Raw genomic sequence first — 72089 nt, forward strand, 5'->3', positions numbered from 1 at the left:
GTCTCCATATGGACGTCATATGGCCACTTCAAATGTGTCCAATTCAGACCTCAAACTCTCTTCAGTGGTCTCTGTAAATGTTCAAACCCTGCATTGTTCTTTATTTATCCTTCTTCAGATTCAACTCATTTCCAAAGATAGGAGATTCTACCTTTGAAAACTTCTCATGGTAATAGAGCTGTCTCCATTCTGGTGTTCATGTTCAAGTTGCTCCATGTTCCCTGACTCCTGCAATGCCCTCCCCTCCATTGGAATGCAACCTCCCCACTATTTTATTCTAATGACCTGTCTGATCATTTTATACCTCTAAGCAGAGTTCTCTAGTGTTCGTTCCCTTATCTGATGATAAATTTATGTTATTTTTATTTATTTTTTAATCCAGGGGTGTTTAACCACTGAGCCACATCCCCAGCCCTTTTTTATATTTTATTTAGAGATAGGGTCTCACTGTTTCTTAAGTCCTTGCTAAGTTGTTGAGGCTGGCTTTGAACTTGCAATCCTCCTACCTCAGCCTCCCGAGCTTCTGGGATTACCAGCATGTGCCACCACGCCTGGCTAAAATGTATATTCTTTAGCGTAGAGTAAATCTGATACCTGATCTGGCCCTTATTATCTCTCCAACCCTAAATCCCTCCCCATATAAACTCCAGACCAGAAATCTATCCACACCTAACTTTTCTCAGTCCCTTTAACAAGCTACACTCTTCACCTATAAGCTAGTTTTTCTCCTATTCTGCCATTTGTCAACCTCCCTCAAACTAATTAATTCCTTCTTATATTTTGCATTACCAATGAGCCCTTGGAAATTTCAATATCCAAGTTAGATAAAATTACTAGCTTTGAGTTATACAAAAAAAAAAATTACTAATTAAAGTGAAACCATGTTTTTTAGCATAACCACACAGAAACTTACAGAAAAACATGATTTACCAAACCTTGCCTTCAACACAGAGCTTAGCCTTCTTGCTCACATGGAACCGAAAGTTAAATATACTCTTAAAGAATTCAAGTCAAATATAAAATGAAATAAAATGACTTCCAAACACTTACTTGCAGAGAGATTACTGAAGGAATAAATCTTCAAAACTTAGGTTAAAAATCACAACCAACTGAAAGTTTGATCAGTTTACACTAGGAAGTAGACCAATTTTTGTTTAGATAATAGTGATAGCTGGAAGACAAAGCATTTCCCACCCCATACTGGGGTTTGAAGCCAGGATGCTCTATCAATGAGCTACATATCCAGCATTTCTTTTTTTTTTTTTTTTTTTCTTTTTTAAGACACAGGGTCTTGCTATATTGCTTAGGGCTTTGCTAATTTGCTAAGGCTGCCCTAAAACTTGCAATCCTCCTGCCTCAGCAGGCTTATAGACATGTGCCACTGCACCTGACAAAGCATTACATTTTTAAAAAACAGGAATATGGCAATGACAATGGTTATTTCTTTAGATAGGCACATCCTGAACTCAAGTCGGAGTCATGTTTAGAACTTTTTGCATCAAATTTGCTGTGCTCCTAGTATGTCCTGGAATATCGCTTTTGATACGAATGCATCTTTACTTTGTGAATTCATGAATCATTACTCTTTTGACAAGTGACTTTTATATCTAGTTGTCCTTAAGTCCAGCTAAAAATAATTGAAAAGAGGAAACAGAGACATGGGTAATTGTTCAAGGGTAGGATCAAATCATCTACCAATTGGCAAATGAGAACTGTCCCCTTTGTTTCTCTGGGCTCCTCACACTTCTAGCACTTGACACTCTAGAAATAACCACTCTTATTGAGGCAAATGTGAACATACATTTTATAGAGGAAAAAAATACAGATGATTCATAAACAATATATTGCATATGGAAATCTTTATGGGAATAATAAAGTAAAAGTACAAGAAGGAGTTTTCACCTGTTATTCTGGAACAAACTGTGAGACGGAGTGAGGGAAAAGGAAGGCTTTCCCAAACATTGTGCAGAATTATATGCACAAAGATATGCAGAGCAACACTGTGTGTGATGGAAAATAACTACAACAAAACAAAAAAAAATCTAAATATCTATCAATGGAGTGTCTTAGTCTGTTCTGGATGCTCTAATAGAACAACACAGAATGAATGGCTTAGAAACAACAAAAAATTATTTATTATAGTTTTGGAGTCTGGGAGTCTATAAAGCAGGTTGCCAGCAGATCAGGTTCTGATAAGCACCCTCTTCCTAATTGCGGATTGAAGTCTTTTTTGTTGTATCTTCACATGGCAGAAAAGGGACAAGAGAACTCTCTGGGCTCTCTTCTATAAGGTCATGAATCCTTCCTCATTTTCATAGGAGTCAGAGGGGTAACATTCCACTTCATCTTATTCTCTTTTGTCCAGAAAAATCAGACATAAAACATGTTCAAAATTTTGCCTATGACTTCAAAGTGAATTCTCTGGAATCTAGCAACAGATTTCTAGAAATCCGAAGTTCTAAGTTAAGAGGCTTTGTAAATAAGAACTCCCGAAAAACAGTACAGTTAGACCTGGATGAGCATGCACATTTTCCTGAGTTTAGTAGGTTTGTAGCCCCTCAAATATATAGTAGTCATCCTTTATTCATGGGAAATATGTTCCAGGACTCACAGATGATGCCCGAACTCTTACATAGTACTAAATCCTATATACACTGTTTTTTTCTTATACATGCGTAACTGTGACAAAGTTTCTAAGTAGAAGGAGTACATTCTGAAATAATGAAAAAGGTAAATACATAAATTAATAATGTAATCACTTATTATCATTATCAACTGTTGCTCTTCATTTTAGTGGTGGTGGTGTGAGGCATCCCTAGTTTAGCAATTGGTTTCCTATAAGTGTACCATTGTCTGTGCATGTCTTTCTGAAGCAGCATGAGAGCATGTGAGAGAGTCAGGTCTATCTGCAAAATAGGGAAAATCTGGATTAGTAGCCACACACACACACACACACACACACACACACAAAAAAAAAAAAAAAAAAAAACAAAACAACTTAATTCTTAATTATGAACAAACTAAAAGATTACCAGATAGAGGATATAGCAGTTTCAAAGAGGCCAAAATAGACAATTGCTCCTAAAGAATTAGAGATAATACTAAAACAGGCAGGCCTTACTTTTCAAGGTTCTGATATGCATGAATTTCAGTTCTGACAGTTCAGGTGAATTATACAAGTCAACCAATAACACAGTTCAAAGATTAGTCACCTGACACATTCAATATAAGTGATTGCACAAAGCATGAACTTTATTGTTAGCTATTTAGTCCCCAAATCACTAAGTAAATAATATGCACATAATAATCAGTCATGTCACTTCTAAGTTTGGTAATTGGTCATTGCACATGTTATTCAGTTCTTGCAGAGACAGCAAAAAGTATAGTTGTGTTGCCTTGTGTTTCCCAGTGATAAACGCACAGGACATTTTACAAAAATGGATAGTCAGAACAGGAAATCAACCAACAAACATGAAAATATATCAAAGAAGTACGTGATAATTCTGAAACTGAAATTTAAATCAGACATAAATGGAGTTAAAGAAGAAATAGTTAGCGTTGGGCATGTCAACACTGCCAGCATCCCCAGCATCCAAAAGACATTAGATGTGCAGTGGAACTTTGTGGAGGCAAACTTAAAGACATGAATGAGGAAAAGTATAGTTGGCTATACATATCCATGGGTTCACATCTATGGACTTAACCAACTGCAATCTGAAAATTTTCAGAAAAGACTGCATAAGTACTTAATATGTACCAACGTTTTTATTACTATTACTCTGTAAACTATACAGTGTAACAACTATTTATATAGCATTTTTGTTATATTAGGTATTACAAGTAATCTAGAGATGATTTAAAAGTATATGGAAAGAAGCTGGGAATGCAGTTCAGTGGTAGAGCACATGCCTAGCATGTGTGAAACCCTGGGATCTATCCCTAGCACTTAAAAAAAAAAAAAAAAAAAGTAAATAAAAGATTCAGAGTATGGGAAGATTTGTATAGGTTAATGCAAATACTGTATCATTTTATATAAGGGTATCCACAGATTTTAGTGTCTGTAGAGCATTCTAGCACAAATCCTGCAAGGATGAGGGAGGACTCTAGTTGTGACAGAAAGAACACAGACATCCTCAAAATGATATTATTAAAAAAAACTTCATATTAATGAAAACCTAGAAATATTTCATGACATCAAAAGCAAAAAAAGATAAAATATTGGAAGCTGATTCAAAGTTTGAACAACTATAACAATTTGTCAAGACAGAAAAGCATGCTTATAAATTGTGATGTGAAGAAGAAAGTGAGCACTGCTCAAACTAAGTTTTTAAATAGAATATTTTAATTTTCAATGTTACTGTTTGAGATGACAGTATATTAAATATCAGTCTTTTTATTATTTTTCATTTATAACTAACATTTATAATATTTATATAGTAAAAGACATTTTAATGTTTCAACAGAAATTTTATAGGTCATAGAATGATCAAAATTATTCCCATTAATTATTAAGATCCTTTTGCGTGTTTTCAGCTTGTATGGTCATTTTGGTCTCATGCTACTGTACAAAAAGGATTGTATTTTGTGTGTGGAGGGCAGTAGTCGAGATTGAACCCAGGGACACTTTACCACTGAGCTACACACAGCCAGTTTGTACTACACCTTTTGTAAATGAAATGGGAACCACCAGTTTAAAAGACATTTAAGAAAAACACCAATGAATCTGATCCTGATTCAAATAAGTAGTAACAAACAAAACAAGAAAATTTGAACCACTTGATATTTAATGATATTAAGAAATTGTTAATTTTAGGTGTGATGGTTATTTTGTTAGATTTTTAAAAAGTCCTTAGAATGACATATGCACAATCTCAAAATAAGAAAACACAGCCTTTTTTTGTCTGTGGAGAAACTAAAATACATGGACAGCATTGCCTATGTGATAATTTCAGAAACCAGTGAAGATGTTGCAGCACCCAGATGAGTACGAAGTCAAGAAGAATCACATCAAGTCGGGTAGGAAAGCGTATTGCATTTCACCCACCAGAACTCCTCCCTGGGTCCCTCACAGCATAGAGTCATCAGAGGAAAACTCCCAATTCCTGGGTTTCTCCCTCAGGAGAGAAAGAGAATGGAACAAAACCAACATTCTGGTTTGTCTTGCCTGACTCAGAGAACTGAGGGTGATAAGCATATAGTTTGGATGCTAGGTTGGGGACTGCTGAGGACCAAGGTGCATGCCATGTGAACTAATCCAGGGAGACTGCAGTAGTGAAGACATGAGAGGATAGTATGGACTCCTGAGAAAAAAAGGGCAAGCCTCTCTGTTACACACACAAGCCCAAAAAAGACACATTCCCAGAAAAGATATGCAAGGTCCCTCAGAATATGCAGTCAGGCTGACTGATAAAGATCTTTCTCTTTATGAAATCAGTCCATATAGATTAGAAGAGATGGCTGCTTTTTTTTCCAAATGCACAAATTCCAACAAAAAGATCACAAAAGCATACAAAGAGAAAAATGGCCTAATAACATGAACAAAGTAAATCTTCAGAATTTAACGCTAAAGATGTAGAGACCTATAAGTTACCTTATAAAGAATTCAAAATAAGTATGGGATTGTTTCTCAGTTGCAGAGCGCTTACCTAGTGTGTGTGAGGCACTGAGTTTGATCCTTAGCACCCCATAAAAATAAACAAAGGCATATTGTCCATCTACAACTACAAAAAAATTTAAAAACAATTCAAAATAAACATCATAGAGAATCTCAATGGGCTAAAGAGAACACATACAACAAAAGTCAGAAGAATGACACACAAACAAAATGAGAATATCAATAGAGATGGAAATTTATAAAAATTACTTTAAAAGGATAAAATAGAAATTCTGATGTTGAAAAATACAGTAACTGGAAAGTTCACCAAAGGGTAGATATGTAAAGGAGTAGAATTTTTGTATGTGAATGAAGTTGAATGAAATTATTTTAACTTTAAGATGTTTTATGTAAGATGTTCTCCATGTTAACCACAAAGAACATACTTAGAGAAGGCAGAGAAAAGGACGCCAGGCACAGCAGCACATGCCTGTAATCCCAGCACCTTGGGAGGCTGAGGCAGGAGGAGGATCAAGAGTTCAAAGTCAGCCTCAGAAAAGTGAAGCACTAAGCAACTCAGTGAGATCCTGTCTCTAAATTAAATACAAAATAGGGCTGGGTATGTGGCTCAGTGGTCAGGTGCCCCCAAGTTTAATCCCCAGTACCCACTCCACCCCCCCAAAAAAAAATATACAGAAAAGGAAAAGGGAATCAAAGTGTATCACTACAAAAATCATGAAACAAGGTAGGCAGTATAAAGACAAAATAGCTATGAGACATACAGAAAATAATGTCAATAGCCATTCACTATCAGAAATCATTTTCAATGTAAATGTAAATGGATTAAGCTCCCTACTCAAAAGACACAGATTGGATAAATGGATTTTTAATAAAAATCCAACTATATACTGTTTACAAGAGACTTGATTTACTTATATGTATATATTGGGAATGAACCCAGGGGGTACTGAGCCACAACCTCAGCCCTTTTTAAATGATTTTTGAGACAGGGTTCCACAAAGTTGCTTAGGGCCTCATTAAATTGCTTACTTCCAACCTGTGATCCTCCTGCCTCAGCCTCGTGTCATTGGGATTTAAAAAAAAAAAAAAAAGAATTTTTAGATGTTGATAGACCTTTATTTTACTCACTAATATGTGGTGCTGAGAATCAAACCCAGTGCCTCACACATGGTAGGCAAGCACTCTACCATTGAGCCACAACCCCAGTCCCTGTCACTGGGATTATAAGCATGTGCCACCACACCTGGCTAAAAGACTCTTTAGATGTAAGAATACACATAGGTTGAAAACAAAAAATGGAGAAGATACCTTACGCAAAAGATAACATAAAGAACAAAATCAAGCCAAAATTATCAAATTGAAAAATAAATAGAAACACTAGATTAAACAGAAATACTAGAATAAATGAATATAAGTACTAGTCAAGGAAATCTCCCACAACATATGTAAAAAACTAAGAATATGTGGAAGAAAGGTAAGGGAAATATACGACCTTTGTCATGCAAACAAAAGGAGTCCCAGAAAGAGAAAAATGACAAATTAAGGGCATGGCTAAAATAACGAGGTAAATTTTTTACATCAGATGTTACTGTACTCCTACTGACAGGAATATAAATGCGCAGTGATTTAAGGGATGCAGTTTGGTAATAAAATTTAAAATTCCCATATTCTATGACCAAAAGCATTTGTTTAAATTACCCCAGATAAACATTCATATGTGCACACTCAGTAGATGCTTGACAAACGTTCTTAAATTCTTTTCATATCAGTAACCACACACATACAATATAAGCCACGATTCAGAAATTTAACTTCCAGGAATATTTCCTATAGCTATAGTTGTACAGGTGAGAAAAGACAATATTAAAATATTGATTGAAATGGTGCTTTTAATAGCAAAGAAACTGGATACAATGTCCATTGAAGAGGAAACTGGTCAAATAAAAGTATATTCATACAATACAACATTCATTGAGAAGAATGAGGTAGATATGAATCTATACACACAGATACAGAAACATCTCCCGGATGTAATTTATAGAATATATACACAAGGATTATTATTCAGCCATTAAAAAGAATGAAACCCTGCCATTTGTGGCAACATAAATGGAACTGGAGGACATTATATTAAATAAATCAGGCACAGAAAGACAAACACTGTATGTTATCACTCATGTGAAAGCTAACAAAGCTGATTTTAAGCAAGGAAGTGTCCTAGCACTCAGGAGGCTGAGGTAGGATTGCTTAAGCCCAGGAATTCAAGACCAATCCAGGCAGTAGAGACCCCATACATACACACACGCACATAAGCTAATTTAATAGTAGAGTAGAATAGGTTACTACAAGTTAGGCAGGGAAGGGGAACGGAGGATGGAGGGAGATTGGGTAAATACCAAAAGTTACACAGGAGGAATACTAATACTTGTAATATTTCACAGCACAGCAGTGACTACAATTCATGACTTACTATATAGTTTATAGAGTAAAAGAGGAATTCATAGGTTCCCAACACAAAGAAAGGATGTTTAAAGACATGGAAATGCTAATCACCTGATTTAATCATTACGTATATATGGATTACATTGTACCCATGCATACGATTATATAAGACTAAACAGGTTGAAAATCTACAAAATATATGCTTAGCATTGTTGAATTTGTATTGTTTTTAAAAATATGGTCTCATTTGTAGTTTCAGAGATAGGATTTTATAGCTATGTAGTAAACTAGAACAATTTATTTTGGGGATGGGATTTTTCTTTTTAAATAAAAAAAGATAACCATAATATGTAAAGCAAAAGTTAAGTGTTTACAGAAAATGTAGGATTCAGTTCTCTTATTATAAAAATCTGCTATGAAATATGCTATTCCTAGATGAAGGAAATAGGATTGAGCTCCTTTAACTTTCAAAATATAACTTTGGCTTCACCAGGCTCTCTAATACAGTTAGGCCTGCTTGGTCAATTTTATATGAAGGAGAGTGTAGGTAGAAAGGCCATGTCATTGAGATTCAAGTACATATCTTAGGATATAATTAAAATTTAATCCAATACCATTTGTCAGTGTGTACACTGGATCTTGTGGTAATTCAAGTCCCAATAAAAGAAACCCATGCCTTTAGCAAACTAGTCTTTAGTTGCAAAATGTCTCCCAGAGACAATGAAATACCACATATGCTTTTAAGATAGATACTAAACTCGGAACAATGGGACTGCACACCACGGCTTCCACTTTTGCATCCTCTTCCTATCCATTTTACACATACACACATTCTAGAGATTAAGAAATTGGACTCAACAATTAAGAGTCATGGTGGTTTTAGTTCCCATGGTAACTACTAGGTCATATTTCCAAAACAAAAGCAAAGCAGTATTCTGAATCCTAAGGTGACTGGCTAGAGGTTCCCATTTTAAACCTTCCTTTAACTCCCCCTCCATACAAAAGCCTACAACATTCATAAAACCCTGGGCATCCATAAAGAAAAATGAAAATTATGCCATTTACACTAAAATGGATAGAACTAGAGAACCTAATGTTAAATGAAATATGCCAAACCCGGTTTCAAGGGTCATATTCTCTCTCAAATGTGGAAGCTAGAGAGGAAAAAGAAAGGTGGAGGGGTCAGAGATCCCATGAAAACCAAAAGGAAATCCGTAGAGAAAAGGGACCAGAGAGTGGGGTTGAGCTGGGGAGTGATTTTAGCTAATTATTATTATACTGTGTGCATATACCAATGTAACAACAAATCCTATTACTATAATGCAACAATAAGAAAAATGTGAAAACAGAAATAACATCTGGGCATCATTTCAATTTAACCCTTCTTTTACTCCAAAGCCCTGCAGGGATTGTTTCCAGGTATGCATTTTTAAAATGTTTGAGAAATCGATCAACAGCAGTGCCCAAAAATTTAAATGCTGTATTTTACCTGTCTGACAGGACTCCAAAAGTATTACTAAAGCTTTAATCCAATTCCTTCACCTATTTGTGAAAAAATTCAATTGCCAAAATTCACAACTCCACAGACGCTGTAAAACTGTTATCTCAGGAGTCACTGAGAGATCTTTAACATTTGCACTTTGGTTCTACGTGGCTTTAATGTTTTCATAGAATTAAGATTTTTAATCAGTTCTCGGGATACTCAACAAATTTCATCACTTAACATCACTAAAGCTAAGCTTCTGCTGGGCATGGTGGCACGTGCCTCTAATCAGTTACTCAAAAGCTGAAGCAAGACACCAAAGCTAGAGGGCAGCCAATTTAAGAGTACCTCTCTTAAAAAAATTACAAAAGGCCTGGGGGTATAGTTCACAGGCATACAGCTTCCTAACATGTGTAAGGCTCTAGGGTTCAATTCCCAGTACTAAGAAAAATTTAACTAAGCCTCTATCTACCCGAGAGCCATCCATTACAAGGTACTTAAATTTTAAGAATGACCTCAAAAACTAGCTAGCACTCTATACGGCTTAAAATTTGGCTAGAGAATAGATCTGTAGGCTTGGTCACTGGTCTTTTGAGATTCCTTTTTCAAACTCTTATTGTAAGAGTCGAAGCAAGACCAGTTTTTCTAAAATACAGGAATGGGTCATTGCTTTCCTCAGGAACATAACTAGACCACATTGTGTTAACTTCCTGATATAGTTGTGGTTCACAGTTGTCACTATTTCTTAAGGTAGTTGATAATTTGTTGAAATCCACTAAGTTACAGCTAACTTACTGGAGCAAGGGGAGAGACAAAGTAGGATTTCTGGGAGAAAAGATGAATTTCATTTTAGACATGTCTATTTTTTTGCAGTAGGATGTGCATACTAATTTAGGTTAAGGTTGATTTGAATGTTACTATTTAAAAAGTAGCAATAGGGAAAGCAAATACTTTCTTAAGGATATCTACCTGATAACAGCTTCGTATTGAGACCAATTCCAAAGCATGTATGACAATGTCCAGAAATAACCTAAAGCATTAGGTATTAAGATTATTTACTTTCCCATTAGCTCTTTTAATCCAACATATTTTGAAAATTAAGTCCATCCCATGTTTTCATTTTCCCAATTTAGTACTTGCCCACCATATTCACTATAGCTTTCTATTAGAATCACCCTAAAATTTTTTCCAAGATTAAAGCACCTCATACCAAAAAAATCAGAATTTCTGGGTCAGGATAGGGGTTGCTGCTATATATTAAAATTTCTAATATGTAACCAAAGTTATGAATCACCACACTATATAAAACTGCCCAATCAATGCAGTCTCAAACTAGTTAGCAGAATTCAGTTTTCAGATTTAAATTAGGGCAAGAATATACTGGTCTGGTGGTTTCTAGGAAATTATTTTGATACCCGAAAAGTTAAAATTCATAACACAATTTTATCTCTATTCCTAAAATTCTGAATAAAAGCCAACAAAATATAACAACTGATAATCAATTTATTAAAACAGTTGACTTAGGCATCTGCAATGGTGACTTCAACCTCCACTCCTGGCTCAATACTGATGGAAGTAATCTGTTTAACAATCTCAGAAGGGCTGTGCAAATCGATGAGTCGTTTGTGGATTCTCATCTGGAAACGATCCCATGTCTTGGAGCCTTCACCACAAGGTGTTTTTCTTGTAGTGATTCTCAAAGTCTGTAACGAAACACAAAACCAAGTGTTGGGTTTTGCATATTCCTGAGATGCCTGGACAAATTATTACTTGGAAGTACACTATTGCATTTAAGAAGACATTATTTCTTTACATTGACAGGTTTCCAGACACAATTTAAAAATACAAAACCATTTTTACCCTGCCTGGACAACACCTTAGAACCTGTGACCCATTGTACCCCAAGACTGAACATCGGACAATATACACCAAATTCCACCAGTTTTCGAGTCTGTGGAACTAGAAACTACTTCCTGTGATTTATTTTACCTTAGTAGGCATGCGAACAGGTCCTTTCACTTTGAGATTCTTCTCCTTTGCGCCTCTGATCAAGTCAGCACACACTACAAGGAAAATATGCACCTCTCAGTTCATTCAAAGTAGTTTGAATCGGTTTAAGAAACTTCAACCTATGCTGGCTCAGAATAGCGTATAAAAGAACTATCACCGTAATTCAACACGGTAGGTATCTCCTCATTGCCAACTGTTTAATGTACAAAAAGCAACGAAAGTAACTTTAGGCCACGCTTTATGGAACAAGCGATTTGTCATTTCGAGTCACTCGTACAGTAAACCAAATACGGTGCTCTTTCTCCAAATGCCTCTTTCCCAAAGTACTGAACTGACCTTTCTCGAGCGATTTCACATTGCGGCTGGTGAGGGTGATTCTAATTCGATGAATCGCCACCTCTGGTTCCACGGGTGTCTTTCCGGTGTCTTTAAATGCCTATTATTATACAAACGAGAAGATAAAAAACCGCTCAAACCTTAGATTCCCCATCGTTTCTTGGGCACATTTCACCAAGAACCTTCCCGGATCCCACACCACTGCAGGAGCCCTTCGCTGGCCAAGTGAGTCCGGGCTTTCGCTGCCTCCCCGATCCCCGGCATCCACTCCAGCAGTTCACAGGCCCAGAGCTGAGTCCCGCTGGCGCCCAGAGCCGCGCAGCACCATTCCCCGACTCACCATGGCTGCGGTGCGGCTTCCTGACCGACTTGTTCCTCAGCTAGAGAGAACAGCGGTGAGTCAGGAGCAAAAGCGGGCGGCACAGGGCTCCGCTGCACCCTTAACCGCGTCGCTCTCAAAAAGAAAGGCGTGAGGCCCGGGCGGCGATTATATAACACACCTGCATCCGGGTTCCTCACGCCCCGGAAGCGGAATTGCCGGGCGCACTGAAAAGCCGACCGCGCGAGGCTGGGCTGGAGAACCCGTAGAGCTGGCGGGAAAAGTGCGCCTGCGGGCTCCCCCTGTTGTCCAGGAGGAGCCAAAGCCGGTTAATATTGGGTCGGGGCTCGCGTATCTACGCATGCACTCTGGCCACCTGGCAGAAATGACAGGCGATGCTGAAACCTGAGAAACTACCTCTGGGGCACTCTCCCTCGCCCTCTGGTAAAGTGCAAACGACCCTTGTGTTTTTTTGTAGTGCAAATTTTGCTTCCCATACAAAGCAAATCTACTCACTGTTGTCTGAGCCATTAACTTTTCTGAGTTATTAACTGACACTTTGTTTAGAAATATGAGTCTGACAAGCTAGATATGTTACTTTTGGTAGGGGAGTGGTGTGGGGATTGAACATAGGGCTTCTCTACCACTTAGCTGTATCCACAACCCTTTTTGAAGTTTTTATCTCTCTAAGGCAGGGATCTCACAAAGTTTCCCAGGCTGACCTTTAATTTGGGATCCTCCTGCCTCAGGCTCCCAAGTGACCGGGATTACAAACCTGAGACACTGTGCCCTGACTGAGATGGGTTTCGATACAGGGAAGATTCTTCTCCTTTGCGCCTTCATGATTCTGAGATAACCACTGTTTACATCTGCAGATGTGTATAATACCTTTTAAAAATGGGCTTCTGCCCTATGTGCAGTTCAATTCACATGTTTTATCAGAATAAATATACTTGGGGCAATAACCCTTTCATGACAGTATAATCATGAATTATATAGATGATTTTTTTTCATTTGTTGAACCAATCTTATATTTATAGACGTTTTTCCATTCTTCATTCTTATGAATAATACTATGAGGTACATGCTGGTAGATTAGGGTTTCTCAATCTCAACCCAATTGACATTCTAGATAACCCTTCCTTCCAGTTGTGAGACTCGAACATGTCTCTATACATTGTCAAATGTCTCCTGTAAGGCACAAGTACTCCCATCCCACTGGAAACCACAGTTGTAGGTCATCAATCTTTTAGCTCATCCTTGGCATCATTTAAATTACTAGATATTCTTATACACTGATGACTTAATCAAAGAATAAACTTTTAAATACTTAAGCTTAAATTAAGTTGCCCTCTGGGAAAGTTGTACCCAAAACCATACTTCTCCCAGCAATGTAATGAGGAATTTAGTGTGAAAAAATTCAATAAATTCAATATGCATTTCATTCTAACTTTAAAAATATCCCTAAGACCACCATGAAATATATCTTTTCAATATCTTTCCATAGCTCTTTTTTACTGATTTTTGTAGTTCTTTCAAAATCATCTTACAAAGCACATGTACTTCAGGAATTAGTGTGGGTCTGTGGATGGCCACCTACTGGTCTTTTGCTGCAATGACAGTGTCATCCTACAATTTTTTTTTTAAAGCCATAAAAATTATTTCATTCATGGTACACATGCTTAGATTTATGAATGAAATAATAAATGCAAGTTGTCACATGAGTGTGGATGAGTCCGTTTAGACATTACTTTTTTGGAATTTTGGATCTAAATGCAATTTTTTAAGGTTTGAACTTCTTCAGTCTGAAATTTAAGAATAAAAGTCTGTGCAAGTTTGAAACTTTCTCTTGTGAGTCCCATTTTTAATTGGTCAGGCAATGGACAATGGAGGTGATTTATCACGGTTTCCTAGGATGAAATGTGAGGACTTAGAACAGTACTTACTCATCCTGTGATAGCTAGCACTGTCAGTGTGTTCTTCAGTCACTTGATCATTACAGAGACCCCAAGAGATATGAACTGTTATTCATACCCTACTTATGAAATGAAGCTAAATAACCTGTCCAATACCCAGGAAAAGCCAGTGTTTGAATCCATGCAGTCTCTTTTTTAGGGTCTGCAGTCAACTCATGTGCTGTACTCTTGGATATGTTAGGGCTCATCTTTATTAGTAGTGGCTCATCTGAGACAAGTAAAATCTTATTATATTAAATAACATGTCATAAAATATTTTATGTTTTTCACTATACAGTAGTCCCCACTTATCTAGAGGGAATATGTTTCAAGACCCCCAGTGGTTGCCTGAAACCTCAGTGCTGAAGTCTATGCAGATTATGCCTTTTCCTATACATACATATATACCTATGATGAAGTTTAATTTATAAATTAGGCACACTAGGAGAATAACAGCAATGGCTAATAATAAAATAGCATAATTATAACTATAAACTGCAATAAAAGTTTGTGAATGTGGTCCCCCCCTCTGCCCCACCAAATATCTTCTTGTACTGTACTTGCCCTTCGTCTTGGGATGGTGTAAGATAATACAATGCTGATGTGATGAGATGAAGTGAGGTGAATAATATAGGCATTGTGGCATAGCATTAGGTCACTGTTGACCTTTTGATGATAACATTAGGAGGAGTGTTTGGTGATCCTGGCTAGTTTTCCATTTAATATTTTTGGATCAATACTGACAATGGATAACTGAAAAGCAAAACTGAGGATAAAGGAATCACTACAGTTGAAGCCAGAAATTTTACTGAACTATTATTAAGTGCCCATTATAAGGTAGTTTGCCATTTTTTAACTCGCTCATTCTTTTGTTGAAGTTCCATAAATAACCAAAGCCGGTTAACTCTATTTGCTTAGTAAAATCATTTTACTAAAGCAAACAATTAAAAAAAGAATGAGGGACACAGTAATACCTTTTTCCAAGCATGAATAATATGGAACACGTGTTAGATTGATAATTTTTGAACATATTTAACCACAGAGCTCACAGAATTCTCTGTGGGGGTGGAAGTTGAAAGTCCTTCTCTCTAGATTCCCTAGTGCCTCTTCTTCCCTCTCCTTTTCTTCCTCTCTGACCTGCATACATCTGAAAGTTACTGGTACACCTCTATTACACAGTACATGTTCCTAGCTCTAAGATGACCTGCAGAAGATTTCTACTGCCACACTTTTGTGATCCTGATCTCATGCAGGGGAGTCAGGGATATCCTTATCTATCAGCCATTCTAAAAAGGCTTGTGCTTTTCATGTTGTATAGAATGAATACCACATTTTAGAAAACATTTCCACCACTTGCCTTTATGAGAAGATTGAATCTGTGACTCTCCTCATACACTGATTCTGCCACTTGCTTTTGTGTGGTGGATAGTCTCAAGTATGGCTGCAATGTTCCCACCTCCTGGTATTCAGGCCTTGTGTAATTCTTTCTATATGGGAACTTGTGACTTGCTTTCAAATACTAGAATTTGGCAAAAGTGCTAGAATGTCACTTCCATGAATAGATCAGATCAGATCTTGACTTATCTTGCTAGCAGATTCTCTCCCTTGCTAGCTTTGAAGAAACAACCTGCTATAGAAAGCTGCCCTAGGAAAAGGCTCATGTGGCCAGGAAATGGGGACAGCCTGTAGCCATTCAGCAAGGAACTGAGGCTCCCAACCCAACAGCCCCAACTGCAGAAGCAGACCCCTTCTCAGTTGAGTCTTTGGACAAGACCCCAGAATCAGCCAACACCTTGATTGTGGTGCCAAGAAGAGATCCTAAACCTGAGAACCCTTCTATGTTGTACCTGGATTCCTGATTTGCAGAAATGGTGAGCTAATAAATGTGTGTTGGTTTAAGCAACTAAATGTGTTGTAATTCGTTATTCAGCAATAGATAATTAACATGTTGTATGTATACATTTTTATGTTGACAGAATCAGATTTTGATGGTCATGTGGGAGTTCCAAAAGGGCAACTGAGGCAATATGTTATCAGACAGTACTTGGCTGCTTTATAATGTTGTTGTGGAGAACACAGAATTATGGGCCGAAATAGAACATATTCATGCTTTCTAATCTCAATAGACATTAAAAAATTTTTAAAACAATTCCAGCACTCCTTCATGATAAAAACACAATGAAATAGAAACAGAAGGGGACTTCCTCAACTTGACAAAAGGAGTCTATGAAAAAACTATAGAAGCAGCCTACTTAAGGGTGAAAGAGTGAAAGCTTTCCCCTCAGGATGGAAACACAATGTCTGCTGTTGGTACTTTGTACTCCAGTACAATTCAACATTGTACTGGAGGTTCTAGACAGGGCAATTAGGCAAGAAAACCAAATTAAAGACATTAAGATGGGAAAGGAAGAAATGATATTATCTCTGGTTTGTACATGAGATTACCTCATATATGGAAAATCCTAAAAAATACACTAAAAATACCTATTAGAACTAATAAATGAGTTCAGTAAGGTTATAGGATCAAAATCAATTGTAGTTCTATACACAAGCAATGAAGTTGCTTATGAAGAATTAATAAAATTAAGACAACTGCATTTATAATAGCATCAAAAGGAATAAAATAGTGAAGTAAATTTCACAAAAAAGGTCCAAAAATTTTACATGATTTACAGCAAATCATTGTTGAGGGAAATTAAAGAAGACATAAATAAATGAAAATACATTGTGTGTTTATGGATTGGAAGACTCAATATCATTAAGATGATAATGCTACCAAATTGACCTACATATTTAATGCAATCCCTATCAAAATCCCAGAGTTCACTTCTTTATAGAAATTATCAGGTGATCCTAAACCTCATATGGAAATTATTAAATAATCTTGAAAAAGCAAAACAATTGGAGAACTAACACCTCCTCACTTAAAAAATATCTAGAAAGTTATTCAATCAAGACAGTGTGATATTGTCATTAGAACTGACATATAACTAGCTGGGTGGAATAAAATTGAAAATCTGGAAATAAACCCTTATGTTTATAGTCGCTTGGTTTTTGAGAAGGGTACCAAGACAATTTAATAAGAGGGAAGGGGGAAGAGTTTTTTCTACATGATGCTGGAACAACATGCAACAGAAATTGGACCCCTACCTCACACCATAAAATAAACTAATTCAAAATAGACCTACAACCTAAATGAAGGAATAAAACTGTAAAACTCTTAGAAGATAAAATCTTTGTGACCATGGATTTGGCAATAGTTTTATAAATGTGATACCAAAAAATGAGCAACAAAAGAAAACATGTAAACTGGATATCATCAGAATTAAACACTTGAATGCAGCAGTGGACACTATCAGAAAGTGGAAAGACAACTCACAGAACGGGAGAAAATATTTGAAAATCATATCCCATAAGGAACTTGTATATAGAATGTATAAGGAACTCTTAGTTTATTGATGAAAACAAATGATCCAATTTAAAAGTAGCCTAAGAATCTGAGTAGAAATTTCTTTAAAGAAAAAATTAAATGCCTAATAAGTACATGAATAGATGTTCAACTTTATCAACTATGAAAATGAAAATCAAAACCATAATGAGATATCGCTTTACACTCACCAAGAGGGCTACCTAAAATTTAAAAGACAGATGATGTGACACTGTTAGCAAGGATGTGGAGAAACTGGGAACCTTATCTATTGCTGGTGAAATGTAAGATAGCACAGATGTTCGTGAAAGCAATTTTTTTCAGTTTATCAAATATTAAAAATAGAGTTACTCTATGACCCAGGAATTCCACTCCTAGGTACATACCCTAGAGTAATGAAAACATGTCTACAAAAATCTTGTATCAAAGTGTTCATAGAAGGATTATTCAAATAGCAAAAAGATAGAAACAACTTAAATATCCATCAACTGATAAATGGGTAAATAAAAGGTGGTATATTTATACAATGGAATGTGAGAAATAAAATGAAGTACTGATGCATGTCACAAAAGAGACAAACCTCGAAAACATTAGACTAAGTGAAACATGACAATTGAAAAGATTATATGATTCCATTTATACGAAATGTCAAGACTAGACAATTCTATGGAGACAAAAGTAGTGGTTGCTTAAGGACTGGTGAAAGGAGTGAAAGTGGAGTGACTAGTACAGGTGATTTGGGGGTAGTATAGTGAAAACATCCTATCATTGATTGGGATGATGGCTGCACAACTCGGTGAATACACTAGATGCCACTGAACTACATAGTTTGAACAGGTGAATGGTATGATACGTGAAGCATATCTCAATAAAGCTATTATTCAAAAAACGAGAAAAACAAAAATAAATTGAGCCCTGATTTTATAAAATGGAAGCAGCCGAGTAATATTTATATGAAGTGTTTTAAGAGAATATTGGAGGGGCTGGAGTTGTGGCTCAGTGATAGAATGCTTGCCTGGCATGTGTGAGTCCCTGGGTTTGATTCTCAACACCACATATAAATAAATAAATGAAATAAAAGATCCATTGGCAACTAAAAAAAATTTTTAAGAGATTATTTTAGAAGTTTGAAGTAGAGACAACTCTCAAAAAACTTTTCTTTAAATGAGAACACATGGGTGTGTGTTTAATAGACTTTTATTTTTGATTTCTAATTATAATGAAAATGTAACATAAAAGTTATCATCTTAACTATTTTGGGATGTATAGTTTAGTAATGTTAAGCATATTTATATTGTTGCAAAACAATCTCCAGAACTTCTTATTTATCTTGCAAATCTGAAACTCTTTACCATTAAATAACAATTCCTCTTTCCTCCTCCTCCTAGCCCCTATTAACCAGCATCCTAATTACAAGTTCACCTACTTTGGATACCTCCCATAAGTGGATTCATCCCATTGTGACTGGCTTATTTCACTTAACGTAATATTCTCAAGTTTCATTCATGTTGTAACATGGGACAGAATTTCCTTTCTTTTAAAAGTAGAAAAGTATTCTATTGTATACCACATTTTGCTTATTCATTCATTCCTTGATGAACATTTTGATTATTTGTTTTCTTCTAAGAGTTTTATAGTTTTAGCTCTTATGCTTAAGAGGGGGTCTTTTTGTTTGTTCGCTTTTTTGGGTAGGGGTAATACGGTATGTAAGGTCTTTTGTATGTGGATATTCAGTTTTCCTGACATTATTTGTTAAGAGTATTCCTTTTTCAATGGGATGGTCTTGGTGCCCTTGTTGAAAATAATCTGAACATATATGTAGGGATTTGTTTCTGAGCTCTCTATTCTGTTCCTTTGCTTTGTATGTATATACCACATTTTGCTTATTCATTCATCCCTTGGTGGGCATTTTGACTGCTTCTACCTCTTTGCTATTGTGAATAGGTTGCAATGAACATAGGTGTGCAAATATTTCCTCAAGACCCTGATTTCAATTCTTTTGGCTGTATATCCAGAAATAGAGTTGCTTGATCATGTGATTTTTTTTTTTTTTTTTTTTTTTTTTTTTTTTTGTGAAACTGCTACATTGTTTTCCATAGTGGCTCACCATTTTACATTCTCATCAACAGTGCAAAGGTTCCAATCTTTCCAAGTCCTTGCCAACACTCGTTATTTATTTATTTACTCATGGTGTTAGGAATTGAACCCAGGGTCTTGCACATGCTAACCAAGCACTGTACCACTGAGCTTTGGTACCACGGTACCATCCTAACCTTGTTTTTATTTTCATAGTGACTATTTTAATGGGTGTGAAGTGATAGCTCATTTTTGGTTTTCATTTGTATTTCTCTGATGATTTGTAATGTTGAAAATCTTTTCATACGCTTTTTGACTGTTTATCTTCTTAGGGGAAGATATACAAATGTCTCTTCAAGTCCTTTGCCCATTTGTAAATCAGCTTACTTGATTTTTTGTTCTTGAGTTCTAGGAATCTTAAATCTATCATCTATCTAAATATAGAAATAGACATATGGAGATACATGTATAGATGAATTCTGGGTGTCTACTTTTTAAAATTTTTTTATTTGTTCTAATTGGTTATACATGACAGTGGAATGCCTTTTGACATATTGTACACAAATGGAACATAACTTCTCATTCCTCAGGCTGTACATGGTGCTGCATCACAATGGTAATTTTCCATACATGTATATAGGGTAATAATGTCTGTCTCATTCTATGGTCCTTGCCATCCCCATTGCCCCACCCATCCCTCATTCCCCTCTGCATAATCCAAAGTTCCTTCGTTCTTTCCTAACCACCCCCCACTATGGGACAGCAACCGCTTATCAGAGAGAACATTCAGCTTTTAGATTTTGAGGATTGACTTATTTCACTTAACATGATATTCACTAGTTCCATCCATTTACCTGCAAATGCCATAATTTTGCTTTTCTTTAAGACTGAGTAATATTCCATTGTGTATATGTACCACATTTTCTTTATCCATTCATCTGTTGAAGGGCATCTAGGTTGGTTCCATAGTTCAGCTATTGTGAACTGAGCTGCTATAAACATTAATGTGTCTGCATCACTGTAGTATGCTGATTTTAAGTCCTCAGGTATAAACCTGAGGAGTGGGATAACTGGATCAAATGGTGGTACCATTCCAAGTTTTCTTAGGAATCTCCATGCTACTTTCCTTAGTTTGCCCCAATCTGCAGTCCAACCAGCAATGTATGAATGTACTGGGTATCTTCTTATAAGAGATATGATATATAAATCTATATTCCTTAGGTTGTCTTTTCACTCTGTTCATTGTGTCTTTTGATGCACAAAAATTTTTAAGTGTGATAGAGTCCCATTTGTCTATTTTTACCTTTGTTGTGTTGCTTTTGGTGTTATATCAAGAAATCATTGCCAAATCCCATGTCATGAAGTGTTCACCCTATTCTTTCTTCTAGGAGTTTTGAAGTTTTAGGTCTTATGGTTAGATCTTTAATTCATTGGGAATTAATTTTTTTATGTGATTCATCTTTTCACATAGGCTATATAGTGATCCCAACAGCATTTGTTGAATAGAATCCTTTCCTTGTTGAAGTTAATATTGCCATATACATAAAGGCATTTTTTTCTGGGCTCTCTAATCTATTCCATTGGTCTTCGTTTCTGTTTTTATGCCAATACCACACTGTTTAGATTAAGGTGACTTTGAAACCAGGAACTGTGAGTTCTCCAACTTTGCTCTTTTTTAAAACTGTTTTGGCTCTTCAGGATTCCTTGATATTCCATGTAAATTTTCAAATAAACATTTCTATTTCTGCAAAAAATGTCACTAGAATTTTGACAGGGATTGCATTGAATCTGTAGGTTTCTTTAAGTATGGACAACCTTACAATAGTAAGTCTTCATATCTATAAACACAGAATATCTTTCCGTTTATTGCTATCTGTTTAACATCCTTCATCAATGTTTTCTAGTGGTATACAAGTCTTTCACTTCCTTGTTTAGTTTATTTCTAAGCATTTTGTTCTTTTTAATGCTATTGTAAATTAAAACATTTTCTTAATTTCCCTTTCAGATTGTTCAATATTAGTGTATATAGACAAGTAATTTTGTGGCCATTTACTTTTTAAATAGGTGTTTATAAGGTAAAGAATTTCTAGACATCAGAAAACAAGTTTAAAAAATGAAAAGAGATATCCATAGTCCCTTAGACATTTCAACAAACAAAATTTGACTTCTTTCTTTGCTCTGTTTTTTTTTTTTTTTTTTTTTTTCCCCTTTTCCTTTTGTGGTGCACAGGGGCCTTGTGCATACTAGGCAAGTGCTCTACCTATCCTCAGTCCTCTCTGTATGTTTTCAGAAAAATTTATTGAGTTTTAAGAAATTGTAATCACATTGAATAGACAGTTCTGTACTCTGCCCCATTCATTTAGCATTGTAGAATAGTCATTTCTATGTTATCATAATCATCATAACATTTTGAATCAATTGTTCTAATTGATTTAATATTTTTGGACATTTTTCCTGTTTTCTCCCAGAATAAATGGGTCTTGGTGACTGTTTCATCAACTAAAACTTTTACTGTGTAGTATTTCGATGGATATTCAGAAACATTATTACTGAGTCACTGAACATAAACATTTTTCAGGTTCTTGACAGACTGCCAAACTGCAGTTGTTTCCCAAAAGTTGTAGTAATCTACATTGTTACTAGCCATGTATGGAAGCTCCAGCTTTACCACACCTTCATTAGCATAAAGAATTTTGTGCATGTATTTGTGTTTTTTCAAGACCCCTTATTCTTAATGTGCAACTCTTCAAGTACTTTTGGGATGACATCTTCCTATTTTTCATGTTTGTCTCCTAAATACATTTTCCTTATTTTCAAGATTTTTGTTCCTTTCTATTTTAGGACATGGTTTTTTCTTTTTTTTTTCATTTTTATTTGTATGTGTTTTCATATAATAAAAACAGATTTGTTGTTACATTTTAACAAAGTATTTTTCTCAGTCTATTATCTGTACTTCACATTTTAATATCCAAAAATTATCTCCTTTTTAAATTAAATCTGGCAATCTCTTGTATAGTTTTTCCACTGCTTTTTGCTTAGAAATCCTTTCTCTTCAAATTTATAATAACTTCTCAATTCTATTTTCTTCCAGTTTTACATATGCTCTCTAATCCATCTGGAAGTGATTTTGGTATGTGGTATGTAAAGTATTTATTGGAAAAAATATAATTTTAGTAAAACTAATGGTGGCAGGCTAGAAGCTCTTTGAAAACAGGAAGCATGTTTTATTCACTCTTGGGTTTCCTCGACTTTCCCAGACAGAAGTATGACTACACCCAGCCTCAGGCTACAGCAGCAGCTATCAGGAAAGAGACTCCTCATGCCCTCCATCTTTTCCCTCTGCCAGGAGACACTAACCACTATGACACCTTGTCCCCTGTGGACATCTTCCACCCTAAATCTGCAGAATTAGGGAAAAGGATACCTTTTCTTGGGACTCCAGAGATCAGCTGAGGCCAGTAGCGCCCCCTGGTGCCTCTTTCATTTTAATTGTTCTTACAACCTTCCACCCTGTGGACTGGTTATTTGTCCAGAGAGGCTTTAAAAGTCCTTTTCTTCCACCCAGGGTAAGCTGAGATAATTTGCTCTGACATTCTCTTCAACTTCCTTGAACATCTCCTCAATCAAGGATTATTATTTTCTGGTTGCCTTTTTGATATGGAGATATGGGGCCAACTATTAACCTAACTTTGTAGAGATCATGTCTATGAAATCTCTGAGGTTTTGTTTGTATAAATAAAATTCCAATGACACCTTCCTGTTACCCACACTATTGCCTAAAGTTGTGAGTTCCGACTTCCTGGTTGACTCTGGGACTCTCACTATAGAGTTAAAAAAAAAAAAAAAAATCCACAAAATGTGTTTTCATTGAATTCTTGTTGCCTAAGGAGGAATTAATAATATGGGAAGGATGGTAGAGTTTAAAGAAGTAGCGCGTAGGAGTAGCCTTTAAATCTAATTAGAGACAATATTTGATAGTGGTCTTATTAGAAAATAGAAACATAAATTGTTAAATGTATCTGCCCCCTTTTCTCTTCAAACACCCTAATGAGGTGTTAAATACTGGAGGAGCCAAAACATGAATGACAAGAAAATCAAAAGAGAAGGTCCTGACCAACCCACTAACTGCATACTGAAACCTAAATTCAGCTGACTTTGTATACAGAATTGTTCTAGTGCTGAACTATTCTAGCTCAAGTTACAAAAGCAGGAAACTATGAAATAAAGATACACTCCAGTGGACCATTAATGACAGTTACATGATCTACCATGTAGACTAACATGATCCGTGTCACAACATTTGAGAAATATGAAAGAAAACAATGGGTTAATTTTTTTTTTTGCCTTTTTTTTTGGACAATTTATTCTTCAGATTGTTTTGTGGCAGAATCCAAATTTTTTAAGGGTTTAAAGTAAAGATTACTCAATGTTTGACAAATGTTTGGTCAGACGGACTGTACAATGTGTTCTAATATGATTCACTGTTCCTGAAAGTGGGAAAATCTACTTCCAGTTCTTAAGTCAGGGAAATTCTGTAACTTGACCCCTCTGTGAGGGGACATGTTTCTGGCATTGGTTGCCATTATTCCCTCAAGTTTTTTTTTTCCTCCTTTCTCTTTAAATTTCCTCTGGCTGTGCTCTATTATTCCATAGACCTTTAGGTTTTCCCTCTTTGTAATCGGATGCCCTATTCAGCAGTGTGCAGGAAGCTGTCTCAATTTACTTTGGTTCTTCTCAGCTGCCTCTGCTTTCCTGAGCTAAATGTGTGTCTTGTTTCATCTTTTAGGTTTTCCCTTTCGAGGGCACTTGTACTATTTTAATATTTTTGTAAAGAAAATGTGGATTTTACATAATGAGTTGATTAACATCAAGATGATCAAGAAGAATATTTAATCTCTTTTACATTGTTTCTTAGAACCCATATTTCACCAAAAAAATTTGAAATGTCCCTGTGACCTTCCTAAGACACACACATACACATACATACACACACACACTCATTATCTTTTTATTTTTTAAACTTAGTTTTACTTTTTATCAGTTATACATGAACATTAAAGTGTCAAATAGTGACACTAGAATTGTTGCATAATAAAAGCAGGCCTCAAGGATGCCATACTAATTCTTGGAGTTTCCTGAATACTTTCATCTTCATTTTGCTATTGGTTTTGGTATATAACTCTGCACTTCTAAGTAGCATGCTTATGTGGATACTTCTTGATTATTTTATTTATTTATTTTTTAAGGCATGATCTATCACCTACTCTCTTTGGAAAATAAAGATTTAATTTTTTCCCACTCCCATCCTCAGCACATCTACTCAGTTCATCTCCATCACTCATCCTTTCATCATAGTTATATTGGAACTCTAGTCAGATCAACAATGTTGCATCATTTTATTTATATAATGCTATTTTAAATTGTACCATTTGTTACATGATGTCTGCTTTTCTTTTGTTGCTCAAACTTTTAGTTTCTCCTCAAGTTAATAAATGTTTTGCTTTCTTTGCTTTGTTTTCTTTGTGCTCCTAGTTGAGTTCCTGTCAGACTCTCTTCAAATTGTGGAAACATTCTTTCAATCTACTCAAACATAGGGATTCATAGGTTTCTTTTCTTTGAGTCCTTGGAACTGCTCTAATCTATGCAGTCCATAATTGATAGTCTCTATTCCTCATTCATCATGGTCTTTGGGAAACTTCTTTGTTTCTCTGCTGAATTGTGTCTATTTCCTGGATGTCATGTTTTCTTCTTTCTTGGTTATGCTCTTGCCCTGGAAGAATGCCATCTAAAGTAGCTTCCTGAAACCAGGAACATAGGAGTAAATTTTTTAGCTCATCCATGTCTGGAAAAGACTTTAGTCAGCCTACACATACAATCAACAGTTTGGCTGGGTATGGAATTCTATGTTGGAAATGATTTTCCTTCAGAATTTTGTAGTCAGTGACCTCCATTGTCTTTTACCATTTTTAAAATGAGATCCTAACCTTTCTCTGACTTCCTATTAAGCCATGTGAGTTGTTCCACCCACATACTTACACCATGAAGTGACATAGGTGAGAACTAAACTGATGCCAACATCAGTTTGAACCTCTAAAACTGAAAGCTAAATAAACCTCTCTTTATTTCATAAGTAGCCTGTCTCAGGTATTTGATTGTAGTAATGTAATGCTGACTAATCGATATACCTTCTTTTAGTCTGTTTTCATTTATTGGCTAGGCAATCAATACATCCTTTCAAAACTGAGAACTTTTGCTTCTCAAGTGATTCTTCAATAATTTTCTGTTTCCACATTTCACCCCTTGAAACTTCTGTTATTTGGATGTATGACTTCTTAGACTGATCTTCCAAATGTTTTCTCTTTGCTATTTTCATTATGTTTTCCCTCTATTTTCTGAGCAATTTCTTTAGCTTTATGTATAAATTTTAAGGATTTTTTTTCATTTATATTATTATAGTTTCTGTTTCTAAAACCTCTTTGCTATTTTTTAGGTTTTTTATTTTTGTTTTTAAGGGAAATAGGATCCCATGTTTGCTTTATGTAGCCAGTAGCTACTTTTATATGTCTCTGAGGATAGGCAATATTTTTTTTTTATCTTTCTCTTTCATGTTCATATTCCAGCCTTTACTTAAAAATAAACTAGGCTGTCTTCTTCTATTTAAGAGTAGAGCACTAAAAATCTGATTTCTAATAATGCACATGTAGATGGGCCTTTAAGAATTAAAATGTCAATGTAAGTTCTTTTGCTGTCTTACTTGGGAACCTCCATTGTCAACATCTTTAGGTCTATTTTCTTGGATTAGTCATATTTTCCTGCCTATATTATATTAACTCAGCTGTCAGATGCCAGGACTTTGGGGCATTCTGCGTTTGACTCCGTTTCCCCCCACTACTGGCTCAGGATTAAACTTTCCGAGATTCCCTGCTTCCAAAATTTTGTTCCATTAATGTTTGCTCTTATCCTCTTTGTCTTTGTGAGTTAATGCCTTAAAAAATTCTTTCACTTACTCATTTATTGGGGAAGTTAGGAGGGAGCACAGATAAATGAGTATGTTTTTGTCCTTAATCATTCAATGAAAGTTCCAATATTTTCCAAGACTCTTTGTCAGGAAGTTTTAAATTTAAAAGTGTATTTATTGTATCATGAAATCAGTAGAGATGGTCCCCAACATGATTGTTTTTTTACTCTACCATGGTGTGGAAGTGATACATATTCAGTAGAGACCATACTTTGAATTTTGAGTTTGGATCTTTTCCTGGGTGAGCAACATACAGTATCGTATTCTTTCATGATGCTAGGCAACAACAGCAAATCCCAAGTCCCAGTCAGCCATGAAATCTCAAGGAGGAACAGCTAACACTGCACAGTATATTGTGCTGCCAAGCTCTGATATTTGGTTGTTGAGGAGTATTCAAAGCATTTTCAACATATATTTCTTTCTTTCTACCCTACTCTCCCACCCCACCAGGACTGGGGATTAAATCAGGGCCTTGTGCATGCTAGGCATGTGCTCCACCACTGAGCCACATCCCTAGCTAACCTGCCTTCCTCCTCCTTCCTTACCTTTTCTTTCTCTCTCTCTCTCCCCCCACTCCCTCTCTCTTTCCCTCCTTTTTTTTTTTTTTTTTCCTTCCTCCTTTTCTCTCTCTTTCCTTCTCTTTTTTGTGGTGCTAGAGATTGAACCCAGGACCTCATGCAGGACAGGCAGGCTCACTACCAATGAACTACCCTACCCCTACCCCTAACATACTATGTTTTCAGTTTATTGTAAGTGTATTAGGACATAATCTCATTGTAAGCCAAGGAGCATCAATATTTACAAAGTCTTATATTTAGTGTTGCAAGACCTCTTCAATTAGAATATAAAATCATATCTTGGATTTATGTTTGTGCTTTTGCTTTTACCACTGTGTCTGGCATGGTGCTAAGGATATATTGGATGATAAATGCTTGCTAAATATGTGAATACATGAATGAGAATTATTTTATGATCAAGCTTATGTAAAGAAAATAATTAAGTGTACATTATAATATCTCCCTTTTAACAGCACTTGGCACCATTTTATATTTCTCATGTATCTTTTCTGTCTCAATTACTCTACTCTAATATTTGTACCAAGTAATGCCTTCAATAGTAATTTTCTTGTTTTATTTTTTAAGGATTAGATAAAATAAATTGTTCAAACATTTGAAATAATGAAGCCAAAGGTAGGGTATTTCCTGCCACCACCATTATCGCCAACTGGTGGGGTATAACAGTTAAAGGCATAGGTTCTGCCCCCATCACTTGGCTGTGTGACCCTATGCAAGTTACTTACTCTCTCTGGATCTCAGTATCCTGATGTTTAAAAAAGAAATAATAGTAAATAGTTTATTTCTGAATATTTAATTTTATTACTTATATAAAACATGTTCTTGGCACATGTCTATCAATAAATTTTAGCTTCGATGATGAAAAATCATGACTTTTCTGAGCAATGAAGAAAGTAATTACCAGAGTGATAAATGCTTGAAGAAATGCAGTGCAACAGAAATGTGTATCAGAGGAATATTACTTAAACTGGGTATGTTTTAGTCTTTTTTCCTTCAAAGGCCATGGCCCTGTCAGCTGTACTCTGCTTTGAACCTGAGAAATTAGTCAGAGAGGAATGAACTTCCCAGCACAGTTCAAAACACATTTGCCATGATTCAGTGGGCTTGAGGAAAGCTAGACAGGTCAGTAGTGTGATATACAAAAGACAGGAGCAGCTGGGAAAGTGGATTTAAGGCGTTTCGAGATAAACTTTTGCAGACTTCTAACTTTTTATTTAAATATTTGTTATATTAAATGTTACTATTTTTGATTAGGCAATACATTGATATAGTTAAAAAATCAGATTACTATAAAAATAGCATCCGTGCAGTATGAACTCTCATTCCTGTCCTTGCCCCTGGGTGTTTCTTTTCCTTATCATAGACAATGGCTTTTACTTTGTTTTTCCTTCTAAAGTTCTCATGAAAATGCAAATAAATAGGAATACATATTATTTGTCTTCTCACACACATCAAAAAAGCATACTGTGGCATACCCAGGTGCATTCACTAATCTTGCACCTTGCTTATAGTAAAAATATTGTGCAGATTTTTCAATAATAGTCAAAAGTTTATTCATATGCATATAATGTTTTATTATATAACCGTACCATAATCTAACTGGTTTTTGTGTGTATGTGGTGCTGGGGTTTGAACCCAGGGCCTAATACATGCTAGACAAGCACTCTGCCACTGAACTACATCCCAGCCCTTTTTTTCTTTTAATTTTTGAGACAGTCTTGCTAAATTGCCCAGGCTGACCTAGAATTTGTGATCCTTCTGCTCAGCCTCTCAAGTACCTGGGGTTACAGGAATGCACGACCACACCCGGATATCTTAGCCAGTTCTTACAGATGGGCATTTGACTTGCTTGTAATCTTCTACTTTTACAAAAATGCTATAGTGAATACACTTGTTTAGATATCTATGAACATATCAACAGAATAAATTTCCAGAAGAATTATTGGGTCATAGATAAGTGATTTTGTAATTTCAATAGATATTGCCAAATTATTTCTCCTAAAGTTTGTAACATGAACTTCTACTAGAAATATCTGAGGGAACCTAGTTTTCCATGCCTCGCCAATTATATTTGTCAAATATTTGAATTTCAACCACCTGTTTTTCATTTGAGAAATAGTATCATGGGGTAGCTTTAATGATCAATTCTCATATACTTAAGATCATTTATATTTCTAATTCAGTGAATGAATTGTTCATCCTTTGGTCTTTTTCTTACCAAATTCCAGGAATTTTTTTTAATATTAGGAGGTTAGCCCTTTGCTGTGATATGAGATACAAATACTTTTTCCCCAATTTGTTATTTCTCTCTTGACTTTATGTAGACTGTTAATTTTTTACATGCAGATATGTTCCCTCTTTTTGAAGTCGAAAGTATCAGTCGTTTCTTTTATAGCTTTAGGAGACTTTCCCACACTGGTGTTATAAAGAATTCACTCTTTTCTTCTGGTCCTTCTTATAATTTCATTTTTTACTTTTAAATCTTCAACCCATTGAGGATATACCCTAATTGTATAATGTGAGGTCTGTCTTTAACTTTGGTTCTAGTTGGCCATGCAGATATCCCAACATAATTTTATTGAAAAATTCATCTTTTCCCCACCGTTATAAGATACCATCTTTATCTTATACAAAATTCCCCTCTATACTTCAGTCTTTTCTTTGGACATGCTTTTCTGTTTCAATGACCTCTCTAGTCAAACAACATACCCAGTATTTTTATAATTTAGGTTTTACAGTACCCATTAATAACTGATAGCTCTCCTGCTTCCTAGCTACTTATTTCTTTCTGAATGTTCCTGGATTTTAAATTTTATTTTCCATATGAATTTAATACTCAGCTTGTCATATTTTCAAATTAAACTTATTTGTAACTAATAGATTTAATTGGAATTGTTTTAAATCTCTCAGCTAATTTAAAGTAAATAGCCATCTTTATGGTGAATATACTTATTCAATAAAGCAGTTTTTCATTTGTTTGCTTATATACTTTATTATAGCATTTTAAAGTTTCCCCCATAAGATTTTGCACATTTATTGTTTTGCCTAGGTATCTACATTTTATTTTAATTTTGTACTTTAAAATAAGTTAAAACTTACAGAAAAGTTGCAAGAATGATACAAAGATCTCTGGAAATCCTTTCATTCAACCAATATTCTTGTTAGATTTGACATTTATTTCTATCTTGCTACATATATTTAAATTATTTTTTTATTCTGAACCATTTGAGAGTAAGTTGCAGACCTGCCTCATTGCCCTTTTAGTATTTTAAGTATTTCCTAAAAACAAGGGCATTCTGCAATGTCCTTTTTCATTGTAGTCATTAGAAATCAATAAACTGATACAATACTATCATCTAATCCAAAAACGCTCTTCCAATTCATCTGTTGTTCTAATAGTTATTTTAGGGCCATGATCCCATCAAGGATCATGGCCAGGCACAGTGATGCACACCTGTAATCTCAGTGACTCAGGAGGCTGAGGCAGGAGGATCACAGTTCAAAACCAGCCTCAGCAATTTAGTGAGGTACTAAGCAACTTAGCAAGACCCTGTCTCAAAATAAAACATAAAAAGGGCTGGGAATGTGGCTCAGTGGTTAAGTGCCCTTGGGTTCAATCCCTGGTAACAGAAAACAAAACAAAACAAAACACCACGCTGGGCACAGTGGTGTATGCCTGTAATCCCAGTGGCTTGGGAGGCGGAGGCAGGAGGATGGAGAGTTCAAGGTCAGTCTCAGCAAAATTGAGGTGCTAAGCAACTCAGTGAGACCCTGTCTCTAAATAAAATACAAAATAGACTGGGGATGTGGCTCAGTGGTTGAGTGCCCCAGGGTTCAATAATCCCTGGTAAAACCCCCCTACACACACACACACACAAACCCATCAAGGATTATGTGTTGCTTTGGGTTGTCAGGTCCTATATGCAACAGTTCTTAGTCTTTACTAGCTTTGTATGACCTTGATAGTTTTAAGGTTCACAGGACAATATGGGCTCGTACACTGTTTCCTTATGATCTGAATCAGATCACTTATCTTTTGTAGGACTACTACAAAAGTGTTGCTGCACTGTATAAGAAGGCATATAATGTCAATTTGTCCCATTACTGGTAATATTAACAAAGATTTCTATCTGTATATCTGTTTACATCACCTGTAAGATAATGTTGGCAGGACATTGCTCTTGGTGTAACTAATAAATGTTTTGTACTTCTTAGCTATTAATATTAGTTTATATTCTATTGTAAGGTAGCACTTTCTTTTCTCCTGTATTTAATTAATTATATCTATATGGAGTCCTATTTTATTCACTATGAATTTTTTTCTAATTTATTTACTATCATTTATTATTATTGTTATGTTATTATTTTGTGGTACTAGAGACTGAATCCAGAGAGTACTCTACCACTGAACTACATCTCCAGCCCTTTGTACTTTTTATTTTTGAGATATGATCTTGCAAAATTGTCAGGGCTGGTCTGTAATTTGCCATCCTCCTGCCTCATCTTCCTAAGTAGCTGGGATTGTAGGTATTCACCACTGCACCTGACTCTTTAATAATTTTTCTTTTTTGTACAAGGGATTGAACTGAACACACCCCAAACTCTTTCTTATATTTTATTTAGAGGCAGGTTCTCCCTAAGTTGCTTAGGACTCACTAAATTGCTGAGGCTGGCTTTGAACTTGTGATCCTCCTGCCTCAGACTCCCGAGTCACTGGTATTACAGGTGTGCACTACCACAACCTGCTCTTTAATAGTTTTAATGCTCAAATTATCTCAAGTTTGACCAGTGGAAGACCCTTCAAGATAGATCCTGTGTGCTTTGATATGTTACTATCATTCCTGGGCATTTTCTTATTTGGAGGCATAAGCTGTTAGAGGTTCATTTTGTTCTTTTGTACTGTCTGGAATCAGTCATTTCTCCAAAGAAGACCTGTTTTTGTTTTTGTTTTCTGTTGTGGATGATTAAGAATTTATAAACTAAAAAATTCAAAATTCAGAAACTAAAATCTGTGCTAAGTCCGCCCAGAGTGTGACTACTTTAGGCTCTGTTGAAGGACAGGGCTAGGAAATGCATTTATATGCATATACATCTTCATGCACATACATTCATGTCTATTTCGATCTCTACCTATTATCCCTCTATCCATCTATTTTTATTAAAAACTATCTTTCTGGCCCTGGTATCTTCAACCATGAGAACTATGGCTGTGTCAGAGAGAATAGTTTCCTTTTCATTGCTTTTATGAAAGGAATCCTCTTCTTTTATAAATTCTACCTGGTTTCTGTATACATATTAAAGTTTATTGATTTCTGTATGATAATTTTTTATCCTGCTATTATATGCAGTCTCTTACAATTTTAGTTTTTCAATTAATTCTGATTTTTTTTCTCAACTTACATCCTGAATATAGAATCTGCAAACATTTTTTTCTCTCACTCTTTACAACTTTTTAGTCAAGTTTCCTTCTCTTTTTAAATATCATTGACCAAGAAAATGTTAAACAGTAATGGTAGTAATGGACATTTTCATATTGTTTCTGACTGTAGTAATGTAGGAATGTCTCTAGTGATTTCTTACTAAGATAGTGGCCATTGGGTGAGGTGTGTTTTAAAGCAGGTTTAGGTAGTATCCATTGATCCTTCTTTTTTAGTCTCTTTTGCCAAATATCCTCTCAGCAAATATTTTTTATTTTTCTCTTTTTAACCTATTAATGGATGGATTAACGGCTTTTCTAATCCTGAACCATCCTGATGCATCTTGGAAGAAATTCACATAATTAAATATTGTGTGCATGCTTTTAAAAGTTGACTATATGATTCTGCTTGATAATATTGACTTAGGAATTCTACACTGATAGTTTTAAATAAGATTGATCTATAGTTTCTTTTTGTAAAAGCAGCCTTTTATCAGGCTTTGGTATAAATCTTGTCCTTAAAAAATTTGGAAGTTTTTGGAATAATTTGAGTAGCATCAAGATGAATTTGTCTTTGGCTGGGGTTGTGGCTCAGTAGTACAGCACTTGCCTAGCATGTGTGAGGCACTGGATTTGATTCTCAGCACTGCATAAAAAAATAAAAAATAAAGGTCCATCAACAACTAAAAATTTTTTTAAATGTATATTAAAAAATATGACCTGGTCTTTATGAATTTGTGGAAGCCAGTGGGACTTGGGGGCCTAGTGTTTTATGGGGTACAGATTAGATAACCCTCTGTTTCTTCTATAAAAATTGTTGTTTCAACTTTCTATCTTCATTAGGGCTACTTTTGGTGAGCTATAATTTTCTAAAAAATTATATATTCTTCAAGGTGATCAAATTTATTTCTATAGTTACACAAGTTTTTCCCTAAAATATGAAGACAATCCCTGTTTCCATTATTTTATTTCTAATTTTATGTATGTGATTTAGTTATTTTAAATTAGCTATCAGTTTGCCCATTTTGTTTATATTAAATAAACTATTTACTTACTATTTTAAATTACTGTCTGCTTTAATTCCTGTTTTTTTTAAATTTCCCTTAGTTTATTTTTTTGTCCTTTCCTTAACTTTGAAGGATTGCTGAAATCATTAATTGCTGTTCTTCTTTATTCATTATACAACTTGAGATTATGAATTTTCATCTCCTTTATTTTTATCTTGTGGGTAATAATATGTGTTTCCATTATTGTTACTCTCAAGAATCCTAAGTTTTGATCAGCATTTTGACACAGTTGCTTAGGAATTATAAGATATCCAGATAAATGGACTTTCTTCTTTCCTAATTTGGGTAAAATGTCTATTTTATTTGTGGGTTTTTTAAAATTTGGAGTATATATTGTATCTTTCATATATTTCCTTAATCCTAGACAATATCTATTTGCTACTTCTATGAGCAATGCTATCATTGATAGCTTGTGTCTCTTCCCCACTGTAACTTAATTCAGTCCTAATTATATTTTTTATTATTTATCTTTTTTTTTTTTTTTACCTCTGACTTACTTTGTCAGCCTTGAATAATGCCCAACTCTTAGCTATTACAGATGGAGCAGTCCATATGCTTCTCTACCTCCTGTCAGGGTGGTCTTCCTATAACTCAAAGACTTCCCTTCCCTTCAAACATGACATTTCTGTGGGTTTCTCCTTGCAACCACAACTTTTTCTCTCCCAAAGCAAACTGGGCTCAGGAAGCTTCTGAGCCTCTCTTGTATTCCTGTCCCCACCCACCAGGGTGACCCTCTCATGTTCAGCAGCTGAGTTTTACTCTCCCTTTCTGAGTTCTGCCATGACTGGACCCTCCTTAACACCTTTTCTTCCTTCTTTTTCTACCATTTCTTGGAAGCTCAGCTGTTTGATCTCAACTCTATTCTCAGGAGTTTCTTCCTCACCTTTTGTACTTCTCAGAAGCTCCTGTTCTTTAGAGTATTTCATTGTGCAGAGCTTTCTGGGACCTTTCACTGTTGGGTCCCTCTGTCCTCCATAGCTTCTATTACTGCTCGATACCCTCTTCCTGTGGGCTCAGTCTCGTCTTTGGCATCACTGCATGTGTTTTGGAGTTTGTCTCCTAGTTTCACAGATTATGGAGGTTACAGTTTTGCTATCCTTTATTCACCTTAACATTGTGTGGTTTCCAGGAAAAGGGAAGTTATTTAAACCTAAGCTGTAGGTCCAAATGCATTTGAAGATGCATTTTAGTATACCTATCCTATTGAACATTATAGCTTAGCCTAGACTACCTCAAACATGCTTAGAAAACTTTCATTAGCTTATATTTGGGCAAAATCAACTAAATTAATGCAAAGTCTATTTTATGATAAAGTGTTGAATAGTTCATAGAATGTATTGAATGCAGTTGTCCCTCAGTATTTTCAGAGGATCTATTCCAGGACCCCCTGCAAATATAAAAAATCTTTATCTGAAGATGCTCAAGTCTCTTATATAAAATGATGTAGTATCTGCATATAACATGTGTATGTACTCCTTCCTATATACCTTAAATCATCTATAGAGTACTTTTGATTCCTAATGCAATGTAAACGCTGTGTGAATAATAATTATACTGTATTGTTTAGGGAATAAGGGAAAGGAAAACTGTACAAATTTAGTAGAGATGTAATTTTTTTCCTGAATATTTTAGATTGGTGGTCGAACCTAAACTGTGTTCATGTTCTTTCTGAAAGGTTATTTGGGATTTTTTTTTTTCACTTTTAATAGGCTACTCTTATACAGCTCATTGACAAGCCTGTTAGTAAGGTATATGGATGTGGAACCCCACAAATACAAAGGGTTAACTATACCTGCATCCAGAAAACTCTAGCAACCCAGTATACTCCAGAGTGTTGATTATTTGCCTCTTGATTGTGAAGCCAATTGAGAGCTGTAGCTTGCTGCTGCTGCCCAACACAGAGAGGTGATCAGACTGCATCTCATTCACCCTGGAGATCTAAATTCAAAATTCAAAGTACTTCAAAATGCCTATCACTTTCATGCCACTGTGAAATCAAAAATCAGAAGATGAACCATCATCAGTTGGTGACAGTATTTGTTAATCTATGGATGGTTTTTTCCTTGAGCTCAAGAGTGAGAAGCATTCTGTCTATATTACCTGGCTATAGAAAGCTCCCTTTTGCTTCCCTCAAGAACAGTTTTAAACAGTAGTTTTACTCCGTAGACCCCCTACCATTAACAAATCTAGGCAGAGAAAAGAGGTCACGGCCGTGAGTTTCCCTGTTTCCTACTTATAAACTTAACTATAACAGCAGTTGTACCATCCACCTCCACTCCCATCTACGGGAAGGGATGCCCTCTTTCCAGGACTACAGTCTTTCCATAGCTACTGCCTTTCATCCCTTCTATGAATTTTTGAACTCTATTATCCCCTCTATTGTCCTCTCTGCTTTCTTCCACAAATAAACTTACTTCCTTCATCCTAAAACTAAACTAAGCCAACATCCAAACATATTTGTCTCTTGCCTCTTTTTAAAAAAGAGTTCTGTTTCTCCCTTCTTCCTTCACACTTCACGCATAAACTTCACTTCAAGCACTTGCCATGAACTCTCCCAGTCATTGTACCAGCCTGGCCAGGCACCATGCTCCAACACTGCTGTCACTAGAAGAAAGTTTGCCAAAGCTGTCCTAGGACAAGATCCAATAACCACCTCCAAATTCTATGTACAGCACTCATTATCTTGGCTTCTAGAATGAGTCTGATTCTGCCTATCTGTTCTTCTTTGTCAAATGTTAAACCTCACTATTTTGGAGAGATATCACATTTTTTCTCATATGGCCTTTGTCATCTACTTCCGAGTCCAAATTCCAGGTTAAAAAAAAAAAAAAGTTAACAATATTTTACCAAGATTTTCTACTCATAACAATGTGCAAATTAAAATATTATAAATTATTCCTTTAAATATAAATTTACTCACTGGTTGTGGTGGCACATGCCTGAAATCTCAGCAGCTTGGGAGGTTGAGGCAGGATGATTGCAAGTTCAAGGCCAGCATCAGCAACTTAGTGAGGCCCTAAGCAACTTAGCAAGAACCTGTCTCAAAAATAAAAAATAAAAAAAAAAGGCTGGGGATGTGACTCAGTGGTTAAGCACCCCTGTGTTCAAACCCTGGTACCAAAAATAAAATTAATTTACTTCAATTTGTTAATTTATGTATGAAGGTCATTAAAAAGCTTTTTTTTTGGGGGGGGAGGAATAGGAAAAAACCTTTTTAAAAAGTTTTTACTGATTTGGTATAGGAACAAGTAAACTTCTTAGTATGAATTTAGGTGGTAAGGAAGGGACATACATAAATTTATAGAAAAAAATTGGTATTTCTGCTATGGTATTCTGTTTGGGATGTATTTTTTGTCAAGAAAAATACATAGTATTGTACAATACTATGGAACTGGCAAAGTAAGCACATGGACTCTGGAAAGCAAAGCATATAACTAGATAAAGGAATAAGGTTAGTTATAACTACTGCAATGACAAGATTTGTAGCTCTGCTATTTGTGTTAGAAAAATCATTGGAGACTAAAAAATTTTTAGCACCTTTATTTTCTAAAAATCTGTCCTACCTATGTTTTCTTCTACATATCAATTTTAAAAATAAATAGAAACAAAGAGGAAAGCTTATCTTTACACAGGTTTGGAGTCAGCCCATTTCAGCTTTTAAAGAGTTCAGGTCCACAGAGAGGAGTTCTGCGCTTGGTCTCTGCAAAGCACTGGCCCTCCAGCAGCATTTGATGATGCTCTCAAGCCTCTGCCCAGGGGCAGAGTTCCTGAAGACAGCTGCTTCAAGTGACGGACGAAGGTTGTATGCCACCACTGCATAGAGCACGTACTGCCGCTCCCCAGAATAAGGCACCTCCCTGGTAGCCATTTGCCAGAGAGTGATGGCAAAAGAATAGATGTCAGCTTTGGGTGTTACCCTCTCTCCTTTCAGGAGCTCTGGGGCTCTGTGGGTGTACGTGCCTCCTAGGTGGTAAGGGGGAGCCTGGAAGCCCCACAGATCTTCCAGCTTCTCAGAGCAGCCAAAGTCACCAATTTTACAGACATCCTGCTCACTGATCAAAATGTTCGCTGGCTTCAGGTCCAAGTGCACAATGCTTTGAGAGTGAAGGAAACGCAGGCCATTCACAACATCTAGGGAATACTTTAGACACTTCCCAAAACTTAATTGCTCTCCATCTAAGCAATGAGACTCCTCAGCCTCCTCCTCAGGGTAGCCGGTGGCACCGTAGATGACTTGGTGTAAAGTGACATTGCCCCCAAATTCCATGATTATGGTACCTAGACTATTGGAGTCTGCAGGCGTCTGGGTACTTGCAGCCACAACCCGCACTATGTTGTCATGGTGCAGTCTTGCAATGTTGAGCTCAGCCCAGAAGCTGCGCTGGGATGCTCGTCGGTTCTTGGTGCACTTGTTCACTTGCTTTATGGCCACAGGAACACCATGGTAAGTTGCCTTGTACACTGAACCAAAACCTCCAGCTCCCAACCTTTGTAGCAAGCACACCTGTTCCCAGTCAATGGAGCACCAGGCTAGCCGGCGAGGCAGCCTTGGGGCTCGAGGAGGAGTGACCCCCAGGAAGAGGTTCCCTGCTTTCCCTGGGAACTCGGAAGGACTGCTGCAGGGCCGAGAGTCAACCGATGGGGATAGCTCACCAGGGAGGTAGCGACGCAGGACTAGAGGCGAGGGCATCACATACTCCTAGAGACCCAAGATGCTCTGGAGAATGAAAAGACCGGAAAAAGCTGCAGGAGTTGGAAGCTGACTACTCCTTCCTCCACCCTAGCGCTTTTCTTCTCTTCCTTGTTTTCTCCAAATGAGCTACATCTGCGTTATCACTCAGCTAGGGTTTTTATCACATGGGGGAAAAATGTGAATGAAGCACAACAATCCCTTTCAGATGAAAGATTGCCCTTCCACACTTAAAGTGAATTCTTATCAAAGCAATATCTTACCAGATAAATAGCACTGAGCTGCCCCCAAACTCATCCTTTTTTACACAATTTCTTTAATCATAATAAAATGGGATTTTTTTTCAACTCTGATCTGATGAGTCTCATCAGTCTTTGGACAAAAGTACAATGAAATTGTTGCACACTTTGCAGGCTATAATGATTATTAGTGTTATTCTCCAGCTGCATTAAATGCTTCCAACAGTTATTGGCTCCAAGAGTTGAAATACAAACAGCAGACATTCGTTGAACCACTTACCAGAATAATTATATGCCACAGTCATATCAATTAAAAATTGCAACCTTGAAGTAATTAATCCAACTGATACAGCTCACAATACACACCACCTAAATTCATCACAGGAAAAGAAAATTCTCTGATACTGTGTTCAGTTTATCGAGCAAATTAGTAAGACCTCTTAGTTCACATTGACTTCCTAATAATCCTTCCTTTCCAGGGCAATTCAGCCCACCCAGTAAGCCGACTTGTAAAGGAGATTCTAGACTTCCAAGCAAATGAGTTACAGAAGTTTCGAAGTAGAGTCGGGGGAGAAAAAAGAACAAAAATGATTGGTAGTGATGATCAGAGCCTCAAATAACAAATATGGAGCAATTGTAGGAGAGGAAAAATCCAAAGAAAAAAAAGATCACTGGTGTCTATATATAATGTGTAAAACTAGATGTTGAAATTAAATTCAGGGTCCAGACATCAAACTTTAAATTCTTCCTTCTGGTTTTTATGATAAAAATGAATTTTCATGCTATATCTTTAGAAGTTTGAAGGGTTAACAGTATTACACAGTTTGTTAAAATATACACACACACAATTGTTAGGATCTAAATTTTTCAAATGAAATGATAAAGTTCCCTTTTGCACATAGGTGATGTACAACCACATATTTATGACAGCCATATGCTTCAGAAGTATATTGGTTCTGAGAAGGTAAGTTAACAAATATGAGCCATTTATATAAGCTATTTGAAGTACACAGAGTCCTAGGAGAGGATTTCTATTCTATGCTGTGTGGCTTAATGTGTCATCTTATGTATATTTAACTGGTTTGAGCCTCACTCTTTTCATATAAGAAATCAGGATAATAATACTTATTAAAATAGATGTTATCTTGGAATAAAAGTTGGAGAGTTCAGTCCAGACTCCAGACTAAAAACATCAAAAATATTTAAAAAGTATAGCCTGGTGTGGTAGCAGTCACCTGTAGTCCTAGCTACTTGAAAGGCTGAAGCATGAGGACTACTTGAGTCTACAAGTTCAAAAAACAGCCTGGGCAATATAGTGAATCTCATTTCCATAAAAAAAAAAAAAAAAAAAAAAAAAAAAAAAAAAAAAAAGGTAAACTGGAATATTTTAGTAGAAATGCAGTTCTTTGCAATTGTACCAAACCCCAAATATAAATTGATGACAACGGATAGAGAAAGACAAAAACACAGTAAAATTACATTTCTATAATAATCTGTTCCTTAGATGAAAGCAGGATCTATGTCCTTTATTTTTTCTTCCTTGTGAGTTCTTACTAAAATTTAATTTTTAATCCTGATTTTGTTACCAAATCTAATGTGTTATATAATATTTTGGATCTCAGTAATGAATAAAATTTTAGCATGGTGGTAAAGAGCAAAAGCTCTGGGGCCAGATGGCCTAGGTTTCTTACCACCACCCTGCCTTAGTTTCTTCATCTGCAAAGTGAAGAAAATATGCCCACCTTAGCACTGTTGGGAAGATTTAACAGTTTCAAATTCTAAGATCAAAATTTATAGTAGGAAACACCTAAATGTTAATTATTACTTATAAAATTCATAAAATTTCCTACGCGTATACCCAGAGGAAACATTGACTTGTGAGATGAAAAGTGTCGTAAGGTGGTTGAAGCAATTTATATTTTTATAAGTTAAAGTTTGAAGTTTGAATATTTTCTGCTTTTGTATTTTGAAATTAAAGATGTACCAAAAGGCTACTAGTATGCATAAAAAAAATATGGAGGGTTAACACTAATCTGATCAAATGCCGTAAGCCTTTCTGATCTCCAAAGACAAAAAGCAAAATTTGTTGTGGTAACTGGATCAGTTCTAAAACAACACCTGGAACTGTAAAAACACAAAGGAAAGAAAGTAAAGGGACTGTTTGCACTTCCTGATGAGCTTCTTAGCTTGAAGACTTTACATTTTCCGCTCTTTTTACATGCTTCAGTATCAGGCAAACAGCAATATGTTTATCCAAAGAAGTGACAACAGATACCATAATTGATATCTCACTTATTTGGGTTTTAATCAAAGAAACCGAGGAACGCTGATTGTCGGAAAGCCCTCTTTGGGGGGAAAGCGGAAAACTCTCCGCGCTCAGCGGAAAACTTCTCGGGGTTTCTGGAGCTCCTGCCTTTACGGCGCTGAAGCAGAGGAGGCTGCTTTTCCTTCCTTGATTCCCAAGCACCTGGAAGTTGTGCTGTTTCGGTTCAGGCAGCTGGACCAGCCGAGGTCGCTCGCTGCCTCCCTTGCGCTGCGCTTGGCTCCGGGACGCCTGGTTGCTGAGTTCGTGCGGGTCTCCTCGCCTACGCACTCCTGGGTCCCGGGCGCAGGAAGCACGTGGACGAGGCCGTCATGCCCCTGAAGGACCACCATAGGTGCGCCCAGCTTCCCTTCCGCGTACACAGTAACTTTTCACTGCAATTCAAGAATCATCACGTAATCTTTTGGAAGACATTTTTAAAAGGCTGTGAAACTCAACAGCCATGCCAGCACCCCACTGATGAGTGCGGCGACTTAACGGCGACGACCATGTTTGCGCAAGCGCACTGCATGAACCCGGCGTCACGACAGGGGACTGCTTCAGTGAGCTCAGGTTACAGCCGGATTTCAGAATGGTGAAATTTGAAGGCATACCTCTAGTACTGCATCTATTGATGTGTGGCATTACTATTTGCAAACATGAATCAAGGTGAATTCTCTTTTGCCCAGTTTTAGAACTGAACGATCAAAATGTAGGTGAATACATATTTATGCCACATTCCAATACAAAGATCATAGAGTCAAACTTGAAAAACCTCTCTCTTTAAAAAAGTATCTTTATATTATTGATATTACTTGTAAATTAAAATTTTATACTTAACAATACAACTCAGATTTGTTTCCATGTCAGTAAAATGCTTGCAAAGTTACTTTTTCTATGATCAACATAAAATGTCAGGAGGATCCAAGTTTTGTGGAACTGTGGATGGCATGAAACATGTCCCTGGATGTAATCTGTGCACGCTACCTAGTTCTGTCTGCTCATGGAGGTTGATTGCTACTTTATGGATTGATCACTTGGATTTTGTATTTTGACTCTAAAGATAATATATTTTTAGTTCTCTAAATTCCTTTTAACTTGAGAAGATTTTAAGACTTTTTAAATAAATGTCTTTCAAACTGGTGTTAGAGACCTTTGAATTTAAAATATCTTGTAGTTTTCTCATATGATTGGCCATAACATGTTCATGAGTTTTTGAAAATGTACATGACTAAAATTTGTTGGCTTGGGGCTGTGGCTATAGCTCAATGGCAGAGCACTTGCCTAGCATGTGTGAGGCCCTGGGTTCAATCCTTAGCACCAAATAAAAATGAAACAAACAAAAATAACGGCGTGCTTCTATCTACAACTCCAAAAAAAATTTTTTTTTTTAAATTTTGTTGTCTTGAATAATTTTGTTAAGCTTCTGGTCTCAACTTAGGGTTCATTCTATTGACGACCTCCCTTAAGCCAGAAAGTGCTAACTTATCTATTTAATATTTATTAAATTATGAATTTTTTCTGATAGCAAATGAGTCAAAATAATCACATATTTGATTAAAGGATTCAAAAATAATATAATCTATTCAATTCATCATCTTTACTCACGTTTATGCACATTTTTCTCCAGTGTATCATTGAGTCTGTGTATCATGGTTGGACTCTTGGCTTTTCATAGATTCCATGTGATTTAATCAACTATAGTAATTATTTTTTATTGCTTAGACTGATACTTTGGCTAGTGGGTGGACCCTGTTGTGTTTTGTTTTTGGTGGTACTGGGGTTGAACCCACTGAGCTACATCTCAAGCCCTTTTTATTTTATTTTTTATTTTTGAGGCAGGATCTTGCTAAATTACTGAGGCTGGCCTTGAACTTGGAATCCTGCTGCCTCAGCCTCCCAAGTGACTGGGATTACAGGCATGCACCACCGTGCCTGGCTTGCTGTGTTCTTTTGACACAATCCCATTGATCTGAAATTTTTCTTGTATTTTGGTACAGCAAGTTGTCCCAGGCTCATAACGGCTCATAGAACTATTTCTCCAGGATATCCTGGAAAGATGGCATTAGAAACCATGATTGAGGCAAATTTGTTTTCTTAAAATCTTCGTTCCTACCTCATTTTAGCAAACAGAATTAGAAACCATTTTCCCTCCCCTTTCTCTTAGATGTAAAATATTGATTTCAAACAAATTAATATAATTACTTATTTGTTGCCTCACAAAATTATTAGTTAAGGTTTAAGATTTTCCAGTTATTTTTAATCTTTACACCGTATACCTCTAGGAATGTGTAGTCAAATTTATTTTTTGTAGAGTCACTCCTAATAATGCATTCTGTAAGACTGTATTAATATATAATGTATGTAAATGGATGGAGTTGGAGAATATCATGCTATGTGAGATAAGCCAATCCCCAAAACCAAAGGCCAAATGTTTTCTTTGGTAAGTGGAGGATGATACATAATGGGAGTAGGAGGGGGTAAGGGAAGAATGGAGGAAGGATGAATTGTGTAGAGAAAAATGAGGAGTGGTGAGGGATTGGGGGTAAGAAAAGATAATGAAATGAGACAAACATCATTACCCTATGTACATGTATGATTACACAAACGGTGTGACTCTACTTCATGAACAACCAGACAAATGAAAAGTTGTACCCCATTTGTGTACAATGAATCAAAAAAATTAAAAAAATATGTAATGTCTGATTAATTTGTTTCTAGTTCTAAGAGGTTTTCAGTATAACAACTGGCAGTTTTCTTAGAAGGCATTGGTTTTCAACCAAGAGATTTTTAAGTTTTGTGATACTCAGTCCCTGGAGGATGATAGATAATTGTTGTCAGAGCCAACCTTATAATATGAAGGGTGAAGAGAAAATCAACAAATGAATTTCCCAAGTTCTGTATGAAAATTTCATTTAGCCATCATCTGGTCCATATGTACTAACCAAGTGCAATATTATATGTCTAAGATTTGTATATACAAGTTCTGGATGGGCAAACAATTATCTTTTACTCTCCCATTTCTGGTAATATTAGGTCCTGAATAATTTTATGTTCCCTTAAAATTTAATTTAGTAAATATTAAATGGTATTAAAGACTTTAAAACTTATTATTTTCTCCTTTTAAGTTTTATAATATGCAGCATTTTCCTAACTTTATATATCATACAATAAATACTAAACTTATGATATATAAACTAAAATGATTCTCTCAATTGATTTTCTAAATTAATTTTTATCATAATTCAGTGCTAAAATCTTTAATATTCCTTTCTCTGTATTACTTTACTTCGTATATATGTACATATGTATATTATCTTAATGCTTCTTTTTTATTTTTATTTATTTATTTATTTATTTTATTGTAAACAAATGGGATACATGTTATTTCTCTGTACATGGAGTCAAGGCATACCATTTGTGTAATCATAAATTTACATGGGGTAATGTTGTTTGATTCATTTTGTTATTTTTCCCTCCCCCCCCACCCTACCCACCCCTCTTTTCCCTCTATACAGTCCTTCCTTCCTCCATTCTTACCACCCTCCTTAACCCTAACCCTAAACCTAACCCTAACTCTAACGTTAACCCCTCCCACCCCCCATTATATGTCTTAATGCTTCTTGTTTGACACAGTTTTTTTAATACAATTTCTTTCTTGGCACCTGTAATCTAGACTTATCTGAGGCGAGATTAACTAATGTTCATCTATTCTAAATTAGTCAAATATTCTGCCTAAACTAGACAGGAAGTATTCTAATTATTTTTAGGGTATGCCTTCTTAATGGCTTGATGATTTTAGTGTGAATACTTTGAGTCTTAATCTTATGAGATTAATAGGCACTTTATAGTGAAGCTCCTGGCATCCCTGGCTGGCAGCTTTGCAAGTGGAACACCAGGAAACTTGTTAGAATTCCATACAAGACAAGTTTAGGTGACCTTGAGGACAGAAGAGGAGGAAGAACCCATTTATTAGGTCTTAAACTCTTCCTGAGGTGGGGATGCTGAAATGCCATTTTATTATTCATACTTGGGTAGGAAATGGAGAAAGACCTTTTGGAGGGCATCTCCCAAGTGTTCTCATAACATTTTCCATGAGGTTTTGGTCACTTTCTTGGCAATTTGTGTCAGAATTTTATCTTTCTGTGCAAACCACCAATCAACTGGTTAGCATGGTGTTTCCCTGGTTTTCCTTTAGATGTTTCAAGATATCATAGTTCAGGATCTGTAAATGGAAAATAAAAATTTGGTGTCACCCTGGTATACCTAGAGCAGATTTCACAGACCATTCAGTATAATGGTCCAGCACAAATTGAGAAAGGCTGGAAATGCCCTCCTGACATATTGAGAAGGAAGTGTTCATGTGAGACAGTCTAGTCCACAGAGAAACATGGAATATTAAATCCTTTTATTGGATGTTATAGGCTTAATATAATGGGGGGTGTGAAACTAGGCTATGCAAAAAGATGTAATTTACATGACATTAGAGTCTTCTGAACTAAACAGAGTTGAGTCTAAACATGGCAATTAGAAGAGCAAAAGGCAAGTGAGAAAGGAAAACCAAAAGGAAGACAAGAGGCTAACAAAGTCAAGAAACTCATTCTGTAGCCTCTTGACTGAACTCAGGTTTCCTGTCACTCCAAATTCTTGTGGAGATAAAGATCATAGTTTGAAACTTTACATTAAGACTCTGTCATATACTAGTATGCACTGCAAAGTGACATTTTGAGTAATGATAGACTTTATATTCAATGGTGGTTCTGTAAGATTATAATGCAGCTAAAAATTTCTTGTTGCTTATTGACATCTTAATGCAATGCTTTACTCATGTGTTTATGGTGATGCTGGTGTAAACAAATCTGTACTGCCAGTTATGTAAAAGTATAGCACATACAATTATGTGCAGCACATAATACTTGATAATAAATTATTATCACTGGTTTATTTATGTACTATGTTATTATTTTATTATTATTTTAGAGTGGGCTCCTATTTATAAAAGAAGAGTTTAATCTTTTATGAATGCTATATTAGCCAACAGCAGCCTCATCCATCTCATAGTGTCTCTTGATGGCATCAAGAAGCCATGTTGCAAGACTGATCTCTACCATTTAGGTTTGTGTAAGTGCACTCTGTGGTGTTCGCACAAGGATGGAATGATGCACATATTAGAAGCTGTCCCCCTTGTTATGCCATGTGTGAGTATACTACTGATCTGTACACAAGAAGAAGAAATGGAGAGGTATATAGTTGCTATCATTTAACTCCCCTATCTTCTTAGGATCTTAAAGTTTTGTTTGGTCTATTAATATTGTGTTTGTGAGACAAATAGGACCAAATGTGAGAAACTTAATAACTTCAGCAATCCATTTATTGGGACATCCAGAACACTTCTGAGAATGACTTATCTCTGCACAGGGGTTATCTGTAAAGCAATGCAGAGTGTGTGAAAAGACACCTGTGTCATAGTAGTGCTGTGGACACTTCTGAGAAGGATGAATGGATTCTTCATAAAATGATATCCTTGAGTCTCAATCAAGGGTACCAGTAAACACTTGCTACACATTTCCCTCTTATTCACATAAATATTTGAGTTAGACTTTTGTACTTATTAGGTTACTATAATGTAATTTTAAGCTATCGATAGAATAATTAGGTATTTTGTGGTTTATATAGTCTAATTAAAATGATTAACTATTGTAGTTTTGATCTGGAATGTCTCCTCAAAAGTTCACACATTGAAAGCATGATCCCTACTGCAGCAAGTTCAGAGGTACAGCTTTTAGGCAATGATCAGGGCTCTGACCTTACCAATGACTTAATCCACCTTCTGGATTAATCATTGGTAGATGAATGGACTACTGGATGGTAACTGTAGGCAGCTGGGGCATGACTGAAGGAAGTAATTCATTGGTGATGTACCCTGAGGAATATATCTGTTCCTGGTCACCTTTCTTCTCTTTCTATCTGCTTCCTGGCCACCTTGTGCCGAGCAGCTTTCCTCTGCCATGCACTTCCACTATAATGTTCTGCTTCACCTCAGACCCAGAGCAAAGGAGTCTCATGACTTTGGACTGAGACCTCTAAAACTGTGAGCCAAAATAAACGTTTCCTCTTCCAAGTTGTTCTTGTCAGGTATTTTGATCACAGTGATAAAAAGTTGACTGAAACATTGACAGTTTTTTAAAAGTGATATACCAATTGCCAAATAAGAGTGGATTGGTTCCTTCCACAGTTGAATGTACTTCAACATGACCCAGCTTTTGCCCCGTTAGTATCTGGTCTATGATCAGATGTCACCAATAACTTGAGTTCATTCTGGTTGCCACATTCAGCCCAACCCACACATGGGAGGGCTACACAATAATTTGCTCCAGTGGTTCCATATGAGATAGCAGACATTCTATAACTTGTGTCGTTTTTCCACCAAAAGGACTAGTATTGTTATCACATCAGCTAGATTGTTCATCCAGCAGAAGTAGAGTGGTGATTCCAGCTTTGAATCACCACCAGCATTAGAAGAAGCAAGGACCAGGGAAACATGCTATAAGATATGAAATTACTTATAAGTCACCATTTTGAATGACTTTGGGCTTTAGGTTGTATTTTCTCCTTACTTGCTTTTCTTAAAATTAATTAATTAATTAATTAATTAATTAATTAATTTTTTTTGATATGTCCCTTTACTTTCAACTTATGTCTCTGTTCTTCCATTTGGATTTTGTATAATTAGTTTCCACCCTGTCTCCATGTTTTTAATCTTCCCCCAATCAATATTTTATCAAATATAATATTTGATAATAATAATATTTGGATCTAGTTTAGGCCATCAATTTAAATTTCATTGCACTACATTATAATATAAAGCTAGGGAGTGTATACTTCAAATTATTACTGATTGTTGATCGTACTAACAGGGAGACAGAAGATTGCATTGGCCTGATTTCATAAAAGTTTACCAAAACTGGGCAGGGATTTAGGATATTCTGTCAATATGGAAACAAAGTTAGGTACAACATCAATAGCAGGAGCAGTATCATTCAGTTTCCTCTAATACACAGTTAATCACTATATTGGTTAAGGTTCCCAGGTTTCCATGACAGAGTAGACAACAACCCTAAGCAAACTTAAGCAAAGAGAAATTCATTGGAAAGATTTTGCAGGATACAGACTTAGTAGGAAAATGAAGAACCTTGGCTAGGAGTGGGCAAGACTGTGACCCATCTAGAGAACTAGGGTACAAGAACAGTCCTGGTAGAACAGTATGGTCAAGATGCCACCATTGGACTAAATGTCCCTCAGTCATTTCTTTAGTCTCAGAACAGATCAGTCTACAGGTCAGTTCTGTTCACTTTCTGACTCCTGGCTGTGTGAGTGTAGAGAAAAGATAGGGCATGATCCTTTGGCTTCCCTGGTAGGATGCAGGCACTTAGACATTTCAACCAGACTATGAATATTTGTGGAAAATAAATTCCTCAATTGGAAATTGAAGACTGGATATTGAGCAGCCAAAGGTAACAAGTGTTGCCTACATTCACCTGGGGACTGATCTCTGGCAAAGATCTGGGCAATGGAGTAAGTGGAGGTGTAAGCTACGCTAGGTATCTAATTCCTGAATTCAGCAGCAATGACTTTCAGTCTTCTCTATTTCTCCTGATATTTTATGTTTATAGTTTGGGTTGAGGTAATGATTTTCAAAGACTCCTGTTTTGCATGACCTAGTAACAGTCCCTTCCAAAATGTGCTCTCCACTCTTTCAGACATTTCTCCCTCCATCCCTCTTTCCCTTCTCCTCTCCTGTTTTCTTTCATCTGAGGATCATATGAACTAATTCTTATGTCATTTATGGAATGGGAAAACTATCACAGGGTACTTCACCAGGCCTATGTGACCCACCTGGATGTTGATACAAATCAGTCATTTTGGACATCACTTCTATGTTGGTTCCAGAGGTTAGGAAAGTTCTTTACGTTTATTAGGGTCTCCAAGACTTTCTTATCATTATGTTCTCTTTCTATTAGCCATAATGATTGGTTCAATGTGTCTCAATTGCAGGAGTTTTCTAGAGTAATACAGAAACAGTGCTTTTGGGACAGAGTTTTCCTGAGAGTGAAGTGAATGAAGAAAAGCAGAACTAAAACTTAGTAAAAGAGGGATGAATATTTTTCAACTATATTTGAATTCTTAGGATTAATTCTGCATGAAACTAGATCTGATGGACAGATAAGTTCTGTGATCCACTAAAAACAACAGCAATAACAAAATACCTCTGGAGAGATGATGGGCATGGGGAAGTCCTGACGGTGATTGAGATGGACTTTCCCCCAGAGATTGTTGAGAGATAAGCCACCTTGCTAACCATCATCCTCCTTGCTTCCCACAGCTTTTCCATTTTTTTTTAGCTCTGTATCTGAGTATTTACCTTTTATTTATATACCTCTGTAGTTCCCCTATTTCAAAGTAGATGGGTGTTCCAACCAACCACATAGCTACCCTCTTGGGGTTTTCCTTTATTCTATTCCTTGAATTCTCTTTATTTCTTTCTTGGTTTAGATCTATTTTTTCCTGAATTCCATTTCTTCCTTCCATTTTATTTATTTTCTTGTCTTGATGAAGCACATCTTTCAGTAGTTTATTGAAAAAGGTGCATTATTTTAACCCTTACATGTCTGATCATGAATTTTACTCTGATGTTTGGTTAATAATTTGGTTGGTCAAAATTGTATATTGAAATTAATTTCCTCTTATAGTTTTAAGAACAGATATTGAGAAATCCAATATTTTCTTCCTAGTGCTTTATACACAGTTAAAATTTTTTTGTGTGTGAAATTTTTAGGCTAGTCTCTGGATTATATGTCTGATATTGCATAAGAAGTCACTGCAAAACTTAGTGGGGGTTATGTTTTACATTTATTATCTCATGGTTTCCAAGTGGTCAAGTTCTAACTCTAGTTTAGAGCTAGGCCCTCTGGCTCAGTGATCTCACAACACTGCAATCAAGTTTTGGCCAGGACTACAGTAAGGCTCATTATAATTAATATGACTTTCTTTTGCTTTCATAAACTTCTCATCTGAAACTATGCAAACTAGAAGATAATGGAACAATCTTAAAACTTGTGAGAGAGAGGAAAAGTAAGCATTAACCTTTTATTCTGTAGCAAAAATATTGTACAAAAATGAAAATGAAATGGACTTCTTCAGGTAAACAGAAACTAAGAATTTATAACCTGCAGACCTGCACTATCAAAAATGTTAAAGGAAGTCCATTAAGCAAAAAGGATAATGATACTAGATGGAAACATCCAACATGAAAACTATGAGAGACATACTCAAGTCATAGTGTGAGGCCTTACATTTGAGAAGGCAGGAGCCAGAAAGAACAAATGGAAACGGACTCAGGTATCCAAGAGTTGAGTTTTCTCCTGGAACTGATATAACAGGCCTGGGCCAGGTTGCTACACTCATGTCCCTTCATGGTGGCTAGGAAAATACCAGACATTTGAAACTTAATGGTTTCTTAAGAGACCAGTGTTCATTTCGTAAGCGGCATCTCACTACCTTTTTGTATAGAGATTGGAAATGTTGGGCCTCAGTGGCTTAACTGCTAAGGTTATGTGATTAGATTGGAATTTCCCAAAGGGATATTGCAGATCAGCAACGAGATAATCCCAGAGTTGTTCATCTAGCTGAGGAGGCATTTGAACAGTGCTGGCACCAACTAGAACAATTTTCAAACTTTTAATAGTGTTAATTCAATAATGTGACCAGCAGGCAGGTGCTAACCATCTGGCAATCTAGACCCTTCCTGTTCTGAAAGCAAATTTAGGAAGTTAAAGGCTGAGCAGAAGCCTAAGTCCAATGGCTTCAATTTAAAACAATCTGTGACTCTCAGGAGTAAAAGGAAGCTATATCTGAACCTCTAATCTGGAATATTGTCTTCTCCCTCATGAATAAAAAGCATGTTTTATTCAAGTTGCTCAACAATAACTGAATTAAATTTCCCTGGACTTATTAAAATGTTTTTGAATTTTATTTTACTTTTTATTAACATAAGTTGTACATGTTCTTGGAGTTAAATGTGAAATAAATTTGAACACAGGCATAGAGATGCACTAATCAAACTGACCTGTGCTTATTCACCCTCCTCCCCTGACTTCCTAAGCTCTAGTAATCACCGTTCTATATTCAGGTCAGTTTTTTTTTTTTTTTTTTTGAGAGGCCTAGAAAAGCATGTTATTTGAGGTCTAGGAGTCATGAAATCTTATTAACACATTTTGTCTCATCATCCCAGATGTGGAACACACACAAAACTTAAATATAGTATATAACACATATTACAATTATATAATGTAATTATATAATAATAATAGTCAATATTCATTAGCTAATATTAATTAGTATTAGGTAGTTGATAAATATTAATATTACTTAATGTGACTACAAAAAGATCCAGATTATGATTTCCAACCTATTTTAATGTACCTATGCCAGTTTTATTAAAATATTCACAGAATTGAAACCCTGGGACTTAATGGTTTAAAGGGAAGTCAACTAATAACAACATTTAAAGCTTAGGGACTGTATCCATTTCCCTCCTTCTGCACTGAAGTGATGAGGAAGAATTCAGGAAAATGGCAAATGTACACAGAACTTTGCACTCAGCAGTCTAAAATAGATTAATGCAGTGTGCCTACATACAAGATGCATTGGCCAGTTTGTTATTTCTCATTGCGGGGCTTGATGAATAGTATAATCAGATACATGGGGCAGAGAAGGGCAAAGCCAAAGTTGCCTTCATGTGACCCCTGTGATTTTAAATTTTGAATGAACGTCCCAGGATATTTCTGGGGCACCTGCCAAATTCCAGCAGTTAATGGAAAAGTGATTGGGGCTATTATTTGTCTAGAATTGTTGATTTAGATGACAACAAATTTTTGGCACAAGAAGCACAAAGACTGAGAAGCTGAATCTCGTGGGGTGGGAGAAGTGGGTGTGCAGTTGTCTGTGGACAAACACAGATTCTAAAATCTATGAGATACATCGGGTGTTACTTCATTCACTAAGAGCTGATTCTGCAAAAATTACTGTCACCAATTATTACTGAGTGCTATTAATTACAGGAAATGTATGATTTAATAGCAATTATAAGAGACTCAAAAAGGAGTATTCTCTAAAATTTAAACTACTCAGCACCTTCACTTGGTTTCATCACACAAAGGCGGTGACACTCTAAGCATGAAATGCATACTACTGGGACCTATTCTGCTCTTCAACATGGTCTTTTGGATCCTTTGAGATGAGGTAGGGAGGGGGACATGTAGAATAGTCATAGCACACTTTTGTTGACTGCAAAACCCAAATTTAGCCTCCCTTACTCTGTTATCCATATGGATGTCATCTTTGGTCCTGCAGGAGTTGTTCTGAACTGAGATGAAGAGAGAAAACAAAGAGAAATTGCATTCACCCAAGTAGAACTGTGGGACTCCCAAATTCAAATTCCTGTCCTTTTGTGGGTTATTCTCTACATGTTCCCAGATGTGTGAGGTCATATATCAGTATGGAATGTTTTTTTTTTTGCCAAGTCACAGGAACTTCACTAACTTTGGCTTAATAAAGGTGATTAATTATTTCATATAACAGAAAACATAGAAGTAGGTGGTCAGAGCTGTTGGGATACTTAATGTCATGAGAGTGTGCCACTTCATGTTTGGAAGATATCTATGTAGATTCAGTCAGTGTGTCTATATTGAGGCAGGGAGCTGGAGGGTGTGGGAAGATCGAGTTTTCCCAGAAGTAGCTCATCCTATTCATTTGGTAGTCAGACAATTAGGTCATCCAACTGCCATTAGTTGCAAAGGTAGCTGAAAAAAAAAGTTGGATGTGTAACTTTTTTTTTTTTTCACTGCAGATTAGAGGCAGGCTGGAGGGTTGAGAAAGAGTATATGATTACATAGTCCTTAGTGCCTCCCTTTGGGTCCATTTTCAAGTATGGACCCACAGTAGTGGGTTTTCTGATTTGTACTCATGATTGTCTAAAAGTGTAGGGTGCTGTGGGGAACATTCAGCATGCAAGCTGAGCTGGTCCAGGATCTGGGGAAGTAGCCCTGGGGAAATGGCAATTTAACCCCCAAACCTGGGGGAAAATAGGAAAGAGTGGCAAGAGTGTTTCAGACTTTCAGACTGAGCAAATGCCATTTGTGAAGATTCCTAAAAAGCAAACGAATATATTAACTCTATGAACTGAAAGAAATTTTCTGCTAGAGAACATTAGAAGAGCTGGGGAGAGTTTTTAGAATTGGGATTGAAGGAGAGATAGAGGCAGGGTCGTGAAGACCTTTTAAGTCCTTTCAATGAACTTGCATTTAAATAAAAATGGAGACTATTAGAAATCAAACATTAAGCCCTGAGTGAAAAAATTTGCTAGGTTGGAAAGACTATCTGTTAAAGAGTCTCAGGAAGCTATTGCTATGTGGTTTAGGGAGAACTGGGGCTAGGTCTTTTATAGCCAGAGACCATGAACTGCCTGTCCCTGGAGAGGAGAGCCATGATTAGAGTTGTGTTCACTGTCTAGTGGCATCTACTTGTGCTTGTGTTAACACTAGACTTGTATTGGTATTAGAATACTATGTATTTGGCCGAATGCAGTGACGCAGGCCTGTAATCTCAGCAGCTCAACAGTTCAAAGTCAGCCTCAGCAACAGCAAGTTACTAAGCAACTCAGTGAGACCCTGTCTTTAAATAAAATACAAAATAGGGCTGGGGATATGGCACAGTGGTTGAGTGCCCCTGAGATCAATCCTCTGTATCGGGAAAAAAAAAAAAAAAAAGTTGTGTATTTGGGGAGCTTGACACTCCTGCCTCAGGACAGATCCAAGTGAGAACAATCTGCCCAGTTAGGGCTGCTCCAGTGTCAGCAGGAAGGGGCTGGCTCAGGGCTCATCAGCATTAACTTCAGGAAAGCACAAGCCTTGGAAGTATCTTACAACAAACACAGATATGCATTTTTAGAGTCTTTTGTAGTGATTGAAGAATGAAGTGGATGTAAGGAAGAGTGAAGGAAGAAAGCTAAGTGGGAGAGTATTCTAGTGTCTTCTAGTGGCACTGAACCAGGTGGAATCCCAATCCAGGGTTGTGGGGACTATGAAGCACTCCTAGAGGTTTAGAAACATTTCAGAAGTCTGTCCTAGGTCCTGGTGGAAGAGAGTAGGGATGAATTAAAGATGTGAACCCAGACTTCAAAGAGTTCTACTCAAAATGGGAAGTCAGGCTTCCCACCCACCAAGGCCACTAGCAGATGGCACATGCAGCAGGATGACAAATAGGGGCCTTGAGAATGTCAAGGAGGCCAGCAGGTCAGAAGGGCCTCTCTGGGCACATCACTCCCCAGACCCACACTGTGATGGTGGTTCACAAATTTGGAAACGTTTGGATCTACAGATCCCAGTAGATGGGGGCTTTTCTGCCGCATGCAAGCTGGACTTGGGGCCTGGGTTTTGCGACTAGTTTATGCCAAATGCATCAAGAAAGAGTTTCTGAATGGAGAGAGAGAGGAAGGAGGGATGAGGATTTAGGGAGGAAAAGCTGAAATGTCACTGCCATGTTCTTTGCAGGTTTTAGGGATTCCAAAAGTTAGTATGATGGTCTCTCTGTTATAAGGGTCCTGTCATTATTTTGCTAGTATTTTTGCTGGCATTAATGTTGACCTTGTCAACTGTTTATTTCTTTAAGGGTATCACCCTGAAGGATAAGAGTTTTCTCACCCTGATACTAACAAAATTATTTTTGTTTTATTGTGTGAGATTGTGGCAGTCTGGTGTACCATCGCGTGGTCCATGGGGTATTTGTGGATGCATTTATCAGTGGTTCCCAAATACTTTGGGCTTAGGATCTCTTATACATTCCTAAAAATTAATAAAGACAACCACAGAGTTTTATGTGAATTATAGCTGTGATATTTAGAAATCTGTTAGAAAAAGATTTAAATTTCTATTTATTAGAAATTAAAACTGAAAAAATAAAAATATGTATAGATGCTCCTTGATTTACAATGAGATTACATCACAATAAACTCATTGTAAATTGAAAATATTGTGAGTTAAAAATGTACTTAATCCACCTTTAAGTTATGTACCAAACTTCATAGCTTAGCAATATAGTGCACTATAGAGTATCAGGTTTTTTCCTTTATTTTTTTCATAATTTTTTTTTATTCCTGTATCTGTCTACATATCTTTATTTATTTATTTATTTTTATTTCTTTACAGACTGCATTTTGATTCATTGTACACAAATGGGGTACTTCATTTTGTTTCTATGGTTGTACACAATGTAGATTCACACCATTCATGTAATCATGCATGTACATAGGGTAGTGATGTCTGTCTCATTCCACCACCTTTCATACTCACCCCCTCCTGATCTCATGAGTGTGGCTCACTGAGGATCTTGTTGCACATCTCTAATCCAGGAAAAGATCAAAATTGCAGATGTTAAATTCAGATTCTGTTGAATGTGTGTTATGTTTGCACCACCATAAAATAGTAAATCCTAAGTCATCAAATTAGAGACTATGCTTATTTTGAAATATTTATTTATAAATACATATATTAAAATAATCATAAATCCTTTACATATTAATACATTATAATAAAAAACTATTTTGCAAGGTAAAAACATTTAATAAGAGTGCCATTGTTCTATACTTTTAAAAAATATCTTTAAAGTTCTAGTTTAAGAAAAGATGGGCTAGGATTGTGGCTCAGTAATAGAGCACTTGCTGGGTTCCTCAGCACCACATAATAAATAAATAAATAAATAAATAAATAAATTAATTAATTAATTAATTAAAGGTATTGTGTTCATCTATAACTAAAAAAAAAAAAAATTAAAGAAAAAGAAAAGACAACCAGGAACTGGGCAAGGTAGTGCACACTTCTAGTCCTAGCAACTTTTGAAAGACCCTGTCTCAAAAAATAAAAAGGACTAGGGATGTGACTCAATAATAAAACATCCTTGGGTTCAATTCCCAGTAGCAAAAAGCAAAACAGAACAAAACAAAACAAAAACAAAAACAGAAAACCAGTCGATTTTTAATCTTATTTTATCCTTTGGTTTTAAATATGGCTCTTATAAACAACATATATAACTTTTAAAAAATCCATTGCAACAGTGTGTATCTTTTTATAGGAAAATAATTCATTTATTATGTTTGCATTCACACTGATATTCAAACTTGTTTCAGGTCTATGTTTTTGTTTATTATATGTATTAGGGTTTCCCAGAGAAACACATACACACACGTCATACATGAACACATACATTTACTATAAGAAATTGACTCACAATTATGAAAGCTAAAAAATCCAAGATCTGCATCTGGCAAACTGGAGACCAGTACAGCAATGGTATAAGTTCCAGTCTGAGTTGGAGTCAGTGTCCAAAGGCAGGAGAAGGCTGATGCCCCAGCTCAAATACAATCAAGTAGAAATAAAGAATTCTTTCTTACTCATATTTTTATTTTATTCAGGCCTTCAATGTACAGGATGATGCCCACCCATGTTGAGAAAGGCAGTCTGTTTTACTCATTCTACCAATTCAAGTGTTGACCTTATCCAGAAACATCCTTATAAGCACACCCAGAAATAATGTTTAACCAAATATCTGGGCATCTCACAGTTCAGTCAAGTTGACACATAGAAGTATCCATCAGAAGTACACTTATTGTCAACTTGGCACCCATATGCATTTACTTAAACCATACTTAATTTCCAAATAAAGATAATCACAAGGTCATAATTCTCCCTAACATACCACAACTATCCTGAATACAAACAGAAATACTATAACCCTTTTCCTAGTAGAGGAATTCAAGTTTTAGGGTAATTTTACTCTTTTCCTTGATATCTCATACTGTAAATACTATGCTTAAAATGCTTAGCAGTACTTAAATGTTATGATATAAAGTTAATACATATCAGGTTAAATGATAAGGGAATAAGAGAGGGAATAGAACAAAGGTATTTATATACACAAAAAGATAATTCAAAGTTAAATAAGAGGAATGCTCATGACAATAATAATCCTCATTTCTGTAACTGGTCACATGGTCATAACTATAACTACTTACTTCCATTATCCATCCCTACTTTCAGCAAATACCTCTGCTGGTTTTGTTCTTAACCTGGTGGTAAAGAATTGGAGGGTCTGGACCATTAGTAGCACTTGTAGTAATGAGTTGCAGTTTTCTAATGATCTTAATCACAGGGCATGGTGATACTAAGAGATCTCCTGCATTTAAGATATTTTCTCCTATACTTCCATAGGAAATTGTGGTAGTACAATTTCCCTTTTGTAATCAGAATTAGTCACCCCAATATCATAGTAGCTCCATTTTTTTGCCAGTTGATTTGGAGGCAGGGGGATCCAAAAGTGTCTGGCAGCAGTTTTAACTTCCAATTCCATGGAACCATTGTGTCTCCCAGTAAAAGCACCCCTCCCTTTGGAAGTAAGACCTCTGGGCCAAAAGAGCATAAGGTCACAGCAAAAATTTTGCTAGCAGATAATAATGAGTGGTACTATTCCCATTTCCATCCCTTGATTCCAGGACCCATGTATCCTGTCTATAGGAGAAATAGCACCATATGTGGACACTAATTCAGAGCTGTATTAGATAACTTTCCATTGCTAGAAGGAAATAACTGAGGACATTAACTTATTAAGAGAAAAACTATTTAGCTCATGGTTGTCTAGTTTCCAGTTCAAGATCAGGGGGCCCTATTGCTTTAGGCCTCTGGTGAGGCAGCAGATCTGGTAGGAACACATAGTGAAACAAATGGCCAGGAAGCAAGAGAGTAAGGAAAATTGGCATCCTCTAGTCCCTTTAAAGGGCATGTCTTCAGTGGTGTAACAACCTCACACCAGGTCACATATCCTGAAGTTTCCACCACCTCCCAATAGCACCCTGGAACCAAAATTTAACACAGAGACCTTTAGGAGACACTTATCTGAACCATAGCAAGAGCATATGCAGTCTTATGAATAACCTTGTCCCAGCCCTACAAAGTATCATTACCTTACTGGTGCTATATCAGAGTATTCAAAAGACCATTCTATCAAGTCAACTAGTTCAAGATGGTGGTAAAAAATAGTGACACTAGTGAATTCTATGAACGTGAACCTATTGTCACACTTCTTTTGTTGTGAAGTCAGTCCCCACATAGCAATACTATGTGGAATACTGACAATGAATAAGGCATTCTGTAGTCTACAGATAATAACTTTGGCAGAAGCATTGTATGCAAGGGAGGAAATACATTTACAGAGTGTCTATTTCAGTAAGAACAAAACTCTGCCCCTTTCATGATGGAAGCAGACCAGTGTAGTTAACCTGCCATCAGATAACTGCTATCATTCACCCCAGGTGCCATATCAGGGACTCAGTGTTGGTCTTTGCTGCAGGTTGATCACTCAATAATAACTGCAGTCAGATTGACTTTGGTGAGTAGAATGAAGTTCATGTTGCAGAGTCCATGCATAACCTCTATCCCTGCCACCATGGCCACTTTGTTCATGACTCCATTGAAAAAGACAGAGGTGGTTTGGAAAGAGACTGACTGGTATGCACAGATAAGTCATCCTATTCACTCAATTGACTTGATTGACTGAGACCACCCTTTGTTCACATGAATACAACTACCTTCACTTTTTTTTGGTATATTCAGAGAGATCTATCCATATATCTTGTCTTCAAATTTTTCTGTCACCAATTTCTCAATTACATTCCTTTCAAGTTACTGAGTACCAATTTTCTAGTCATGTTTCTTCAAGTCCCTAACTAACCATCTAGCCAAATCACTGCCCAAAGTCCATGACTTGGCATATAATTGCACGTCCGGCCATTGCTCCTTATGAGTAAAGTGCACAGTCAGGTATTGCTCCAAGTCCTGTCCACTGAGAAGATTTCCCCTCACTGTTCTTCAGGAATGTCTGAGAAAGGGCTATAGTGCTGCAGCTGTCTACTTTCCAGAGGTACTTCAGGCATATTATACAGAATTATCTGTAAACTGAAGTTAGTCTTCTCTTCCTCTGTCATTGAACTTGGAATTCCCTACAAAGTCATAGGTACAGACTGGGAGAGAGAAGGTAGAGTAGAAGGAATGGGGATCATGGGCATTTGGGCCTCTTCTTCATGAAACTTACTTCAGTTTAAGCCTTTAAGTTTGATTTACTTAACTGGACCTGCTCAGACCCAGTTACCTATATGCCAATTTAATTTGATGATAGCATACTGCTGTGCAAGCCCAATTTTATGGTTTGATGGACCAGATCATAATGGGCAGCTCAGGTGATGGTAACTTGGTGACCTGTGGTAAACTTTCAGTCTCTATTAAGGCCCATTCTCAGGCTGAGTTGTTTCTCTAAAGGAGAGCCATTATATGCAAAGAATGTTAGAACTTTTCTCCAAAATCCTAAGGGCCTTCTCTGCGATTCACCTACAGGGGCCTATAAAATGTTCTAAATGGCATTCTTATTTGCTACTGACAGGGATCTACTGGGTCATGTGGCCCAAATGGCAGAGCGGTCTGCACAGCATCCTGGACCTATTACTGAGCCTTCTGTTGTTCTGACTCCACTCAAAACATACAGCTTTTTGAGTCATTCAGTAAATGGGCTTGCATAACCACCCAATGATAAATGTGTTTTCTTCAAAATCCAGAGACCCACTAGGCACTGTGCCTCTTTCTTGTTACAGGAGGGTACTGATATAATAATAACATCCTTCACCTTAGAAGAGATGCCTCATACTCTTGGATCCCTATAAATTTCACTTAAGTAGGGAGTTCCTGAAATTTTGTCAGTTATTTCCCATCTTTTTCCAAGCAGACATCTCATCAATAAGTCATGAACAGTTGCTACTTCTTGCTCACTAGATCCAGTCAGCACAATGTTGTAAATGAAATGAAGCAGTATCTGGTCCCAATCATAATCTCAAAAGACATGATACTGACTGCCATAATCCACAATGCTGAAATTCTGAAAGATCAAAATCCTTAAATTCTAAAATCAGCATCCTGAAATATTAAAATCTCAAATATTGACATTCTAAAAACAAAAATCCCCCAAACCATAAATTTTTTTTTATTACGAAAAAGCTATGTGAGAGGGGTAAAAAGCTGAATTCTGGGGGAGGGTTTGGCTTTATAATACAGCAATGATGAAAACTTCAGTTTTAAAGTGCATCATTTGTCTGCATTGGCATTCTCTTCAGTGAATGAAATTCTAGGAGGTTTTACTAAATTAAAGTTGCATTTGTCTGAAGAAAACAGTGAAATTACAGGCTGGTCTAAAATAATTATGAACATACTGAGATAAAAAGACTCTTCCTCAATGATATTGCTGTTCAATCACTTGTTTTGTTTCCTTCAAATATGTGGTATCCTTATGAGTACATGCGGAATGGATTTCCATGTATCCCAAACAACAAAAACACAGAAAGTGGGAAAATTTAATAGGGAATGCTCATGTTGTTTTATATTGAACCACAGAAAAATTTTAAAAGTACCACCACACAGAAAGTAAATGGGAACCTATTCTTCAAGGAGAGCCGTACCCTAAAAGAAAATTAAAAAATCCAGCAATTTATTGTGATGCAAGACTTCAAAATACAGTTAATGATTGTGAAAGGCATCTAGCTCTCATGGCAACCTCTGTGCAGTGGCCTATAATCTATAATATACTTTTTCCTCCATCAATTTTTTTTTTCTTCTTGGAGTGTTTAGTTTTTAATATTTTTTCTAAGATTTTTTTCTTCACTCTTTAAACTTCCAGCATTAACTTTTATAATTTGCTATGCTATGTATTTCATTCTCAGGTCATTTTCAATGCTGGAGTAGAAGATTGTGCAGAGTTTTAGAGATCTAGCTTGTTTATTTTTTGGCAAATTTGACTGTATAAAAGTGGATTATCACAATGTTGATTTTGTGTGTAAGCATTGAACGTGCACATAAAACCAGTGAAATTTCCACAGTGAATGAGGAGAGGTCCCCTATATATCTGTATTTATTTCTCAAGATCTTGGCTCTTTGGGTAACTGCATACACAGTGGTGACTCACCATTGTTTTTGATTGATCTCTTTAAAAGACTTAGGTTGTCTGTCACAGTATTTTAGATGACCAGTTATACATATATATACTTTGCTTTTTGATATATTTCTCATTTTTGAGTCCTCAGGTGTTTTTTAATTTATAAATATACTACTTAGTTTCAGAGATCATTGAGAGGAAAATACTTATTCAGTTATGTATGGTGTTTAATTAAAAATAATTTTATGTTCATTTCAGGTGAATTCTTTTTTTTTTTTTTTGTGGTGCTGGGGATTGAACCCAGGGCCTTGTGCTTGCAAGGCACGCACTCTACCAACTGAGCTATATCCCCAGCCCTCCAGGTGAATTCTTTAAACAAGCAAAATATGATTCTTTGTTTTAAAATGGTTTCAGCAAACTTTTTTGTGAACTGATGTGTTTTTATTTATACAGAATGGTGGATTTCATTGTGGCATACTGATATATATGTAAAAATGTAATCAGAACAATTTGTGTATGGGTATCATGCCCATACATCCTTTCCTTCCTTCTTCTGATTCCTTTCTTTTCCCCTGCTTGTCTCCCTCGTACTTTCATGACATCCCTTATGTTCCCTTTATCTTCCACATATGAGAGATAACATATTTTTATAATTTTAGCTTATTTTTTCTCATTTATGGTCCCACAGACACTAATATATGTCTTTATGAATATGGTTTATCTGCTCATAACTGACCTATCTATGGTACCATCATTAGAATACCCAAGTGTTTATGCTTACAAAAATCTGTGTTATCATTGCCTATCTTATTGTATAAAGTGGCTTATGAAATGTCCTGTGTGCTGTTATGTGTTTCTCAAATCAATCCCTTTTAAAATATAAATAAAGATTTTTAAAGAATTTTAAATAAGTTTTTCTAGAATTATATTTTTGGGATTTTGATCTTTGGGGAATTTTTGATCTTTTGGGGAATTCAGGATTGTGGCATTCAGGATTCTGTCTTTCATGATTTTCACCCAAATTCACCAGTATGTTATTTTATGGAAGGAAAAACACAATCTAGATCCCTCAGAACTAAATTATGATGTAGAGTGGGAGAATTGATACCCCCTGAGACAGGACAGTGAAGGTCTATTGCTGGCTTTGCCAGCTAAAAGCAAACCACTTCTTTGAGTTTTTACTAACAAGTATTTTAGGGGAAAGTTTGCCAGATCAATAATTGTGTGCCAGGGTACCAGGGCATGTGTTAGTTTGCTCAAGTAATGACACCACATCTGGTAGAGCTGCTGCAATCACAGAATTCATTTGGTTAAATTTATGATGATCTACCATCATTTTCCAAGATCCATCTGTCCTCTGTACAAAGCCATGTAAGTGTTAAGTGAAAATGCAGAGTTTTTAAGTCCTTGACTGTAGCATCAATCTCTTTGATCCCTCTGGGAATCAAATATTGCTTTTGATTCATCTTTTGTTTTTTAGTTAAAAATATTTTTTATTTTTACTTTTTGACCCAATGTATCTTTATTAATTCTTTTAAGTTATACCTGACAGTAGAATCCATTTTGATAAAATTATTCAAGTATGGAATATATTGTATTCTGATTAGGACCATTCCTAGGTAGAGGTAAATCTAGTGGCTTCCCCTTGTTCTTTCCCACCATAATAGTTCTTACTTCACAGATTGGGGAGCCAGGTGGAGAGTATATCTGTTCCAATTATGCATTCCCAAATAGGAGAAATAGCCATAAGATGAGTTCATGGACCCACTGGGCCCACCATGAGTCAAACCTGAGCTTGCTTACTTTACCTCCACAACCCCTACTCTGACTGGTGGAACATAGTGAAATGTTTGGTCTCCTGGAATTAATGTCAGTACACAGCCAGAGTCTAGTAGTCTTTGAAAGTTCCATTTATTTCCTTTCTCTAGTACATAGCTATTCTGATGAAAGGCTATAGGTCCCTTTGGAGAAGGTTGGGATAAATATTAACAATATGAATTTTTGGCAGTGTCCCAGAGTCCTTCGTCAAGGGGACAGTCTTTTCTTCATTCCAGCTGTTCTGTGTCCATAAATTGGCTCATCTGTGAACTGATTGAGGAGCCCTGACTCATTATTTTAATGATTCTTGTTAGACCTTTATTTGCCTGACATTGAATTTATCTGTTATACAGATAGAGCAAGAATTTATATTTCCTGTCTTAGTTCATTTTCTGTTACTAGAACTGAATACCACAGACTGGACAATTCATAAAGAATAAAAATTTACCAGCTGACAGTTCTGGAGGCTGGGAAGTCCAAGGATGAGGGGCCATATCTTGTGAGGGCCTTCTTGTGGATGAGGACTCTTTGCAGAGTCCTAGGTGATAAGGACATCATGTGGTAAGAGGGGTACATATAAGAGACAGAGCCAAGCTGGCTTTTATAATAGACCCTTCCTTGAAATAACCTATTAGTCCATGAAGAGATGAATCCATTCATGAGGGTAAAGCCATCATGACCTAATACTTCTTAAATGTGCTGCCTTGCCCCACTTCTTACACCTCACAGTGCATATTAAATTTCGACATGCAGTTTGTTGGGGACATTCAAAGCATAGCACTATCGATTTCACTTCTAGCTTTTATGAGGTAACTCTTTAATCTTATATAAATTTCCTCTTTCTCATCTTAGTTTTGCCCATTAGAAAGCCTACAACGATGGTTTTTGTCTGAAGCAATTATCACTGACAGTTGCCAATTCCTGGTTTTCTAATTTCATTATCCTTTCTACAGTTAGTAGTTGGAATCCCACTTCTCTACTTATTTATATTTGTCCATTTCATTTTATTATCATGGCCTTGTATAATTTTGTCTTCTTTCATGAGTTGTAATCCATTACTAGCACTATTTATTTTTTTGCCCTAATTTCTTAAATTAATCCAGTGAGTGCCCTTTGAAATTGGCTTCTGTGTCCTTTTCCATATGTCCCCCATCCTTTCCTTATTTTCTGATACAAAAAAGATGTTTAAGGATCATCTTGTATTTTACTTGCTCCAGTTCTACAAGTGACTCTGAACCCCGTAATGGAAAAGAATACTTAGAAACCAGGATCTGGGTACTTGGTATGCTCATCGCTACCAGGTTTCACAAGATTCTAAGCTCTCTCAGAGGGCAGAGCAAGGAAACGTGTGTGTGTGTGTGTGTGTGTGTTTACACATGCATATAATGACTATTATAATAATTATGATAGCATAATACTGGTAAAGGAGAAATATAAATATCAGTGGAACAAAATACAAAATACAAATAAAATAGAAAAAAAATATAAAAAGAAATAAATGCATGGTATTAGGATAATTGGATATCCATTGTATATACATGTACACATACGCACATGCATATTTCTGCATTACATACTAACATACATTGTTTTTTAAAGACTTTTTAATTTGCATTTCTGTGTTTTGCTTTGTGCCCAAATATCTTTTCTTATACCCTTGAGAATATTAGACTATTTAAATTTTTTTTATATTTCTCATTACTTTTGTTTCATCTGAATTTCCTCTCTTTTTTTTTTTGCCATTTTGATCTCTCTTCATGTAGAAGGTTACTGGAAATGTCTGGGGTCACTGACAGTCTTTTCATATTTAAGAGTGATGCACAGGAATTTCTAGTTCCTTTTAAGGTTGAATTATTTATTCAGACCAATTTTTCCATGAAACACTTACAGATATTGGAGACAAAGATACATACATACATGGGAATACATATCTGTACAGTTGTTTTGGAGGAGAATTTGCAGTATCAAAAAAACTACAAATGAACTTACCTTTTGACCCAGCAATCTAACTTCTAGAATTTACCCTGAAGATATATTTTTAACAACAGGAAAAAGAATATCCACACAGTTATTAATTGAAGTCTTGTAATTGCAAAACAAGGGAAACAATCTAAGTGCCCAAACACACTACATACATAAGCTACATACATACAAAGGAATACTATTCAGTAAAATAAATAATAAGGAAGAGTTCTTTGAACTGACACAGACTGATATCCAAGATAAGCTGTTAAATGAAAAGCAAAACATAGAAAAAATATATATCTAGAATATACCTTTTCTGTAATAAAGGAAGATAGATAAGAACATATATATGTGCCTGCTCATTAGTGAAAAAAGAAAAGAAAAGAAATTTGGGGAAGACTAGACTAGAAACGAATGAGATTGATTACCAAACCCAATAAGTAAACATTGGGTAGAAAGTGGGAGGGGATGAGAATAGGATAGAAGTGATGAAGGAGGAGCATTTATTTGGTATATTTTTATAGATGTTAAATTTTAGAACCATGTAAATTCTTCACATACTTAAAGAAGACATAAACAAGGGCAGGGAATGAAAAAATAGAACATGGAAACAAATTAATCTAGTTGTGTTCTAAACCAATAACATGACCACACTGAAAGTTGACAGGAGATATATCTGAACATGGTATTTTGACTAAATGCCCTCAAGGTAAAGAACAAAATAACTGCAGATGATTATTGTTCTCTACGCAGTAGTTGTAGGAAAGTGTATTGCATAATTGGGTAAGTAAATGTATTGTAACTGGAATTGGGCATGTGCACACACACACACACACACCACACACAAAACACACACAAACACACACACACTTTTTCTTATTTATTCACAAGGAAAGAAAACTTCAGATCAACCTCTTTCTTGAAAAATTCCTAACATTGTATTAGTAAATCAAATCCAGCAATATATTAAAAAGGATAATATCTCACAATCAAACAAGATTCATCCTAGGAATGCAGGACTGGTTCAACAATCAAAAATCAATCAATGCAACTCACCATAGGAATAGTCTAAATGAGTAAAACCCCAATCAGTGAATGCACAAAAAGCATTCAATAGAATTCAGCATCTACTCATGATTAAATAAAAAATGAATACAAAGTAGGAATAGAAAAAAATTTCCTTAGCTAATAAAGGCTATTTATGAAAAACCTCTAAAGAGGAGAGATACTGGAGAGAAATTGAATGCAAGGTTGTTTTCAATTATCATTTCTCTTTAACATCAGACTCAAAGTCCTAGCTAGAATAATAAGGCAAAGAAAATAAATAAAAGGAATATAGGCAAGAAAGGAAAGAAAGAAAACTGCCTTTCTTCACAAATGATTTGACTATGTAGAAAATCCCCCAAAATCTACATACTCACAAAAAAGTCTGAGTAATAACAGTTTAGCAAGATCAGAGGATATAACATTACTATTCTTACCCATCACCAATAAACAACTGGAATTTGAATTTTAAAAAATACAACTTATAATAGCACTAAAAATGTACTTTGGAAAGATTTGTACATAGAAAATTACAAAACACCAATGAAAGAAAATTAAAGATCTCAATGGCTGAAGAATGATATTATGTTCATGGATTGGAAGACTCAGTATTTGAAAGGTATCAGTTCTTCCCAAATTGATTTATATATTCAACACAATGAAATAAAAATCTGAGAAAACTTGATATCAACAAGCAAAGGCGCTCACTGATTGAACATCTAGGAAATTTCAGTAGAGAAAAAAGAAATGATGAAAAAAACCCAAAGATTCTAGAACTTAAAAATATGTTGTTGGAATAAAACATTTCATTCAGAGTTATGCAAAATAACGAACATTAAAATATGCTTGCAAAGTATGGGAGTTGTCTGGGTAGTGTGTGAAGGAAGCATAAGAGGGGTAGGAAAAAGGACCTTTTGTGAGGAATAGGGTAGAGGAGGTGAGAAGGGAAGAATTGATGTGGGACTGCTTCAGCAGAGGAAAATAATTGGTTATTCTTGTGTTCAGATTAAAGAAGAGTCATAGGTGACCAATGATAAAAACTGGGGGAAAAAGAGACACAGTGATCAGAGTGATGAAGACTTACAAAAGTACATCAAAATTAACAAGGAGAAGAAGTGGAATGATTGGCAACTCTATCTAATTCAAAAATTATGAAAAATAAAGTGGAAAAAAACTTTTTAAAGTAGATAATAAATACAGAATAAGATAGAAGAGTATAATCATAAATAATAGTCTAAATATGAATGAACTGAATCTATGAAAAGATTAGATGAAATATTAAAAGGCAACAGTAAGATATCACATGAAAAAAAATTAAAGTCAATAAAGTCAGTTTGACCACATCATAAATGCATATTTATGTGTTTTAGTTTTTTCCCTCAGTGCTGGGAATTCAACTCAGGGTCGCTTTACCACTGAGTCACATCCCCAGCCTTTTAAAATTTTCACCTTAAAACAGGATCTGCTAAATTCCGAGATTGGCCGGAATTTTGCTATCCTCCTGCTTTAGCCCGGAGTCTCTCACATTACAGAGGTGCACCTTGAGCCTGGCTATTGCTATGTTTGGATATATCATCAAGGTAAGGGCAGACTAGGGGGGACACAGATATAGGATAGTTTCAGTGGAGATAAACAGCATTAAGAAGGGCTGGGGATATAGTTCAATTGGTAGAGTGCTTGCCTTAAGGCCCTGGGTTCAATCCCCAGCGCACTGGGGCGGGGGGGGGGGGGGGGAAGCGTTTAAGAAAAACACAAAGTTCAAGACCTATAGCAGTAAACGGTGAGAATCTACAGAGATGATTTTCTGGCAATCACAACTTCCCAACATAATTCAAAAACGACAGGAGCCTATGAAATGAGCAATTGCCCTCATAGAGATGGGAAGGTGAGTAGGTACCGCTCAGAGATAAGGACGCCTCAAATACCACCTACTCTTCATAGAGTAGTTTAGTTATAACAAAACGGAAAGAAAAAAGATTAGCCCCATTCTCTTTCTACCGCCTTTCTGAGACTAAAATAACTTTCTTTCAGTAAAGGGAAAACTGTCCCCATCTCACGTGTTAATATGGAGTTAAAAGTTTAAGCAAAATATTAGCAAATAGAACTCAGCAATGGATCGACGACAAACTGGGATTATTCCAGGAGCACAAAGGTGTTTCAAAATTAAATGTTAAATGGAAACACCAGCAAACTAAAGGAGAAAACCCATACGTATATATCAACAGGTATAAAAGGCTTTTCCAAGAGGCTAGCAGCCAAATTTGTGAATTCTTGAATATAATATAGACCGGTGGGGCTTTCTGTGTCAGGAGTGGGCTGATGCTCACGTCACATCGACGCTGTCCTCCAGTTCGACGAGGTCCCTTCGCAGCCCGGAAGACCTGGCCCCTGGGAGCTCCAAGCCGCAGGACTTGAGACCGCAGTCAGGTGCAGCCGAGACTGCGTGCCAGGGAAGCGCGCGGCGGTCGAGGAAGAACGTGCCAGAGGACAGACTGTCTGGGGACCAGGCCCCCATCGCAGCTGCTGCAGGCCTGCGCCGCTGCAGAGGGCCAGCTGAGCATCTCGGGGGCCGGGCAGGACCGGGGAGGACAGCCAGGACCGCCCTGCTCGGCTCCTGACCACGCCTACGGCCCTGGAGGTCTGGGGTCCCCGCCCTCGGTTAGTGCTCTGTCACAAAGCCCCGAGCTAGGAGGGTCTGGGCGCTGCCACCGCTAAGCTGTAGTGCATGCTGGCTGTCTCTACTTGTCCTATCACTCCTTGCTATAAACGCTGTGAGCGATTTTTTTTTTTTTTTTTTTTTTTTTTTTTTTTTTTTTTGGTGCTGGGGATCGAACCCAGGGCCTTACAAGGCAAGCACTCTACCGACTGAGCTATCTCCCCAGCCCGCTGTGAGCGATTTTTAATACTGTTGTTCAATGAGAGATCAATTTGTAGGAGAAACGTCTGGATTTTCCCAAAAGTAACAGCAAATATCTTCATTCATTATCAAAACACTTATATTTCCGTTAACATCAGGAATGAGACGTCAGGCCAGTGCCTAACACCATTGTTACTTATTATTTTCTCAGAGATTTTAGTAAATGTACTATATCAAGGATATGAAACGACTAGCATGCACATTAAAAAGATGTAAAATATCATCTTGCTTATGATATGAATATACATTTTAGTAAGCTCAAGAGAATAGAGGGGGAAAAACTCAATTTGAATAATTATGTAAATTTCGCAAAGTAAACAGAAAGATTCGTTCAAATAAATCAAATGATTTTTTAATGCTCTAGCAAGAAAAAAACCTAGTTGTGAAACGGAAAGAACAAGCTTCACACCACACAGATAACAATTTAACAAGAAAGATCGAGAGCCAATATTAAGAATATGTAATATTCAAAGACACTAAACGAAATTTTAAAGAATGGAAAAGGTCTCCCATGTTCTTGGATGTAAAGATGTATCCATATTATGTCAATTCTTTCAAAATTAACATCTAAATATATTGCAATTTCCAACTAGAATACATTTAGGGGAAAACAGGTTTTTTTTATGGGGTGGGTATTGAGTAAAATAGTCTTAAAGTTCTTATGCTGAATGAATACCTATGAGGATAGCTAAGAAAATTGTAAAAAGGATGGAAGAGAGATTTGCCAGGCTCATTATCAGAACCTACCCTAAAGCATATGAATATTGTATTGGTATGCTAATGGGCAAAGGGATCAATGAAACAGAACAGAGAAACAAGAATTAGACTATGGTGTTCCTGAGAAGTCCATATGTAACCATTGTGGAAATAGGTGGATGTGGGAGTGTGTGGGAGGATACTGAGAGACTATTCAGTCATGTGATGTCAGTATGATTATCTACTTTCTGAAGAAACTAAAATTTTATCAGTATTTTACAGTTGATAAAAAAACAAAAAGATTGAAGTTTAAATTAAAAATTAAAACAATAAAAATCTACTCTGGGAAGTGAGGGTGATAAAGATATTTTCAACCCAGTAATTCTATTCCTGGGACTCTATCCCATACAATAAAGTCTGGAAATCTAGATCCGTAGGGAAAAAATGTAATCATGTATGACTGTATAAAAATTTAAGACTTTAAAAATAGTATATATGCTATCTTTTCATACCAAAGGCAAAGAAAAAGTCATTGCTGGAAAAAAATTTATAATGTAGATGACAAATGATTAATTTCTCTATTATACAAAAATTCCTACAAATAGACCAAAACAGATAAGAAATGAACAAGAAAATATAAAAAGGAAAGTCACACAAATCTAAATGGCCATGAAATATATGAAGAGATGTTCAAATTTAATAATAAATCAGGGAAATGCAATTAAAGTAACATTTGAAATCTCTCTTTACTTCTATCAGGAAAAACTTAAAAGAAATGTTACTTGTTGGAGGAGAGGTGAAGGGCAGTGTTTTCACATATTGTTATAGAAATGTGAAGTGTTATAGAAAGGAAATGTTACAGCAACTGAATTATACTGTTTTTGGAAAGCAATCTGGAAAAATCCCTTAAAAATTAAAATTTTCAAATACCCTTCAATCCATGATTTTACTTCAAAGACTCTCTTCCACAGATCAATAATAAAGACCTATGATCAAGGATGCTAACTAATGTTATCATTCCCAGCAGTCACGAACTGAAAAGAAAAAGATTGTCCATTGCTAGAATTATTATTAAATGTTAAGCAAATTTATTTAAATACTTTTGTAATCAGTGATTAATGTTAATCAAAACAATTACTGTTTTGATGACTTGTGTTAGTAATGTTTATATGGAAAATTTTGCTGAATTTACTGCAGTGGACTTGTGTCTCTCCTCAAATTCCTAATCCCAAAATGGGTATTTGGAGGTGGGGAATTTGGGAGGTAATTAGGTTATGAGGGTGGAATCCTCATGTATAAGATTAGTTCCCTCATTAAAAGAGGCCAGAGAGGTAGCTAGCTTTTTCTCCATGTGAGGATATAATAACAATATGAAGTCTGAAACCCAGAAGAAAGTCTTCACTAGAACTTAAGCATATTGTAAACTTAACCTTGGTTTTCTAGCTTTCAAATTTGTTAGAAATAAATTTCTGTTGTTTTTAAGTCACCCAGTCTATGGTACTTTGTTATAGTAGTCCCAATAGACTAAGACATGTATTTATAAATTTAACATATTTAGTTGAGAACTTGTACCAAATTCATTCCTCTTATGTCCCTGAATCCCTTAGATATTTCAAGATAATAATAATAAAGGTTAATAATATGATAGTAATATCTATCATGAAAGAAACACATATAAATAGCAACTTAAAGAAGAATACATATAAAATGTCCATCTTCAACTCCTAAAGCATAAGAAGTAAAATTAAGAATGTATAAATGGGATGGACTCAAACTAAAAAGCTTTTTCTCAGCAGAGGAAACAATAACGTGAAGAGAGAGCCTACAGAATTGGAGAAAATCTTTACCACACACACCTCAGATAGAGCAATTATCTCCAGGATATATAAGAACTCAAAAAACTTGACACCAAAAAAACCCCATATAACTCAGTCAATAAATGGGAAGAGGAAATACAATCAATCAACAAACATATGAAAAAATATTCATCATCTCTTGCAATTAGAGAAATGCAAATCAGAACTATTCTAAGATTTCATCTCACTCCAGTCAAAATGGCAATTTTCAAGAATACAAACAATAATAAGTGTTGGCTGGGATGTGGGGGAAAAGCTACACTCATACATTGTTGGTGGGACTGCAGATTGGTGCAACCACTCTGGAAAGCAGTATGGAGATTCCACAGAAAACTTGGAATGGAACCACCATTTGATCCAGATATCCCACTCCTTGGTTTATACCCCGAAGACTTAAAATCAGCATACTACAGTGATGCAGCCAACATCAAATTTTACAGCAGCTCTATTCACAGTAGCTAACCTATGGAACCAACCTAGATGCCCTTCAACAGATAAATGGATAAAGAAAATATGTTACATATACACAATGAATTATTACTCAGCCTTAAAGAAGAATGAAATTATGGCATTTGCAGGTAAATGGCTGGAACTGGAGAATATCATGCTAAGTGAAATAAGCCAATCCCCCAAATCTAAAGACTGAATGTTCTCTCTGATAAGCAGTTGCTGATCCATAGTTGGGGGTGGGTAGAGAAGAATGAAGGAATTTAGGATTATTCAGAGGGGAGTGAAGAGAGGG

At 36.1% G+C, this 72089-nt stretch overlaps 2 protein-coding genes across 2 annotated transcripts; both read right to left on the minus strand.

Annotated features, from left to right (window-relative positions):
- Window positions 1-11024: 11024 nt before the first annotated feature.
- Window positions 11025-12383, minus strand: RPS20 (ribosomal protein S20). The gene is made up of 4 exons (XM_079136174.1): window positions 12226-12383; window positions 11886-11985; window positions 11529-11602; window positions 11025-11242 (listed from the first exon to the last, which is right to left on the minus strand). Exons 1-4 carry the CDS (start codon window positions 12226-12228, stop codon window positions 11060-11062), a joined length of 360 nt encoding a protein of 119 aa, XP_078992300.1. The 5' UTR covers window positions 12229-12383; the 3' UTR covers window positions 11025-11059.
- Window positions 12384-37310: 24927 nt separating this feature from the next.
- MOS (MOS proto-oncogene, serine/threonine kinase) lies at window positions 37311-40018 on the minus strand. Its single transcript, XM_079155415.1, has one exon. The coding sequence runs from the start codon at window positions 38426-38428 to the stop codon at window positions 37379-37381; it is 1050 nt and encodes a 349-aa protein (XP_079011541.1). The 5' UTR covers window positions 38429-40018; the 3' UTR covers window positions 37311-37378.
- Between the last annotated feature and the right edge of the window lie 32071 nt (window positions 40019-72089).

This window comes from Sciurus vulgaris, assembly GCF_902686455.1.
Source record: "Sciurus vulgaris genome assembly, chromosome: 1".
Classification (NCBI taxonomy): Eukaryota; Metazoa; Chordata; class Mammalia; order Rodentia; family Sciuridae; genus Sciurus; species Sciurus vulgaris.

Coding starts and splice junctions, on each gene's coding strand:
- RPS20 (XM_079136174.1), bottom strand. Junction 11,603..11,885: donor TGTGAAATCGCTCGAGAAAG/GTCAGTTCAGTA, acceptor TTTTCCTTGTAG/TGTGTGCTGACTTGATCAGA. Junction 11,243..11,528: donor CTGTTCGCATGCCTACTAAG/GTAAAATAAATC, acceptor GTTTCGTTACAG/ACTTTGAGAATCACTACAAG.
- MOS (XM_079155415.1), bottom strand. CDS start 38,428: ATGCCCTCGCCTCTAGTCCTGCGTCGCTACCTCCCTGGTGAGCTATCC.